The 60,948-nt window shown below is 42.0% G+C and overlaps 1 protein-coding gene across 1 annotated transcript; it reads right to left on the bottom strand.

Moving 5' to 3' along the window:
- Positions 1-4,424: 4,424 nt before the first annotated feature.
- On the bottom strand, positions 4,425-25,529 carry LOC128506945 (macrophage mannose receptor 1-like). The gene is made up of 3 exons (XM_053477558.1): positions 25,496-25,529; positions 24,910-25,245; positions 4,425-4,786 (listed from the first exon to the last, which is right to left on the bottom strand). Exons 1-3 carry the CDS (start codon positions 25,527-25,529, stop codon positions 4,425-4,427), a joined length of 732 nt encoding a protein of 243 aa, XP_053333533.1.
- Between the last annotated feature and the right edge of the window lie 35,419 nt (positions 25,530-60,948).

The raw sequence follows: 60,948 nt of genomic DNA, 5'->3' as shown, positions 1-60,948 counted from the left end.
TTAGTCAATTAATTGGACCAAGACTGGAACAATAACTGAAGACTTTCTTTTGTTTCCTGTGTGGACCGGTGTTTCCCCTCTCCTTCTGGGGTTTTTGTTACTGTGTAGTGCAGATGGTGCTTGATCGGTGTAAATATGTAATGTGTCTCCATTATGAGTTGTGAGGGTGGATTTATCAGCGGCCAGTATGAACACAAGTGTGATAAACACTATTCCTTAAATTAATCTATTCTCATGGATTAGATGATAAACTTGTGAAGTAGCATCTGTAAAACACGAAACAATCTTTAACATTTTCCTAATTGTCATATTAAAATTAACCAAAGCTAAAATTCTATTATATTATAAGACAATTTTTAGACAAATTTTACTATTTTAAGCCTAAATAGTTTTTTTGTTTTATTAGCAGATACTCACTCAATCACTCGCGGTGCTAACCACTAAGCCACCGCGTCGCCTATTAGCAGATAATATTTTAAAATGAGAATTCCAAACATTTAAAAAAAATTATCTTCAAATAGAGTCAGTCTGTTGTGCAGCACTATACACACACATTCCTGTAAAGAGGTGGTGAAGACAGGCAGATCGAGGACCCAAAAGCATTCTTATTAAAGCTCTCCTCCATAAAAAGTGCTCAGAAAAAGGGCACAAAATAAAGCACAAATAGTGTCGAGTGAGAGTCAAAACATCTTCTCACATCTCTGCGTTAGGAATATTAGAAATTATGTCAAAGGACACAAAGTGGTGATGAAAGTTGCTTCCGTGTTACGAGTCACAAACCAGAAGGTGCTGTGCTCCAAGTTGTTTAATACATCTAGATGTAAATGTCAAGTAATGAAAGCCGTAATTCTGATCTCACTCACTCATTGTCTATGGCACTTATCCTGTATACAGGGTCACGGGGGCCTGGAGCCTATCCCAGGAAACGCAGGGCAGGAGACGGGGTACATCCTGGACAGGGTGCCAATCCATCACTGACCACATAACTACACACACTCACACACATATTAACACACTATACTGTAGGCAATTTGGGAACACCAATTAGCTTAACCCGCATGTATTTGGAGTGTGTGAGGAGACCAGAGTACACTTATGTGTTTGGTTTGTGTTTCACACCAATAACGAATCTCTTATTCTTATTATATTCTGTATGTTTGCAGTGTGCTCTTGTTTAACTGCTTAGACACACTTGCTTTATACTAGTTTATGACCAAATTAGTTAAAAATAATAACAAAACTGCTCACTATTTGTTTAATTAATGTCCAGTCTTGTCACTACAGCACCTTGCAAAAATATTCATACCCCTTGAATTTTTACACATTTTGTCACATTACAACTACAAACGCAAAAGTAATTTATTGGGATTTATGTGATAGACCAACACAAAGTGGCACATAATTCTGAAGGGCAAGGAAAATGATAAATGCTTTTCAGAATTTTCTACAAATAAAATTCTGTAAAGTGTGGCGTGCATTTATTTACCCCGTGTACTCTGATACACCTAACTAAAATCCAGTGGAACCAATTGTATACAGAATTTGCTTAATTATTTAATAAAGTTCACCTGTCTTTCACTTAATCTCAGTATGAATACAGCTGTTTTGTCCTCAGAGGTTTGTTCTAAAACAAACAGCATAATAAAGCCCCAGGAACACTCCAGACAGGTCAGGGATAAAGTTGTGGAAAAGTTTAAAACAGGGTGGGATTATAAAAAAAAAATATCTCAAGGTTTGAACATCTCAGGAAGCGCTGTTCAATAATTCAGAAATGAAAATATTATGGCGCAACTTCACACCTACTAAGACATGGCTGTCCACCTAAACTTATGGAAGAGTGGCAAGAAGAAAGCATTTTTTGGTAGAAAGCCATAAAATGTCCCATTTCCCGTTTCTAACTAGCCAACATGTGGAAGCAAACATGTGGAAGAAGGTGTTCTGGTTAGATGGGAAGAAAAAAATAACCTTTTGGCCTAAATGCAACTAACACTGCACATGACCCTAAACACACCATTCCCACCATGAAACATAGTGGTGGCGGCATCATGTTGTGGGGATGCTTTTTTCAGGAGGAGACTGGCAAAAAGCTCCAACTTTCAGCAGGAGAACGACTCTCCATTGAGAAGCATTAGATAGCACCAGTGAGAAGCATTAGTTTGATTGGGAATGTGGGTCACAGGCCTGCTGTCTATCTATTCAACTCCCAGCTTCCAACTCATAACCCCTGGGTTGTGTCCAGGCCAGAAATCTCTGGATGATACTATTTAAGCAATGGGCCATTTTAGTGTCTGAACTGCTTGTTCTGTCAGAACAAAGCAAAAAGACATATGATAGCAGATGGTCCCAGATATTAAAGACGTACAGTGGAACCTTGGATAGTAACTGAAGTGACTAGGTCTGCAAGTGTTTTCAAGATGAGCAAAATTAAACAAAAAAAATTTACTTAATAAATGAGCGAGGTCTTGATATACGAGTAGTATGCATGCGCCTTGTCTGCCGAGTGTCACATGATCACAATTGAGCCAATGCTTCTTCTCTCTCTTGTGCTATGGGCAGTCATCTCCCATCATATCCACCGAGCTTGGATCACAAACTTTATCTCGACTTTCCGGCTTCGACCCTAGTCTGTTCTATGACTACGATTAATCCACACGCCTCGCCGAGCTCACGCTTCTTTCACCAACCAGCTCCAGCTCCTGCATCCCATGTCGGCTTTTAGCATGGAGCTCTCTCTTCCCATGCCGGCTCTCCACGCTTCCACTTCACTGCAAGACTCACGTTGCACACACCGCCCATCACCTCGGTTCACTCGGTGTCGTCACTCCGTTCTTCCGCTCACACCACAGCGTGGAGCTAAAACCATGCCTAGTATCAGAACCACCACACTGCTTGCGCAGTCATTCTCAAGCACTCATAAACACCACTTCATCTCTACCTGGGATCAACTCTCACTGTCTGCACTTGAATCCACCATGACCCCTACCGAGGATCCTTCTTAAAGAATTTTTCCGACAAAGCAGTGATTTTGTTAGTGTGCACTGAAGAGCAGGATACCTTACAGGCTAGCTTACATACAGGGCAGATAATGTGCGTCCATACCCGCTCAAAGGATCTGCTGATAATGGGTAAATGGATGAGGGGAGTGGGAACCCGGCTTTCCTCCGTGACTCCAAGGAGGTTAACTTGGCTGTAGCTCAATTTTGGTGGGCATAGAATCATCCAGTACTGGTTTCCAGTGCTGAGCAGTTCAGAAAGGGTCTATAAAAGTAACTAGTTCGAGTACTTTTTTATTGCAGAAAATGAAAACTCCTTTGTGATTCCTCATGCATGTTGTTTTAGTCAAGACCTTTATAATTATTCTACCATCATCACTCAGTGAAGTAACTACTAATACCCCCATCTCACCTACGGGGTTTCATGTGGTGACCATAAGTACGGTTTATCATGATTCACCGCGAGTTTTGGCGCTGTGATTACAGTAGGTTTCCATCTTTCCGCATTACGGCCCTCGCATAGTCAAACCGCATAGGTGTGATAGGGGTATAACAGCAGGAATAACAGAGGGCGGGCGGGTTATCGGGGGCCGGGCTTGTAGGACGGCTTTCACATACACACACTCTAAGGGATTGAAAATGACGGCTGTCTGACAAATGGATGACATAAATTGTCTGAATAATGAATTACATTTTAGAAAATATAACTTAATAACTAATGCATTAGATTACTCGTTACATCAAAAAAGTAATCCAAGTACTCTAACGCGTTACACCCAACACTGCTGATTACTAACCAGACAGGGTAACAAGCATATTATTTCACTGTATTCAGCATGGCATCTATTCAGTGCCCATGTTAATGGCAAAGATAAAAACCTCCCTAGCATGATGGGAACAGTTCTGATGCAGAAGTTAAGTGTGTTTCAGTGGTCACTGCTGATTTATAAACGCTGTAAGTGCACACATGGAGATGTGACGGAGGGTGTGGGAGAAGTTTGCTGTGTATAACTGGATGAACTTTATTTCTACAGAGAATTTTTTATACATCATTACTAAAAGCTTATTACACATATCTAACTTCATGCTCAAAAAATGGACATGGTAGAGAAGATGGAAAACTACTTTTTAAATCAATGTGTAAAATAAAGCCAAAACCAAACCCTGAAACCACCGAGGCTACATGTGAAACAAGAACTTAACATGTACTAATATTAATATCTACTAACTACCATAATAAATGTAAATATTTATAAACATTCATGAGAGAGATAAAGAGGGAGAAGAAGAGAAAGAGAGATAAACAAAATGTAATAAATAATCAAACATTGTAAAATAAACTTTTAGACCTCTTGAACTCTAGAAGGATTTTGTGGCTTTCTCTCAAAAGGAACACAAGAAAGAACATTAGTGTAGAAGAAAAGTGTCTCATTAAGGACACTTGGTGTAAAACAGAGCTTTATAATGAGCCTTACAGTTCCTATCACTCCATGTGTAGTTCGGAGGGACGACGGCGCCGCAGTGTTGTGTGAGTGGACCCTCAGGCTGTTCCCTTTTATACCAGTTAGAGTACTCGTACACAGCTGTCCCATCCACCCAGATCCAGAACCCGAGGAGTATACTCTGTCTGAGCCCCACCCACACCGGCTCACTGATATTCCTCCTCCTGAGCTCAGACTCCACTACTTTCTGTTTATCTGCAGAATTGATTTTCAGAACTCCAGTCGTTTTCCCTTCAGTACAGTAATCCAGCACGTCCTCCCAGGGCATAGGGTAATCACTCACATGGACACCTGAGAGACAGAAGAAACAGGACAAAGAAAAACAGGAGAGATTAGAGTGACATCAAAGAGACAGAGGTTCTGGGCCACAACCTGGACTAAGCCAACTCTGCTCAACTGTCGCTGTCAAGCACACAAATCCCCCAAACCCATACGACACACTTAAAGCTTTTACTGTACAACATAAATGGTTAACACTAGAAGCGCCAAGCAGCGGTCATTTGACCGCTATGGGGATACTTCACATTCAATCAAATTCCATGATCCTATTTTCATGACTTTTCTTAGATCTGTGAGCTTAATCACCCTGCATGCTTACATTTTCAAAAGCGCACCAGTAAAAGCCAGTATAAAGCTATTTTGCTCTTATTTACGTGAAATCACTGACAGCTGCGCGCAGGTCATGCCGTTTTCTGCCTTTTCGAACCTGTGATTCTCATTTCTCTTAGCAGATGGCGCAAGGGATTATGCATACCATCTATGCGTTCTGTCACGAACTGGGTGTAATGGCAGATGTTGATCGTCGTGGGCTGATAGAGCAGGCGTAAATGCAGTGGGTTTGTGTCAACAAAAGAGTCTTTTAATAGTGATAGTGACAGAAGTATAAATAATAAACACAAAACAAACAAAGGAACAAACAAACTCAAACAATACTTAATAACATGGGGTTACACATGGGCTATCTGGCAGGACACAGACAGCCTCTAATACCTGTTACACTACGTTTAAGCCCTGCGGCGAAACACAGGCTGAAGGACTCCCAGCAAACGCCCTGCGGCGAAACACAGGCTGAAGGACTCCCAGCAAACGCCCTGCGGCGAAACACAGGCTGAAGGACTCCCAGCAAACGCCCTGCGGCGAAACACAGGCTGAAGGACTCCCAGCAAACGCCCTGCGGCGAAACACAGGCTGAAGGACTCCCAGCAAACGCCCTGTGGCGAAACACAGGCTGAAGGACTTCTAGCAAACGCCCTGTGGCGAAACACAGGCTAAAGGACTCCTAGCAAATGTCCTGAGGCGAAACACAGGCTGAAGGACTCCTAGCAAACGCCCTGTGGCGAAACACAGGCTGAAGGACTCCCAGCAAACGCCCTGCGGCGAAACACAGGCTGAAGGACTCCCAGCAAACGCCCTGCGGCGAAACACAGGTTGAAGGACTCCCAGCAAACGCCCTGCGGCGAAACACAGGTTGAAGGACTCCCAGCAAACGCCCTGTGGCGAAACACAGGCTGAAGGACAATACACGTGACAGGACACACAAACTACGCGTGGAGCAGAAAAAGGATGAAACATGACGAGACTAGCCACCCGGAGAGACAAGGAGAGACAAGGAACAAAAGACAGGACTAAGGCTAAAGACATGGCAATCAGCTAGACATGGCTATTAGCTAAACATGGTTATTAACTAACCATGGCAGTCAGCTACACATACATCTAGCTAAGCATGTCTTTAGCCTGACATGCACATAGCTACACTTACCTGATTGCTCAACACAACACTAGGGAATCGGGGCACAGAAAAACAGAGACGAGGGACACCCAGTGGCTGGGCTGGGCGACACCCAGTGGCTGGGCTCACTGGGAAACTAGGGAGGCAGGAAACACAGAAAGGCTGGAGACACAAAGGGGCTTTGGCAAGAAGCAGAAGACAGTTAGCTCAAAATAGATTTTAGCTAAACACGCTCCTAGCCAAACACACACCTATCTATTTACCTGCTTTAGCTTAACACACAAGAAAACGGGGACGGACATCACCACACTTGACATGACTGAGTCAGCTCCACAAACATAGACACACAGAACATCTACAGAAAACATTGCCAGTATGAGAGCCCAACTCAACATAACCTAAATCAAAATACAAACTGAATAAAAACAACACATAAATGCCCACATAGATGACAGTTGTGTAACTGATAATGCTTGACCCAGTTGCCCAGTCTACACAGCTATTTATAGATGGACTAATGGCTACCTAGGCTCAGGTGTGCACTCGCATCACCTGACCGAGGTGCCTTCTGGGAAACTGAGTCAGCCAACAAAAACTACAAATGACAAACAGCGACCTCTAGTGGTGGTCCCTTACAGTTCATTGCGTATAAGTAACCATCTCAGCAACTATCTCATATACTGTATATATGCTTCCGTGAAATATCGACAATTCGCCATTCATTCCCGCATTAATATTTAGCGATATTTAATAAGGAGATTTAGGGATTTAGCTTTACTTGATTTTATAACGTTTTGACAAAAATTCATTAGTTTGTTAATTCTATTTGAAGCTTCTGAACTGTCGGATGTTTTTTTTTTTTTTAGTGTCACAGTACTTTAGATGGAGCAGATCTATGCTAAAACAATGTAATGATCCCTCTTGAGGATATAAAGCTTTATTTTTGTATTTGAATAAATCAGATCTACTACAGCAGATAATAAACTACAGATCTGGCCATTAAAAACGCACATTTCGAGAAAAGGGATCCCGCGGCAAGCTGTGAAAATGCCCTTCATTACCTGTTGGGGGCAGTTGTGTTTCAGTCTGAAGTATTTTGTGTCTACTGAAGCCGAAAACGTGTTATCTCTCTTAGACGCCCATACAGTTACCAAACTGTAAATACTGATATGTATTTATTCTTAATTTTCTTCTCTCCTTTTATGATGATAGTTTGTTAACTGCGCTTTCTCCATTCAGTATTATTATTATTATTATTATTATTATAAGTAGTAGTATTAGTAGTAGTAGTGCTCCGAATTTATTATTATTGTTATTATTCTTCTTATTATTGTAATGCACCCGTGCATGTGTGCAAAAAGCCTAAAACAATATTGTTTTATTGTGTTTGTGCTTTAAATATACACTAAACAATAAACACTGCCTTTTGCAAAGTGAAAGTGAGCAGATTAATCGATAAAACTACAGACATGAAGTGCAACAAAAACAAAAATATGCGCTACTCGCTGAATACAACGCGACAGCACGCAGAATCCCTGGGCTTTAACTGCGCTTCCTCCATTCATTAGTACTGTATTAGTATACTAAAAAATGCCCGTTCTGTAATATTTCATTGTCATTCATATTGAAGTTGTTTTAGAGCTCTTTACTTAAGCATTCTCTAGTTAGTAAGTAAGTAAGCAAATAAAAGAGAAATGAATAAACAGCTTTAAGTAATACTTCAGCGTAGTAAAAGTACCCTATGAGTTTATATATAATGAAAATATTAATTAATTAAATATTTATTAATTAATAAATCTAATCTATATATATATATATATATATATGTGTGTGTGTGTGTGTGTTTAATTAAATTTAACATTTTAATGGTTAGTGTTTGTTGCAGACATTTACACTATTTTTGGGTAAGAGCTTGGCTAGTACAGGCTACTTTACACTGATCAACAGTCGACGCCCCGCTGTAACTAGCAGATCAAAGGAGCAGTTATCGGCTATGACACGTAGCTTCTGAGTTTGGAGGCCAGGGTTGGTTGGTTGGTTGGAAGCATGACATCACAAACACATATACAAACTCTCCGTGCATACACATTTACAGTACAGTATGAGACGCTCGCGCGGACACAAACACAATCTCTCCGTGCAGATACACCGTGCAGAGAACAACTTCGTAATACACCTGGCCATTAATTAAAATGAATATTTAGGCCTAAAAAAGATGCTTTAAAATCCATCTAAAATTCATTTATCGGCGTGTATAAACCCTCGACTCACACTTATACAGTATAGGCTACTCGATAGATAAACGCTGGCTTTTCCAACACGCCAGCACGCTCCGATGTGAGCCGATTTATTCAAGTCACAATTAGGGAATATACTGTAGTGTTTTACCGCCGGAAATGATGTTGGAGAGACAAGTGAGCTTACTTGCTGCCCAATGCAATGGCTGGGAGTACTTTATTTTACACACGCAGTCATATAACAGCATGAGCAGCACATTCACACAGAGCCTACCTCCAATTCAGCCTAACCATGAACCAGAGCACATTTCACACGTCACACACACCACACACAAACAGGTCCGAAGCCACTAACCCAAACACCTTTCGGTCCGGAAGTCTTCCAGCGCCCGGAGCGCGTCGCCCTCCAGTGAGAGAGCCACCCGGACAGCTGTTTCCGCCGGGGACCAGCAGAAGTCGGCGGCTAGCTCCACTTGGACGAGGAATGCATGGGGTTCAACAGAGTCATTGTAGTAAGGAAGGCGCAGCTGAAGCTGACGGCGCACTGAGCTGTAGCTTGCTCCGGCGCTTGCGCAGCGTCGGCCTTCGCCCCGAGATCCAGTGCCGGGATTTTCATCTTGCCGCTCCGCTTTGGTTGCCGTGGTGTGCTCGCGCTAGCTCCGTCGGTAAAGAGCTTTTTCTTCACGAGTAGTCGCTCCGCTACTCGGCGGCCCGCTTGGATTTTTAGTAGGTCCTTCATAGTGCGCTCCAACCCGTTACTCTCCATCCCACTTCTGACACCAATGTAGCGTTTCTGAAACCAATGTAGCGTTTTACCAAGGCATGCTGGTTGTCAGCCGCCGCCCCGCCCACGCCACAATATAAAGAAATAAATAACATAGAGAAATCATAATACGTCTGTCGATACAGTAAATAAAAAGAAAGGTATAAAATCCAACTATTAAGTCTGATTCAATTGCTATCATTAATCAGCAATGTATTCAAACCTATCTATTTTAGGCATAGACATCCACTCTGTCTTGTTAATTCATCTAAAAAAAAAAAACCTACAGTATTTGCCAACAGTGTACACAGTTTGATAAACTGTGCAGTGATGCTAGTAGGTGTGAGGTCCAGGGAATTTACGCAAATTTGCGCAGGCCTAGTAAATCTAGTGTTAAAACAAAATAACAAGACCGAGCAGACGTCTCTGGCTAAAATGTATTTTGCCAGCAAAACATAAAATTAATAGAAAATAAAATGTTAGATGGTACTGTAACCCTTCCTTTCTTGACTTGTCTGACTATTCTCCAGTCTCTCTCTGGCTGTGGTTAAAAAGAGGGCTACAGTTGAGTTTGCAAAACTTATTTTATTAAGCCAAACAGCACGACTCTCTCTCATGTGCTTCTTTTACACCGTGTCACACTTTCACCTGTTCCCCTGGGAACCCAAGGCAGGTAACTTGTTAGTTCCTCTTAACATAAGCAACATAACCAATAAATTAAATAGTACATATGCAGGGATATAGACAAAATAATAATGTGCTGTAAATAATGATTAAATAATATCAATTTCTAAATTAAAACACATACATAAATAAATTAATTAATTAATACCATGATATGCAATACCTGTAATAAATAACAAATCAATGCAGTAAACTTAAAATAATCCAAAATATATTGTTTGTAGGAACTAAGGTTACAGTCTTCCCTTGCTACGAGTAGAAATGTCCTCATTTCAATAAACCAGTGAGAAAATAAATAACAGACATGAGAGAAAACAACAAGGGCAACCTTGGCAAACATCAGCAACAATTTTTTTTTGAGTTACACATAAAACAGCAATATAGTCTTATAAAAAGGTAGTGTTTAGCCTGAGTCCTACTCAAAAAATTTACATGCAAATTGCAGTGCAACACCCAGTTATAGCACCCAAAGAACAAAATACAACACATAAGATGCTGTTACTATTCAATTAAGTCCGTTAGAGCACAAAGTCTCTGTACTTAAGTGGCCGCCTAACCTGACGACCTGCACGAGATGTGACCTGCACGGGCCCATGGCTAAGTGAAGCGCGTCCACCAACGTGACTGTTGGTAACAGGTGAAGATGAACCAGGGTCAGTTAGATTAACATTGGGTTTATTCCTGCCCTGAGGAACAGTCCTGGTTGGAATGGTTAGGCTCTGCCGTTCAGCCGTGGCAGGAACGTAAGAAGGAGTTGGAGGGTGAAAAAAAAGAGCCCCTGACAATGTAGTGAGACAAGGAGTTGGAGGCACTGATGTGCCAGCTCTAGATGACATGGGAGATGCATGAGGGATAAGCGGAGCAGCTGGTAAAACCCCTTTGTATGACTTCAATCTGTTATTCTGTTATGGTGAACAACCCATGACTTTAAACGTGCGTCTCTAGGATCCTTGATCTCATAGGTGACACCTGGGCATCCATCTCTGCTCATCCGTCGCTGGACCACAAATGGCCCTTTCCATCTAGGAGCAAGCTTCTGCATCTTTTGTGCAGGGTTATCCAAAAGAACAAGGTCACCTGGTTGGTGAGGGTGAAACACCAACTTCTTGTCATATTGAGTCTTCTGACGTTGTTTAGTTGTAGCAGTGTTCTGAGCCGTATCTTTGAAAGCATATGACAAACGCAGGGCAAGGTGCTTGGCATAAGCCGCTGGCATACCTGGTGTTGATGAGGTCAATGCAGGACAACAGTTCAACATGACATCAAGTGGCAAATTTGGTTCCCTTTCATGAACAAGGAAGAACGGGAAAAATCCTGTGCCAGAATGAACACCCGAGTTATATGCCAGCTCAGCTTGTGGCAAATACTGATCCCATTCGCCTCCAGTGTGTGATATATACAGTACTTAGGAAGTTGATCTTTCAGCGTCCTGTTTAGTCTTTCTACCAGGCCATCTGATTGGGCATGATATGGAGATGTGCGTGTTTTGGTAATGCCCAGTAATGTGCAGAGATGTTTAATGAGGTCCGATTCAAATTGCCTGCCCTGGTCTGTGTGAATGGACTCTGGTAAGCCATGTTGTCGTATGTAGTCCTCAAAAATGCACTTTGCCACAGTAGTTGCACATTGGTCCTTCAGCTGGAAGAGATTGACATAGCATGTAAAATAGTCCATGACTACAAGAACATACCTGTTGCTTTGTGTAGTGACAGGTAGCTCAGTGATGTCCGCGGCAATCATTTGAAATGGCCTTTCTGCTTGGATTGGCTGTAGTGGAGCCCTTTCATGTGGAGTGGGAGAACCCCGTTTTTGACATGGCAAGCACTCAGTACAAAACTTGTGAATATCACGGGACATATATGGCCAGTAACAAATGCGCTGGACTCTTAGCAATGTGCGCTCTGCACTCAGATGACCACTAAATGGATTACCATGCAATGCTATCAGAGCTGTGGGGATATGCGCAACAGGCATAACAACCTGAAAAGTATCAGGCGTGTATGGACTTGTTTTGGTTTTCCTGCACAGGATTCCCTGACGAATAGTCAACTTGGGATATTCTTGCCACAGTTTTCGCAGGATGGGGGACGAGTGTTTCAAGTGGCCAATTGGTGGTCTGGCTTCGTTGTTCTCTAGTCATGAAAAGACTTTACTGACACAGGCATTATCATGTTGTTGTTTCTGCAATTTGTCCAAATCCACCGACAGTGTGTGACTGATGTCTGTGAGATCAGAAGCATTATTGGTATTGCTGTTACTGCCTCCGTGGTTGATTCCGTCTGTGGCAGTGTTTGCTGAGATTGCACATTGAACAGCTTTGCTCTGGGTCATTGCGTTAGGACGCCTGGACATAGCATCAGCGTTGGCATGCTGTTTACCTTCCTGATGCACGATGATGTAATCATACAAATCCAGCTCAAGTATCCATCGACTGCGTCTACCAGTTGGATCATTATCCACTGCAGACTTCTTTAGACTGAGGAGGGGTTTATGATTGGTGACCACAGTGAATGAACTGCCAGACAAGAAATGTTTAAAATGTCTTACAGACCAAACAACTGCCCAAAATTCACGGTCAAATGTAGACCATTTCCTTTCAGAACAGTTGAGTTCCTGAGAAGCATCTGTGTACAAGAAGAAAGGCTGTGTGAAGATGGGGTGTGCCACAATAGGTGGGTGAGTAAGAGCATGTTTCAGTGACTGAAAAGCATCCTCACATTCGACAGTCCGTTTAAATACTGTTCCTTTTTGTGTGAGAGCATGCAGTGGCACAGCAATCACAGAGAAGTTTCTAACAAACCTACGGTAGTAGGAACACAATCCAAGAAACGCTTTCACCTCTGTGGTTGTTCTAGGTGTAGGCCATCTGCAAACCTTTCAAGGTTTCTCGCATAAGGCTGGAGTCCTTGGTTGGAAACTACATGTCCCAGGAAAGTCACTTGAGATTGTGCCAGGTGACACTCCTTGGCTTTTAACTTGAGGCCAGCTGAGCGAAACCGGCTGAACACTTCCTTGAGGGTCCGTAAGTGGTCTGCAAAAGAGCGACTAAACACAAGGACATCATCCAGATAAATCAAACAGTCCTTTCAGTGCAAGACCCGAAGAACCAGCTCCATCAATCTCTGAAAGGTTGGTGGGGCATTGGTCAAACCCATAGGCATAACTTTAAACTGGTACAGGCCACTGCCTATATTAAATGCTGTTTTCTCCTTGTCATGTGGCTCAAGTTCAACTTGCCAATATCCACTTGATAAGTCCATATTGCTGAAACAGCATGCACCTGACAGACTGTCCAGTGCATTTGCTGGGCAGGGCAGTGGATATAAATCTTTGATGGTGACTGCGTTCAATTTCCTATAATCAATACAAAATCTGTAAGACCCATCGCGTTTTTTGACGAGAACTACAGGTGAGGACCAAGGGGTACAACTTTCCTTAATTATGTCTTGTGAAAGGAGCTGCTGCACTTGTCTTTTGATTGGTGAAGATTCTGATGTTTTGATACTGTGTCGGACTATGTAAGTACGTCCATAGTCTTGGTCATGAACGCTAAAAACGTCACTGTAGGTCATTAGCAAAGTCTCAAGTTGTTGTCTCTACTCAGTAGTAAGGTCTGTGTGATTAAGATCAACTTTTGGTACCGACTGATGGGGGGAGGACCCTACTGTCGCCTTAATGGTAGCCACACTAGGTTCCACAAAACAATAATCATTGTCAGTGTCTCTGCCTACCGGATGAAAATCTCCTGAGGGAGTGTCACATGGAAGCTGCAAGACAGCCGTAGTTGGATTCATTACCCTGACGTAAGTCAGTCCTGCCCGTACAGGGGCTAGTGTGCGTGCAACTAAGAGACCTGAATAACTAGGTGGATCTGGCTCTAAGACACCTGTATAGTCAACATCAAGATCAGGTACACCAACAGCTGGTTGAATCTTAGCTAAAACAGTCATCTGTGACAAAGCAGGAATTAAGACAGGACCTAGGGTAACTGCGCTGCAGCTTAGAGAAGCTGCCTCAGTAGCACACAGAAGGGGAACACTAGTGCGATTTCCAACTTTAAAACTACCTTCCCGCAAATCTACTACTGCGTGATGGGTGAGCAAAAAGTCCCAACCTAGGATCACTGTTTGTGTAATATTCCTGACTACTTGAACTGTGTGGGTGAAAGTTTCAGTACCTAGCCTGATGGTTATAGGAAGTGTGCCTAAATTATCCAAATAGTCACCAGTCACTGCCCTAGGAAAAAGCAGAGAACGTTGCATAGTTCTAGTCCTCAAGCATGGAATAGACATCCTGAAAGCTTCACTAATTAAAGATATGTCAGAACCTGTGTCTAGGTAAACTTTGGTGGCAATGTTCTCAATAATAGTCATTACATAGCGTGTGGGAGTTTTATATGAAGGTGGCAATACCTGTTGGGCCTCATCACCAAAAGCAGCAGGCCCCCAGCATCTGCTACCACTCTTTTCCCTGTGGAGTCTTCAGTAAATCTCACATGATGACTCATCTCCGTTGGGATTAGGTGTCTTTCCCTGGCTGAGTGGGCTTGGTGTGAGTCATAGCTGGACCTGCGTCTATCATAAGGATGTGATGAGGTGTATCTGGAGGAATCATGTTGATGTGCATATCTGTCCCTGGAATGGTCAGGAGATCGCCGCCCGTCTGGGCTGTAGTGATGAAAATGATCGCGGCTGCTGGAAGAATCATACTCACGATGATTTGGAGAATAAGTAAAGGTAGGCGAGTAGTGTCTGTTGCGGCGATCTGGAGAGTATCTTGAGATGGTCACTGTGTGACCTGTTTGATCTTCGATAACTGGGTGTAGATAAATAAACAGCACGTTCCGGAGACACCGATGGGGAGCGTCGATATCTCTCTCTCCCACGCTCAGGTCTCTGTTCAACTGCAGGGTCATACATGTATCTGGCAAAGTCATGGGAAGAGCGGTAACAAACAGAATGGGTGCAATGTCTCTCCCAAGCTGAGAAACTTCAAATTTTTTTCTTTTTTTTTTTCTAATTTTCTCCCCATAATTAGTCGTGTCCAATTTCTCTCCGTCACTAGGCGGCTCCCACAATAAGGCTACTACCACCATTTAGCCGGGAGGGCGAAGACTATCACGTGTTTCCTCCAAACCGCGTGAGGTCAGCCGACCGCATCTTTTTAAACTCCTCACTCACGCACCGTTAGGGGCGGAGTAACACACTAGGAGGAAAGCGCTAGCCGCTCCTTCCGCGTGCGCAAGCTCACAGACGCCCCTGATTGGCTGTAGAGCCGTAATTAATGTGGGAGCACAAGTACCTCTCATCCCTCCCCCCTGAGAGAGCTCGGCCAATCAGCTCTCTCTGTTCCTCCGGCTGTGAGAGGAAAACAGTATCATCTGGGGTTCTAACCAGCGATCTCCGGATGATAGGGCGAGCGCTTTACCACTGCACCACTCGGAGGCCAAGAAACTTCTAATTTAAGTGCACGAACATCATCTGAGAGCTGTTTAACCACATCAAAAAGTCCAGCAGATTGGTCTGACTGAGTTTTTTCATGCTTGGTGGACACCATAGCTGAAAGTGGTTCATCAGGTGAAGCAAGAGAAGCAGAAAGAGGTGTTAAAGTTTGTGCAAAAACAGGTGGAGGAAGGAGTTTCAAGGCCTCCTGTGCACGTTCCCACTTACATGCAACAGCTTGGAGAATGGGATCCAAACCAGCAACAAACTGTCTGAAACGTTCCATTGTCACAGCTGGCTGACAGCATAGTTAGGGAATGCTTTTAATACTAGCCTTGTAATTTCTGCAGCATAAACCTCTAAAGGTTCTTTAGGCAAATGCTGTCTAGCATTCACAAAAGTCTGGAAGTGTAGCAAAAATTCTTTCCTGCCAAAAACTTCATTCAACTTGGCTGCACAGTCCTCAAAATCCTGTTGCACATCGGGCGACAAAGACACCCAGAGCATCTCCACTAAGGCAAGTGGGAAGAATGGGTGCTAGATCTAATTGTTGTCCATCCGCACATTCTTTAACTGCTAGCTCCAATCTAGTTTTCTATAAAGAGAAACTCTCCTTGTCCTTACCATCTCCGCGGAAATATGGCGGTAATTCCACTCTGTAATGCACCACAGTTTTTGTTGTTGTGTCTCTTTGGTTTCCGTTGCGCGCACCTTCATTATCAGCGGGAGCATCGCTGTCACCAACGCTTTCCACTGAAGACCGCAGCGACATTTTTGCACTGTCCAACTCACAACGTTTAACGAAGAATATCTGGTCTGCCTTTCTACTTCAGACACTGCCCGAGTAATTGTGTCAAAGTCCGAAAAAAAACACAAACAACTCACGGAGTGCACGGGCAGACAGCAGCCATTTTCCGCGGTGAAAAAATCCGAAAAAAAAATTTGGGGAATAAAAATAAAATAAACGCCGCTGCCACCAGTCTGTAATCCTTCTTTCTTGACTTGTCTGACTATTCTCCAGTCTCTCTCTGGCTGTGGGTAAAAAGCGGGCTACAGTTGAGTTTGCAAAACTTATTTTATTAAGCCAAACAGCACAACAGTATATGAACTTTTCTCATGTGCTTCTCACACCGTGTCACTCTCTCACCTGTTTTTTTTTACCCAGGACAGGTAACTTGTTAGTTCCTCTTAACATAAGCATCATAACCAATAAATTAAATATTACACATGCAGGGATATAGACAAAATAATAATAATAGACTGTAAATAATAATTATATAATATTAATTTCTAAATTAAAACACATAAATAAATAAATACCATGACATGCAATACCTGTAATAAATAACAAACCAATGCAGTAAACTTAAAATAATCCAAAATATATTGTTTGTAGGAACTAATGTTACAGTACCAATTAAATCAGGCTTTATGGTTGTATTTGATCATTTAAGTATAATTCATACATTTACTAAATATATTCATATTTTGTAAAATAACGCACACTGATGTCTCCATTTCCTTCCTCCTTCCATTTGTCCACATCACCATTTTTTCATCATTTTTATCTGTGTATTTAAGTGAAATATAATTTGCATAAAGGTCAAATTATCTAATTGTTTGATCTGCATTATGTTTTAAGACATGCTTCATTTACCTTAGTTAAATTTACTCATTTACACCTTACAGCGTGAACACACTGAAATCTAATGCCACAAAAATAAAACAAATCATCTGATCAATAAAAAATAAAAGCTTAGAGATTACCATTTTGTCATTATTTTTGTGTTCATTGGATTAAATTGAAATTTTATTTCTGATATGTACATATATGTTACAATAATGGTCGTTAAGGAATTTTGTTTCTCCATTCAAGCTATTTATGTATTTCTTTTTTTTATTTACATACAGTAAAGGCGTTTAAAGTGACCAAGTTCAGTTAGCTTCATTCTCTAGACAACAGAACAATGAGGTCTGCTGGAAGTTCAAGGTGTTGACCTAAACCTTGCATGTGAACAGAGTGCTAAGCGCTCTATAACAAATTCCAAGATGGCGCCGGTGAGGTCGGCTGCCGTCACGACTGCTCCAACCTATTTTACTTTGTTTTTGTTTTTTGAGATATCTTTCAGTAACTTTAAACAAGCTAAATCATCACCATGGAGTACATTAGTTATGATAGAGACACTCTTGTTTCTATTGGTATACAATGTACTTACAATTCAAAGTTTTTAACTCCGGATCCGAGCTGGCCGAGTGAGATCCTGAGGGGGAACAAAGGACGCGATGCGAAGCGGTGGCCCCGAGGGAAACGAGCCGGCGTCAGGAACAGGCTGAGAGCCCGTGCACACCACACATCTCTGCCAACGTCCAGTCACTGGAAAACAAGCTCGATGACCTCAGGGCCAGGATAAAGTTCCAGAGAGACATTCAGGACTGCAATCTCCTCTGCTTCACCGAGACATGGCTAAACCCAGCGGTACCAGACCACGCCATCCAGCCGGCCAAGTTCTTCTCGGTTCACCGCATGGACAGGACACAGGACTCGGGGAAGTCAAGGGGAGGCGGCGTGTGTTTAATGGTGAACAGCAGCTGGTGCAACAGCGCGAGCGTTGTTCCTCTCACACGCTCCTGCACACCAAACCTGGAACTACTGTCCATCATGTGTCGTCCTTTTTACCTTCCTCGGGAGTTCACATTGATCATAGTCAGCGTCGTTTATATCCCGCCTCAAGCGGACACAGACACTGCCTTATGCGACCTGCATGAGGCACTCACACAGCACCCAACACAGCACTGGGACGCTGCGCTTATAGTGGCGGGGGATTTTAACAGTGCCAACCTCAAACGCGCAGTGCCAAACTTTTATCAGCATATCACCTGCCCCACCAGGGGCGAAAGGACACTGGATCATTGTTACACAACGGTCAAGGATGGCTACAAGGCACAATGTTGCCCACAGTTTGGTAAATCCGACCACGCCGCCATCTTTCTCATGCCAAAATACAAACAAAGGCTGAAACAGGAAGTTCCGGTTCAGAGGGAGGTCGTGCGTTGGACAGACCAATCGGTGGCCGCGTTACAGGACGCACTCGATGATGCAGACTGGGACATGTTCAGGAACAGCTCCGATGATGACGTCAGCGTGTTTACGGAAGCAGCATGGGGAAACTAGCGGATGATACCGTGGAAAAAAAGACTATTAGAACGTTTCTCAACCAGAAGCCGTGGGTGGATAAAACCATCCGCGGCGCTCTGAGATCTCGCACCGCTCCCTATAACGTGGGACTTGCGTCGGGGGACATGGACCCGTACAAGGCTGCGTCATACAAGGACGGAAGACTATCAAAGAGGCAAAGGGAGAAAACTAGAGTCACAACTCCAACAGAGTGACTCTAGGAGCCTGTGGCAGGGATTAAGGACAATTACGGACTATAAAGCACCAACAACCGGTGTGACGAACGCGGACGCGAGTCTGGCAGACGAGTTGAACACTTTCTATGCTCGCTTCGAGGCTGCAGCTAAAGACGCTAGCGGCGCTAACGGCTGCAGACAGGAAGTCACTGCCAGCACCGGAAGCGCGTTCATCATCACCGAGCATGACGTGAGGAGAGCCTTCAAGAAAGTGAACACCAGGAAAGCAGCAGGACCAGACGGCATCTCAGGCCATATCCTCAGAGCCTGCGCAGACCAGCTAGCACCTGTGTTCACTGAGATATTCAACATCTCTTTATCTCAGTCGGTGATCCCCACATGCTTCAAAGAGTCCATCATTGTTCCTGTCCCAAAGAAACCTTAACCTGCTTCTCTTAATGACTATCGCCCTGTAGCTCTCACCTCAGTAGTGATGAAGTGCTTTGAACGCCTGGTCAGAGACTTCATCATTTCTTCACTACCAGACACACTCGACCCACTACAGTTTACATACCGCCCCAACCGTTTTACTGATGATGCCATCTCTCACCTCCTCCACACATCACTCACTCACCTGGACGCTAGGAAAGGGAATTATGTGAAAATGCTCTTCATCGACTACAGCTCTGCATTTAATACCATAATTCCCTCCACACACAGACTTTAGACTGCCCTCCAAGGTGCTAAGGAATTTCTACTCCTGCACCATAGAGTGCGTCCTGACGGGAAACATCACAACCTGGTTCGGGAACAGCACCATGCAGGACAGACGAGCTCTACAGAGGGTGGTGCGTTCAGCTGAACGAATCATCCGCACCGAGCTTCCTGACCTGCACTTGATCTACAGAAAACGGTGCTGGACTAAGGCCAGGAAGATGGTGAAGGACCTCAGCCATCCCAACAATGGACTGTTCTCTCTGTTGCGGTCTGGGAAACGATTCCGCTCCCTGAAGACCAACACAGAGAGATTGAGGAGGAGCTTCTTCCCGCAGGCCATAAGGTCTCTCAACCACAACACAATACAGCACTAATATCATCTCTTTTACATCCAAAAGTGGGCATTAATGGACACTATGGACACATTCATGCACAATTTTTGCACTATATACTTATACTTTCATTATGGACCACTGCACAAATCACTTTAATAATAAGACACTTTAAGAAGTTAGTCACTTTATGCATATTTGCACACCTCAGCCATTTTTTTAATTACTTATGGACAAATTTCTATTTTCTTCTTTCATATTTCTATATTATATATATTTTGTTCTTATTTGGACAGTATATTTTTATTCTTATTTTATTTTAGGTAGCACAGTATATTTTTACTTTTACTAGTTAATTTCATTTTTCTGCAATATTTCTTTTACTGCAATATATCTTTATTTTTACTTGTACAGTATATTTTACCAGTTAACTTTATTTTCTACCGTATTACCTTTTATTTATATTTATTCTTATGTTTAAGCTTTTATTTTAAGGTCACTGGTAGTCGAAAAAGCATTTCACTGCATATCGTACCGTGTATGACTGTGTACGTGACAAATAAAATTTGAATTTTAATTTTAATTTTTGAATTTGACGTCAGACATGCTCCAGCCCCACTGCCCTGCTCACCCTCTTACAATAGGTCAGCTGCTCAGTCTCGTTTGGTTGTCCCCAAAAAACTGAGAAAACTCAGGGGGGACCGTTCCTTTTCTGTCGCGGGTCGTAAACTATGGAATAATCTGCCGTTGCATCTTAGACTGTTTTATTTGTTGACTGATATTCCTGTTTTTTTTTTTAAACTGATACTATTTTCTTTTGTGTGATGTAACCTATTCTTGTTAGGCTGTGTGAAGCACAGTGCTCTATAATTAAAGTTGGATTGGATTGGACTGTACTGTGTGTGTGTGTGTGTGTGTGTGTGTGTGGGTGTGTGTGTGTGAAAGTCATCCTGCACAGTAGCCCCCTCAAATAAGAGGGGAGAAAGAGTTACTGTGCAGATGAGAGGGGGGAGAAGGAGAGAGTCATTCATCCTCTCTTTTTTTACTTTAGCTTCACACACACACAGACAAACACACACACAACACATACACAACGCGTGCACTTACAAACACACACACATACACATGCACAAACACACTAACAGAAACAATTATTCAATTCAATTTTATTTATATAGCGCTTTTAACAATGGTCATTGTCTCAAAGCAGCTTCACAAGAAATTCAATATTTTTTTTATTTTTTTTTTTAGAAAAGAAGAGAAAAGAAAATATTTGGAATTGTGTATGTGTGAGAAAAATGTGTCTAGATAATAATGAATGATGAATGAAATGTCTCTGATGAGCAAGCCAAGGGTGACGGCGACAGTGGAAAGGAAAAACTCCCTGAGATGGCAATTGGAAGAAACCTTGAGAGGAACCAGACTCAACAGGGAACCCATCCTCATCTGGGTGATAACAGATAGAAATAACATCATGTGTGTTGTGCAGGTGAAAGTTCAATATAACAGAAGTTGTGTAGATTAACATGAAGTCCAGTTCAGCACAGGGAGTCAGTAGGTGCAGAGGGCAGATGGGGTCTGGATCACTGGGAGCACAGGAGCAGGATGTGTAGCTCCAGCCATCATAAAGCAGAATCCAGCTGGAGCTGGTCCTTCTCTAGATGCCTTAGAAACCTTGCAGGGTTGGCCTTTGTCTACTAAAGCTGGCACAATCTCCAGATGCCTCGGGATGGGTAGAAAAGTACAGAAAAGATGGAGAGAATTAGCGTAGTTGCCATTCAGGATAGATGTACTGAAGTATGAGGTTATGGGATGAGTTACGCGTATGCCAGATTAAAGAGATGCGTCTTGAGTCTACTGAAAATGCCCTGCCCCCTTCTGTAGATTTTAAAATTCTGGGAATTACAAAAAGTCCGGAGTTTTGTGATCTTAAGGGACGTGGTGGATTATAGCGTTTCAAAAGACTGGTTAGGTATGTGGGAGCTAAACCATTTAAAGCCTTGTATGTAAGTAGTACTATTTTGTAATTAATTCTAAATTGAACAGGTAGCCAGTGCAGGGATGATAATATTGGGGTTATATGATCATATTTTCTAGATCTAGTGAGAACCCTGGCGGCTGCATTTAGGACTTACTGAAGCTTGTTTATTGAGGATGCAGGACAACCACCTAGTAATGCATTACAATAGTCCAGTCTGGAGGTCATGAATGCATGAACTAGCTTTTCTGCATCAGATACGGATAGGATACTCCTAAGTTTGGCAATATTTCTAAGATGAAAAAAGGCTGTTTTTGTGATATTGGAAATATGATTTTTAAAAGACAAGTTACTATCTAATATCACGCCCAGGTCTTTTACTGTTGAGCTAGTAGTAACAGTACATCCTTCTAAACGCAGGCTGAATTGTGAAAGCTGTTGTGTGCTGGTTTTTGGGCCGATGAGTAATATCTCTGTCTTGTCTGAGTTTAGTAAAAGAAAGTTATTGGTCATCCAATCTTTTATGCAGCACTAAGATCAAATAAGACTAGTATTGAGATGCAGCCTTGGTCTGAAGCTAAAAACAAGTCGTTTGCAATCTTAACTAGTGCAGTTTCTGTACTATGATGGGGCCTGAAACCTGACTGAAATTCTTCTAGGATGTTGTTTTCCTGCAAGAATGTGCATATTTGAGCTGATACTACTTTTTCTAATATTTTTGATATAAAGGGGAGGTTTGAAATCGGTCTGTAATTTGTTATTTCATTCGCGTCCAAATTAGATTTTTTAAGAAGCGTCTTAATAACTGCCAGCTTCAAAGGTTTAGGGACGTGACCTAGATATAATGAAGAATTAATAATGTTCAGAAGTGGCTCTCCAACTGTAAGCATCACTTCTTTTACAAATCTGGTTGGTATTGGGTCTAACAGGCACGTTGTTGAATTAGATGAGGTGATAAGTTTATAAAGCTCTTCCTGTCCTACACCTGTAAAGCACTGAAAATCTAAATGTGAAACTTTAGGCTGAACTAGATCATGAGATGCTATTAGAGGTTAAATCTCCGTTATTTTCTTCCTTATGCTATCGATTTTTTCATTAAAGAAGTCCATAAAATCTTCACTACTAAAATGTTGTGGAGTACTCTCTGCAGGCATCTTAAGTTTTGTTAGGCGAGCCACTGTACTAAATAAGAACCTAGGATTGTTTTGGTTTTTTGCTATCAGTTGGCTAAGATGCTCGGTCCTAGCAGTTTTTAGAGCCCGTCTATAGCTGCACATACTGTCTTTAAACGCAATTCGAAAAACTTCTAATTTAGTTTTTCTCCATTTTCGCTCGAGGTTACGGGTTGCTCTCTTTAGGGCGCGAGTATGACTATTGTACCAAGGAGCAAGTGTTTTATCTCAGAATTATCTGTTGCAATTTATTTTTACTTTTTTCATGGGTTAAGTTAAGGTTTCAGGTTGATTTGTTTGATTTTTACTTGATATTTTGTATTATTTTTACGTATTTTTTATTTTGGTTGTGGAATGAATAATCTGAGTTTATATTATTTCTTATGGGGGAAATTCGCTTCGATTTACAAGTGTTTTTATATATTAGCCCGCTTCTGGAACCAATTATGCTCGTAATCCAAGGTTCTACTGTAAATTCAAAATAAAGCAGCAATTATTACAAGCTTTCGTGAGGAAATAGTGACACGTCTGCAGCTGCATTTAATAAATCCATATTGGATTAGCAAACTTTATGACCTTTAGTGTAAGATAAATTAAAAACACAGAGTCTTTAAAGGAAGATGTGAGTGGCTTGTCCACTGAATGTTCTACTTTTAAAAGATTTTATAGCTAGTGTATAAAGTTTCTCCTTTGATTTGCAGGAAACACAATGAAATAGAAATAGAGTGCACATCTACGGTATTAAACACTGACTGTACAAGCTGAGTTCTCTGTGACTCTACATTCATTAGTTACAGTATATAATCTGTAGAATAAAGTCATCACACCCTGCACCGCTCCTTACAGAGGAGAATAAAACATAGCAAAACTACATCATTTAAACAGACGTTCAGCTCTAGTCCACCACAACTAAAAGGAAGGGCCACCTTGTGGTGTTATTTGGTAATACCAGGTAGCCACAATGCTAAACCTCTGTTATGCTATCCTGGACAGCATGAGATTTTGTGATATTATTCAACACACTGAACGATTTCTTCATAAATGGATCTGTTCTGTGTCCATAACCACGTCCTGTTTATCTCACAGTACATTTAATCATTTATTAATAAATAAGGTGCATGTGTTTGTAGCGCAGCCAAATAAAAGGCTTTTTATAGTGGGGGGGGGGGGGGGGGGGAGATGGCAAAAGCTTATAAAGGTAAAGCAGCTGTGCCCCTTTAAGGTTTCATTTAGGGTTGTTTTACCCCAAGCAATAGGAGGTGGTCCCGAAAAGCGGCTCTCGCGAGAATTCGCTAACAGGTAGCGAGAGGTCGGCAGTGACGCCGAAGGTCGTTTCCACTACCATCTTACTCCGTTGTCGTGCTCCCGGAACATTTCATTATTGCCGGGGTGAGACCGACTCATCACTCTCAACACACACACGCTTTTTAATACATAAAGTTAGATTCTAGAGCCCATATTAGTGTAACTAGCTTAAACATAAAATCTGAGCGTTACATGTTATCGTGAGTCTTTGAGTTTAATCCCAGGTCTGATCTACACCTGTGCTCTAGAACATAGTGGACTGAAGTCCACAGGAACCCTGACCTGCTGATACGCCTCAACACAGACCACCTAATCATCTCTACACAATCAGACTATCCTGTTATAGACAATCTAATCTAATCTTTATCTAATCTAATCTAATCTAATGATTCAAGGTCTAGTCGTTAATGTGGATTCCTACAGCAGTAATAATAATCTTCATGTTTGATGCAGTTTAAATGTCCACTGACTGTAAACAACGCTTCAGGAGGAATTAATAAGTCTGTTCATTTCAGTTTTGTGAAATAAAGTGTTGGGTTTTAGCTTTTATTTTATAAATTGCTAAAAACAAAACGTTTTGTTTTGCACTTCATAGCAGCGAGACAGAGAGACAGAGACACACACACACACACACACCAGCTGTGCCCTCATCATCACACAGAGGACTGCTGAGACAGAGACAATGTTATGAAAGTGGACACTTACAGCTGTAGCACAGAGCAGAGTGTTTCTCACTGCACGACACTATAGACCAGTTCCCTCCACTCAGGACTACACAGGGGTTTGTTAATGACTGAGGTTCAGCGCTCCCCCACTTCCTGTAGGCGGAGTTTCCTCCATCAGTCCACTGCCAGTTATCACACAGCAGGCCGATCCAGAAGGGATTGGTGCTGTTTAACCCCTTAATCTTCACCTCTTTATTCTGCTGCTGATCTCTGATGCTGACCAGGTCAGTGTAGTTCCTCCTGCAGTAACTCTGAGCTTCATACCAGGTCTTACTCTCAAGGATCAGATGATAAATAGGAGTCTGTGATAAAGCATCTGTGAAAAGTGCAGCAATAAGATATCAATACATTTATATGTAATATTTAAGTTTAAATGGTTATATAGGATCAAAAGTTACTTTGTTCATAGCACATGAAGTATATTGTCCCTGTGCATTGTCTACTTTCCCATCCACCATCAGCCTTCATAGCAGCACAGTAGGTCCATGTACAATCCCGAGTCAGGTTGAATGTTACAGGATCACCATTAGACCATTTCATATTACTAAACTGATTGCGATAGAGACCGATCCAGCTGTTATTGATTCCAGCCTTCATCATGATGTTAACCAGCTCAGAGTTGTCTTCCTCAGAGGACACAGTGACGAGGTCAGTGTGATTTCCTCTACACGCTGCCCGAGCCTCAGACTGAGTCATGTTACCCAGGATCACATGGACGTCAGTGAAGACTGGAGGAGAAAAGGCTGTGGAGGAAACATCTCCTGTTAATGCAGCAGGACAGAAAGGGAAAGGAGGGAAATGTGATGTGGATGAACGGCTGTGTGCTGTTCTCCATTCAGACTGAGAGACTGTTTGCAGCTCCAGAACAGCAGCCTTATGGTGAAGAGACTCAGAAAAGTCAACAGTGTTCTAATGTGGAGAGGCTGGAGCTTTATACATGGAGGCAGCGCTACTGTAATTAGAAGAAGGTAAAACTTTATACAGAGAAACATAAATAATTTGTCTCTTTTTGCAAGATGGTTAAGAGTAGATGCAGTTCAGTGTTTACATTACATCTATATGATCAGGTTGTGTTTAAAAGTACTCCTTATTTTAGGTAACTTCTTTGTTACCATAAGAATAACAGCCATGAGGTTAGGTTAGTGTTATGACTTTACAGTATTATGATTGTTTACAAGACTTCAGCGAGGAAGGTGGGACTTAAACTGTAGTGTTTTTACCATAGTTTATCTACATTAAATATTTGCGACTTAATTATGTTTTTACATCATGTGATTAAAAATTGGTGATTTCCCCTGCTGCTACGAAGGAACTTGGAGAGACGAGTGAGCTTCCTTGCTGCCCAATGCAAATGGCTGGAAGTAGTTTTTTTCAGCACGGCACGAAAGTCACATAAACAGCACATTTCACTGTCAATAACACACCTCTAACACACACACACACACCTGGCCGAAACCACCCACCCAAACACCCTTTCCCAACAGGGTGAACACACAACAACCCCTCACGCAAAGCATGATGGTTGCCAGTCGAAACCCAGCTCACGCCACACTCCCCCCACCCGAGCTGTGACCGTCCCCGGTCACCATGGCGAACTCAGTCTAGGAGGCGTGACGGTGGTTGGCGCTGGCGTTGTGAACGCCGGAGTCTTTTTGCAGGGTAAGAAGGGGCGCAGCCCTCTTCCTGAGACGGACCGGCCTCCACAGAGTTCGATGTTTTACTAGCGTTGAGCACGACCACTCGCGACCGCCCCGTCAACCGCCCCCGGTAGACTACATCGGAGAGCTGGGCAATGACCGTGCAGGGGCCCACCCAGTGAGACATGAGCTTTTTTCTTTCGGGGGAATACACCCAAACCTGCTCCCCAGTAGCAAAGTCTCGCTCCCGGCTGTGAGTATCATACTCGCTGCTTAACACCGGCGTCTGCCAAGTGTCTACGCACCAACTCGTGGACACGGAACAGTTTGTCTTTCAGTGACAAACAGTGGGGAGGTGGCCCGAATACAAGGTCCACGGGCATGCGCAACTCGCGACCGAACATTAACGCTGCTGGCGTCAGCTGTGATGACTCCTGCACTGCTGTGCGATAGGCCCAAAGCAAGAAAGGCAAATGTTCATCCCAATCCTTCTGCCGGGCGCTGGTAAGCACAGCGAGTTGGGTGGTGAGTGTTCGGTTGAAACGCTCCACGAGGCCGTCACTTTGCGGATGGAGGGGCGTGGTGCAGGTCTTTTTCACCCCGAGGCGCTCGCACACCGCCGCAAACACCTCCGCCTCGAAGTTACGCCCCTGATCGCTGTGCAACTGCTCATCCACCAGCACTCGGCCATGGTGGAAGCGCTCTGGTCAGGAACAGCAAACACTTCCGGGCACTTGGTGAAGTAGTCCATGGCCACCAGCACATACTGATTCCCGCGATCGAAGATGGGAAATAGGCCGAGAATGTCTACGCCCATACGCTCCATAGGTGCCCCCACCCGAAAGTCTTGCAGGGGTGCTCGCGAGCGCTGGGTAGGGCCCTTCTTTGCCATGCAGACGTCGCATCTGTGCACAAAGAGTTCGCTATCAGTATGACAGCTCGGTCAGTAGAAGCGAGCGCGCAACCGCCGCAGAGTTTTCGTTACCCCGAAGTGTCTTGTGCCCGCGTGCCCATGCACCATCCCTAACACACGTGCCCGCAGAGTCCGCTGCACCAGCAGCTGAAAATACTCGCCAGCGCCGCACGGCCGTTCCCAGTGGTGGTAGAGTAAACCCCTTACGCAACGCTATTTGGTTAAACTGCGAGTGGAGAGCTTTTACCTCTAGGCCCAGGTGAGCGACCGCGGTATAATCCGGTCTCCGGCCCGCTTTAACCCAACCTAGTACCTGCTGCAGCGCCGGATCCTTCTCCTGCTCGGCGATTAGCTGATCGCGGTCCAGCTGTGGCACAGGCGAAACAACTACAGGCATTTGCCGGCTCGGACGGCTGATTACTGACAGGGGCTCCGGAGGACTGCGCAGGGAGAATGTTTGAATTCACGGGGTTCGGAGAGTGTTCGATGTCACAACCACCCACTCGCTCTTCAACCCGCTTGTAGTACCGACAACGGTCTTTGCTACATGGCCAGCGGGATAAAGCATCGGCGTTAGCATTCAGTTTTCCCGCTCGGTGCTGAACAGTAAAATTATAATCCTGCAACCGCTCAAGCCAGCGCGCTAACTGCCCCTCGGGCTCTTTAAAACTAAGCAGCCACACCAGCAAAGCGTGATCAGTCCACAGCAAGAAGGATTGCCTGTATAAATACGGCCCAAAATGTTTAAGGGCCGCGACGACCGCTAGCAGCTCGCGCTGGCTGAAGTAGACGATAGCACGCTCTTTGCCCTCGGAGACTTGAAATAGGACAGCCCCTAGCCCTACATCGCTTGCATCCGTGTCGGGGATGAACATACGAGATGCATCAGGATATTCGAGAACGGGCGACATGACCAGAGCTTCCCGTAACCGAGTAAAAGCACGTGCGTGCACCCTGTAGAAAACCGGTCTCTCGCCGCAACAGCTGGCACTTTTTTGGTTGAGCCGCAAATTTGCCCGCCGGATAGCCAAAAATACCTCCCGTAGGTTAGCTAACGCGACCTAAAACTCCTTGCCGTGCACCAGTAAATCATCCAGGTAGACAACACAACGGTTGCGAGGAATATCGGCCAACACTTTCTCCATCAACCGTTCAAACGTAGCTAGAGCGTTACATAGGCCGAACGGCATGCGCCGATATTGCCATAGCCCTTGCCTGATCGAGAACGCGGTTTTAGGTTGTGCTTCCGGGGCGAGCTCTACTTGCCAGTACCCGCTACGCAGATCTAACGAGCTAAGCCACGCCGAGCCTGCAACGTGTTCCAGCGCATCATCTATTAGGTAACGGATAAGAATCTTTGCGCGTCACCTCGTTTAACCGACAGTAATCGACACAAAACCACCACGATACGTCCTTTTTACGCACCAGCACAACCGGTGAAGACCACGGTCCGGATGCTGGTTCTACGCAGCTTCTGTTTGGCGATAGCTTGTTTAGCTAATGGAAGCCGTCTCGGATGTAGCCAAGCAGGAGCTGCATTTCCTGCATCGATCGTGTGCTGCACCAAATTGGTATGAGTGCACTCGCGCTCATCTACCGCGAAAATGTCCGCGAACTCGTGTAAAAGGGACTTCACGGTGTCAGTCTGTGTCTGACTTAGCCCCACGCTGCTACGCTGCATAAGCTCGGCCATTATTCTCGCTTGGTCTGCTACCTGATGTTTACATGGCGTGTCCACCGGAAGTCCACCTGGTGCGCGCTACTAACACGTCCGGCTGCGCTTTGGGCACTAGCAACCTGGCTAACCCGAAGTTACCACGCAAAGTTCCGAGATTCAGTACCGCACCCCACCTTTCCAAAATGTCCAACCCCAAGATACAATCATTCTCAATGTCTGCCACAAAGAATGGATGAAAAAGAATGATTGCACCTACTTGTATTCGCACTGTGCGACAGGCCCGTATCTCCAAATAGCTCCCCGACACGGTGCAAATGTTTACGGCTGGGTCCGGCAGCATACAGCGCCTCAGACAGGGAAGCTCGGAGGCGCGCCGAACGCGGGTCGCCAGCTCCTTGCACGCGGCCTCCTTACGGTCACCCGCGCCGAATTGGAAGTGGAGCGACTCCCGCAACTTTGCCCAGTCCTTCCACTCATCAGCCCGGAGGTCTTCCAACGCCCGGAGTGGGTCGCCCTCCAGCGAGAGGGCCATCCGGACGGCTGTTTCTGCCGGGGACCAGCCCGCAAAGTTGGCGGCTAGCTCCATTTGGGCGAGAAACGCGCCCAAGTGGACAGCTGATGGCGCACGGAGCTGTAACTTGCCTGGTGCCTGCGCTGCTTCACCGTAGGAATCCCCTCCAAGGTCCAGTGCCGGAGTATGAAACGTCGCTCCGCTCGCCGCTCTTTGCTCGCGCTGGCCCCGTCAGGGAGGGTTTCCCTCCTCCTTAGCTGTTCTGCTACTCGGCGGCCTGCTTGAATTTTCCTGATGTCCTCCGGGGTGCGCTCTAAACCGTTACTCTTCATCCCACTTCCGACACCAAATGTCGCGTTTTCCACCGCTAAGAAGGAACTTGGAGAGAGGAGTGAGCTTCGTTGCTGCCCAATGCAAATGGCTAGGAGTAGTTTATTCAGCACGGCACGAAAGTCACATAAACAGCACAATCCACAGTCAATAACATACCTCTATCACACACACACGCCACACTATATACTTCATAGCAAAATGTCAAAAACTTTCATTATCAAAAACTGGTCCCAGTCAGTGGCGGTTCTACACTGAATTGCTCCCCGGGCAAGACTCTCTCTCGGCGCCCCAAGCTACAGTATAGCCAACATATAGTCAACATTAACATAACCAATGGAAATAAATAACTATACTTGCAACTGTATTGTTGCAAAGCATAATTTTGTGGTTAAATTTAATTAGATCTCATGTTGTATAGTCTGCTGAAAAAACAATAGAACCCTGCCCAAAAATAATAGAAGATGTAATGTAATATACATTCACATTATACATTGTGTGACTGTGACAATACCTAACTGCCATCTCTCCTCTTCTTCTCTTTCTCCCACTCTTTCTCTTTCCTCTCTCCCCCCGTCTCCCCCTTTCACTCTTTCTCTCTCTCTGTCCAGCTACACATGTCGTTCGCGAGCTGCCAGTGATCCAGACTCCCTCTGCCCTCCGGACCTGTCTGACCCATCCTGTTGCGCCGCTTCTGGCTGAAGATCTCGTCACATGGATGCCCCGTGTGTCTCTCTGGGATGCGTCTGGTGTCTGGGGATGATTCTCTCTACCTAGAAAATGGTTCTGGCCTTGACTGGTGTTGGCAACTGTTTCTCTGGGGACTTGACAGTTCGATAGTTCATGACTGGAACTTCTTACAAGTCTACCTGGATCTTCAATAACTACCTGGACTCCATATTAATTAACATCAACTGTTATAGCTGAACTGCCTAACACACCTAGCACACAGTATAAATGCAGATCAATTCCTGCTTTCTGTTTCACCCAAATGAGGATGGGTGTCCTGTTGAGTCTGGTTCCTCTCAAGGTTTCTTCCTATTACTTCCCCATCTCAGGGAGTTTTTCCTTGCCACTGTCGCCCTCGTCTTGCTCACCAGGGACAAACTGACCATTTTGATTCTTACACATTCACATTTCATACAAACTTAAATAATTCTTTTGATTGTGTAAAGCTGCTTTGGGACAATGACAATTGCTAAAAGCGCTATACAAATAAAATTGAATTAAATTGAATTAATGGATTTAATGGTTATAATGGGAATTGTATTGGTTTTAATAGTAAGTATAGCAATGTCTGCTGGTATATGATGGATTAATTCTATTGGTGGGTGGGATGGTAAATCCTATTGCAAAAGTATACCTTTATCCTTTGCCCTTTTCTCCTCATCTTCTTTTCTTTTTTTCCTAGGTTGGTCACCTGACAGCTTTGGCCTTTTTTTCTCCATCGCTGTGTATAATTTGTAATGGACGATTCGACAATCAACAGATTTCCCCCAACGCTGTCACTCACGACCAAAAGTCAAGACTAAACCAATTCACCTCCACATCCCCATCACCTCTCGTCTCCGCTCGCAAACAAAATTAAAATGAAACTTCTAATAATTGCCTGTAAATAGCTACTTATCAAGTGATTAAGCATCATTACTACTAGTATAAAATAAAGGCATGACGGACATCACATCCAGTAAGCAGCTCGGCTTGCTACAAGAAGTGCTGGAAAAGCACCGAGTGTAAGCTCGGCCGCGATCACATGACTGCTGCATAATTAGAAGATCAGGTCGATCTGGTCCAAGATCTTTACCTTTTTTTTCTTTCTTTACAAAAATTACAGAATTCCTTGCATATTTAGCTGTTTCCACGTCAATCAGTTTTTAATACATTAACTAACAATCTGCTGACCATTAATAAGAGTCGTTGAGAATGGTCCAATCACATGAGCCCAAATATTTAAATAACAGTATTGATTCGCTAAGAACAAAGGTGGGAGGGTTTGGGGCGCACAGTGCTACGCCCCAAGGACAATTTAAAAAAATTCCAATTATAGCTCAGCCTCAGATCACATTCTTTTCAAACATTTACGTGCCTACAGAGACACTCATTTGTCCGGCGACCGTGTACATGAACACAAATGTACAGTTTACTTTTTTTTATTGTAAATAAATTATTTTAAGAAATACAGCTGAATATTGTGACTAAATGACTTTATTTCACTATTAAAATAAATAATTAAGCATGTCCTCAATAAGCACAATGCTGCACGCGATCTGTTGTGTCTATGAAGGGTTATTATACAATAGCTTTACTGCCCTACTTAAGAGTAAATTGGGTTATACAATGTATTTAACAAACTGCTGTGTAAATGTTATTATTTTAGAATGCAGGAATTAATGTCTTTTTGTAATATATAGTTTATCTGACTAGAACCACTCATGTTATATTTAGAACAGTTTTCACCCTCGTGTGTATCAGTGATATGATATCAAGCAGCATCAACTAGTTAAAGATTAGTGTCAAACAATGAAGTATTACATTTATATCTAATAGAAATATAAATATTTAAAATGAAACCCACAGAAAGCTCCTCCCCTCTGAGTACCTAAAGCATATCAGACGATAAACACACAGTACACTTTGTTTATAGTCTGCTGTCCTCATTACAGCTTGTGGGTAATAAAACAGGTTTTAAAGCCATCGGTATTTAAGACAGCGCCCCTTGTGGTGAATGTTATGTTAAGATAGCCCTATATTTGTCATATATACACTACAGCACAGTAACCTAGTGGAGCTCATAAACCTGATTAAAGACTCCAAGCATCAAAAACTGTTTACAATACAACTTCCCATGAACATGTGTATTATGTCACTGAGGTGTGTGTCGATAATTAACCTGTAAGTCTCTTCATTTAATGCATGTAATTATATCTAATTATGATACATTAAAAGGTATAGATGTAGTTAGAGATCTACAGAGCTCTGTCCTGCTGTGTCCTGAGTCTGTACACTGGAGCTCGAGTTCAGACACAGATTTAACTTTCACACTCAGAGCTGAACGTGTAGAGATAAGAGTTCAGTGTTTACCTGAGAGCAGGAGGAGCAGGACTGACACGGTTGCCATGGTGATGCTGATGATGAAGAGATGCTGGCTGTGTGGTGTGAAGCGTATGTGATCAAAGCAGTGTGTAAGATCTTCACTGTGAGAAAGTGATGAGGAGAACAGGTCCAGGTAAAGTGCTGCAGTCGTACCTGATCAGGGGCTCACCTGCTGCTGAATGGAGTCGTGATGTTCAGATCAGTCTTCTTTACCATCGCTCACTGTGGTGGTGTCATGTGATCAGGAAGTATGGGAAAAGATAAACAAATGCAGCAGCTTCATACAGGAAACACATTTATATTTGAAAGCAGAAGGACGTCCAGAGAACACCGAACAGTGCTGTTATTGTCCTAACACTAGGACTGGTGTTCCAGAGGAGAAGGAGAGTCTCGAGGGAGAAAAACTTTTTGACCTTGTTGTTGGTTTATAAGTCTGCATTTTGATAATGACCATTATTAAAAGCACTATATAAATAGAATTGAATTGAATTAAATTAAGAGTGAGGGAGGTAGTCTTTAAAAGTCCAGTAAGGTTTCACCCCTGTAGCAATCTGTAATTTAACAGAGTTTCATTACCACAAAAGGTTGATTATCCAAAATCCTCAGTAGTTCTTAGTTCCCTGTGGACCAGCTACCATTTCCTGCAACTGCCTTACTGCCTTACACCAGCCCGTCTAACCACTCCGACACTCCAACACTCCCTGCCCAGGTTCTTTGATCAGACTAAATAATTATTCCAGAACATTAGCAATGAGCTCGTATCCTTAGTCTGAGTGGAAACTGGTTGTTTGTGTGGTTTTTTAAAAAGTGTATTGTGTGATTGGTTGCCAGATTTTACACTTTTGGCATCAAAATGCCATAAAAACATTGAGTACAGTAACATTTACACTAACAATACAACACATTATACTGTTTATAGAGTCTATTGACTGATGTTTCACCAAAGAAAAAAACATCAGGTTTTGAAATGTACAGGATAATGAACACGAATCTGTATTTAAAAAATATATATATGTAGATTTAATTAACGTGATGTGCGGCTGCATACATTACCTTCTGGTAATTTAGGGTGAGAGTTTGCAGGATAAGTTCCTGGGGATAAGGGGAATGACCTTGGCAGCAAGCGTGATTCTCTGGCCTACCCTGTACCTAGGAGCCTTAACATGTGTAAGCCTTAACTAAGCATAGCAGTAGAGCATAGAGCCAGGGGTAGCTCAGTGGTTAAGGCATTGGATTACGGTTCGGAAGATCCCAGGTTCAAACCGCACAACCGCCAAGTCGCCACTGTTGGGCCCTTGAGCAAGGCCCTTAACTGCTCAGATGTGTAATGAGATAAAAATGTAAGTCGCTCTGGATAAAAGCGTCTGCCAAATGTTTTTTGAGAGTTAATTTGTGATTTCAGATGGTGGTGTATTTCGGGACTGGAACTTCCAGCAGACTTCATTGTCCTGATGTCTTGAGAATGAAGCTTACTGATCTTGGTCATTTTGTAATGATTCTACATGTGGATGGACTGTATTTGTCCAGGCTATGTATGTCATAGTGACGTGGAAAGTGAGAATAGGTTGTGGATAATCTAGATTCCTCTGTTCATTATAATGTTATTCTACCCTGCAGTACTATAGTATTTACTAATGTTGTTGATAAATATTTGTTGTTAAATATTGGTTCTTACTGTACTTAAACTAACCCCCCCCCCCCCCCCCCCAAAAGAAAAAAAAAACCTCTTCCCAGTTGTGTTGGACTGATGGCACTTAGTTATTAACCTAGTTAACCCAGTGTAAGTATGTATCCAATGATGTAAACATTAAAGCACTTTTTGTAAGTCGCATTTAAATGTAAATGTAAATATATATATATATATTCACACGCACGCATGCACACACACACACACAGACCCCTCCTACTTCACTTTTACAGACACACACACACACACACACACTCTTTCTCTCTGTTCTACACAGAAACACTACTCTGTCACAATTCTTTTCAAAGGTAAAGTGCAGGTTAATTTGTTTAAGAATTTAAGAAGAAGCTCTGCCCCCAGCTGTAGTTTTCATAATACGCGGTACTGACAAGCAGCCTGCATCCTTTGATTGAAGTAGGCGTAGCAGATTGTAAGACACTAGCAGTTCGCTCAAATACTGTGGCGTGAGACCAATTAATGCTTTATATGTCAAGAGTAGTATTTTAAAATCAATGCGAAATTTAACAGGGAGCCAATGAAGTGAAGATAAGATAGGGGTGATGTGCTCGTATCGTATCTTCTGGTTAGGTCGAGTAATACAAGCATAGTTACACAACCCTGATCAGAGGCCAATAGAATGTCATTTACTACTTTAACGAGTGCTGTCTCTGTACTGTGATGAGGCCTAAATCCTGACTGATACAGTTCATGTATGCCATTTCTATGTATATATGAGCATAGCTGCTCCGCTACTATCTTTTCCAGGATCTTAGAGATAAAGGGGAGGTTTGATATTGGTCTGTAACTGGACAGCTGACAGGGGTCGAGGTCAGGTTTCTTAATTATTGGTTTGATAACTGCTAATTTAAAAGATTTTGGAACATATCCAATGCTGAGTGAAGAATTAATTATTCTCAACAGGGGTTCTGTTATTGCTGGTACTATCTGTTTAAGAAAATGTGTCGGTACAGGATCTAATATACAGGTTGATGAATTTGAAGAAGAGATGAGTGAAATTAGTTCATTCTCTTCAAGGGGAGTAAAGTATTCTAGGTGGTTAGTTTATCAATCAGTGTTTATTTATGATGATGATGATAATGTGTGTGTGTGTGTGTGTGTGTGCGCGCCCTCAGCTTCATCAGTCATCTAGTGATCAGTCTTACACACTAATGGTCTCTAACTGTTTAATCATCTCAATCATCAATCTTCTCTAAACTATAGAAGATCTATAGTTTCTGCAAATTTCTCTTAGTTTTGTTCCTGATTTCTGCAGAAGCGTCTCCACTCGACTGACTTTGCTCATCAGTGTTTCTCCTGTACTACACCCAAAGCATTTACATGAAGGAAGAGGAACAGAGAGAGATCACTATAGATTACTTACCCACTCATCGTTTATACGGCCTTATCCTGTATTCAAAATCAATATGCTTTGCATGTGGTGAGTAAATACAGAGTGTACTGTGGCGTGAGGGTCAACACTGAAATAAAACACTGTGTAAAAGAGATGTGTGTGTCTCTAAATCTTTAAACCTGTTTCACTCTACCTGTCTGTCTCTCTAAACCTGTCTCTCTCTAAACCGGTCTGTCTACTGTGATGGCAGGCCGACACTTGAGACCAAGGAACCCTTCAGCACCACAGCCAGGAAGTCTCACCAGAAAGAGACAACACCAGGCTTCATCCGCCTCCTCTGGTTCATCATCTTCAGCCTCCGTCAGCAGTGACCATCCCCACGTCCAGGACGTCTGTTCTTCCCCTCACTTTTGTTTTAAAGAAAACAGCACTTCTATTCCTCCACCTACATCTCCCTGTGTTCGGTTTGCACTGCACATGTTTGTCTATCTGTAAATGTGTCTGCTTTACCATAACGCTTTCATGCTCTAAACCTGTTAGTTACTTCCTACATGTCTCTTTCTAAACCTGTCTCACTTTAAACCTGTCTGTCTCACTTTAAACCTGTCTGTCTCACTTTAAACCTGTCCCAGCCAACCTCACTGTTTCATTCTACATATGTCTTACTGATTCACCTGTCTGTCTCTCAGTGTGTTTTTCTTCTTGTGTTATTTTCTGTCTTTTGAGATTTGAAATAAAAAAATAAATATTACGGTTTCCAACCATCTTATAAAATGCGTAATCATCCCTGTTCTGTATGGAGCCCATGATGGATCTGGGAATTCTATGGGAGATAATAATTACAGATCAGGATACTAAGACGCGGTGATGTGAATGAGATGCCGTCAGTCAGTGAAGGTCAGAATGATGATAACGATATCCCTTGTTTGCACATTGCATGTTTTCATGTCCCCATGTGGGGTAATTAACATGGTTAATGCGCTGACTCTATTGTGTGAGTGAGACAGAAGACTGACTGAAGCTCTCTCACTCAGGAGGACGAGATGGGGAGGGAGGGGGCGAGTGGACATTAGGGGGAGCAGGAACAAAGCATATGTCTAACTTTATACAGCACTGTAGTTAATAACATCACTCACAGTACAAGTAAAGCACAGATCATTTATAACACTGTGTATATACACTGTACTGTACAGACCCACAGAAAGGTCTTCTTCTTCTTCTGTGTGTAAGTGTGTGATATCCTGAAAAAAAAAGCATCTGTTATGTCTTCATAATATCATGGTACAATATAGCTGAGTGTATCTTATGTCTATCCTGCCTTGCTGTGTCTCTCGCTTACAGAACACTGGGTATCAGTTCATATCCAGTGTTTCATGCCATAACGTTAGGAAAGGTAAGGCGAGGTTTTTAATTATTTTTTTGCAGGTCACTGAAGGGGAGGTGTCCCAGTTCCCCATACACACTTAGAGCCGCTGCCAGAGGGGTACGATGAGGTGACACAGCACCAGAGCAAAAATTATAGTATGAGTCAAAAATACAGAACAGAACTGAACACAGTGTAATCAGGCAGATCAGTGTGTAATAACCTATAGATACACTGTGATTATTTTTACTGTTAATGTAAAGCAACTGAGGAGCAAATAATATCAATTACAGTATCTTATAATTATGAATAATTTATAAATAAAGTTCATGTAGATATACTATAGAATGAGAAACTTATATATAAGTAGTGTTAAAGTCAAACCAGGACTTTCAGTGAACTTTCTTAGGGAACGAGAGAATTAAACCCCATGGACATCTAAAGTAAAGCCTGGACGTACCTGCTGCTCCCACTGGCTGGTGCAGGACTGAGACACCGTACTGTTTGTTCTTAGATGCTTTGAGGGCTTAGAGAGCTAAGTGACATGTTCTCTAGATAACATTTTTAGATTGTGTGTGTTTTTATATACTGTATATATTTTATTCATATTCTTTTGTGTACAGTTGTGTGTATATACAGAGGGACGTCATTTCAATGGTCATCAAATGTCCAAATGTGTGCTGAGATGTTTCTGTTCAAGTGGAGTTGGAAACCCTCAATAAACCTCACTGATCCATTCTAAACCTGTCTTACTGACTCCACACCTGTCTGTCTCTCTTTTCCTTTTGACCAGAACACAGTATTGGTGGTGATTTTATTTATTTAAGTTATAAAATATATAATACAAAACGTGTGTGTGCCAAAGAAGCTAACTCTGATGTTTATGAAGGGACCAATCTAACTTCACAAGTTGCTTCTACCATTTTGGAGAGATGATTTTATTTGTGTCCCCCCATTTTTTCAGCATTATCCTGTCTCACTTCATTTATAATAATCATTTAAAATGCAAATCATTTATATTTCTTTATGAGTATTGAAACTAACATTGATGTACACTTCTAGAAGCACATGACCTGTAAATAAAATGTAGACTATATTAAAGTATTCCATCTCAAATTCTGGATTTTCCCCCCAAATTAATAAGAGTGGTTTGGTTTAAATGCTGCAAATTAGACACACACCGTATGTTATTACTCACTCACTCACTCATTGTCTATACCACTTTATCCTGTATTTAGAGTCGCAGAGACCTGGGGCGTATTCCAGAAAGCAGGTTATGTGACATACCCGGAGAAGTTTGAGGTAAGTTAGTGCGTAACCTCAACTTTTGGTTCCAAAAACGAAGGAAACTTTCTGGCTATGTATGTAACCATAGCAACATACTCTCTAAAGATAACCTGCTCGCTAGCAGGTTATGTTCCAGGGTAAGTTTGTTTCAGAAGATTATTCAGCATGGCGGCCCGTTTGATGAGGATCCCGTGTATGTGGAGGCACAAATTATACGAGGTTTTTTTCGCCGGGAGACAGTTATAAGACCGCGTATTAATGTTTTTTCATTTCTTAATGATTATTTGAAAGAGCGTTATTGGTTTTCAATGGAATCGTTAATTTACTTAACACATCTCTTGAAACCGCATATTGTAAATGTCACAAACCACCGCGGGTCTGGGCTTAGAGAACATTCTATAGATAGCGTCAGGGCATTTTTTGCACAACGTGGGCGATGCAGAGCATGTGGGAAAAGCAACTGTATGTCTGGCACTTAAACACTTCTTACACACATGTGTACAGTTCCCTGGCCATAAACTTTTGTGTGATATTAAAGAGGAATTCCACAGAGTGGCAGGTTTGTTCTTTATAGTAAAATCGATGACGCATATTTAATATGTAGTCATACTATTTATATCTACTGTATACATGTATTCATCCTGCACACACACACACACACTTAATCCTTCCATATATGACTTTCTATTTCAGGGTTTCCAAATGTAATTAGGTGCATTGATGGCACCCACATTCCTATTAAAGCTCCTTAATAAATGAGGGAGACGATGTTAATAGGAAATCAATTCATGGTATCAATGTACAGGTAACAACTTAATTTTGTGTCCTTAATTTTTTGCCTTGTTAAAATTATTAAACTCATTACTTTTTTACTTTTTTAATATGTGAGGCAACTTACATCATTACTAATGATGATGCAAAATGGCCAGGATCTGTGCATGATGCCAGAATTTTCCGCAAGTCATCATTATGCCAGAAATTTCAGCAGGGTATGTTTTGCTTTATTCAATGTTTATATATATATATATATACAGGACAGTACAATGGTTACTTGCTGGGGGACAGAGGATACCCTTGTCTGCCCTATTTAATGACCCCCTACCCTGAACCTGATCCTGGACCACAGACACGCTTTAACCTGGCTCACAGCCGAACACGGGCCGAGGTGGAGATGACCATAGGGATCCTCAAGTCTAGGTTTCAGTGTCTGCGTGGGCTGTGGGTCAGTCCAGAGAGGGCATGAGACATCATAGTGGCTTGTGTTGTGCTTCACCACATTGCCACTATAAGAGGAGAGAGACACCTTCCTGGTATTGAAGAAGAGGCCCAGAGGAACCTCTACAGATTTTTGCACACAACAGAGATGGAAGACAGGATTTGTGAAAATTATTTTTATTAAATTGTTTGCACTGGTCTGCTGCTCAGTTCATTTCTTCATTTCCTGAAAAACTATGAAAGTAAAAAGAAATAAAATGTTTTTTAAATTACATTGCTTTATATACACAACACTTTTAACATGCAACAGATTAATATACGCACAAGTTCTCACCTTAAGGCGACGCTCCAGTTATTCAATTTCTAGTGTTGCTTTTTTAATGGATAGCCTTTTCTCTTCCATTTGAAGCTGTATAAGGTCTGTCTCCATGTCACTTTCTCTTATTTGTTTTTGAAAATGGACCTTATACAGCTCCTTTGCTGACAACTAGGAAGGGAACTAAAATCATTATTAAAAAATAATTAAATAAATAAGATTCTGTCAGACAATAAAATGAAAATATGGACAACTGCACACAAATTCTTACATTGATTAGATGATTGTGCATTGAGATTAAAGGACCTTCATCAGTGGGTAAATCCCCAGGTATGTACTGTGAAAGCACAATGACAGTTTGTTACTCTAATGTAAAAAGTTTAGACGGGCTTCAGCCTTCTTTCTATTATCTACATGACAGAAAGAATATACTAAATCATGTTAAATAAATAGTTCAGTGATCGTGTAATCAAATATTACCTTTTTGCAGAACGTTTTTGTGTTTCATTTTCACTTGCAATTTAATACACACGCATTTACTCTGTCTTTTATTTTTTGCCATACCGGCTCTCTTTCTTTAGCCGATGCAGCCGTATTGCTTTTTTTTTTATTATTATTGGCTTGAATTCCTCATATGCGCGCATTAAAACCTCTGTGAAGAATGCTGCTCTCTTTTTCACTTAAATTTTTCATTTTGACTCGTGAAATCGGCGATCCGTTGAAAATGTCTTTATAATTAATACAAAATATATAGTAAAAATTAACCTTTACTTTACCTTAAAAAAATGTAAAAAATAAATCCCGACAGATAAGTGTTTTCGTTTGTGCACGCAGGGGCTGTGTGTGTGTGTAAAATGTGCGCGCGCGCACACACAAACACACACACATTAACGGATAGACCATTTTTAAAACCATTTAAAAAATAGCTTTTTTTGTTAATATTATCACTTTGCATATTTATTAATAATTAATATTCAATAATTCTGCATTTTACTTCAATACGTTCCAGGTCATGTGACCTATTGACTCAAAATCTATTTTAAAATGTGTGTCTACCTATCCTGCAGAGGGCACAAACTTTTTTGTCAATATTATCACTTTGCATATTTATTAATAATTAATATTCAATAATTCTGCATTTTACTTCAGTACCTTCCAGGCTATGTGACCTATTGACTCAAAAAAAAAAATGTGTGTCCAACTGTCCTGCAGAGGGCACAACCTTTTTTTGTTAATTAAAAAATCACTTTGCATATTTATATGTCATATTTTTATTTGTCAGTGATTATAAGCAATATTTGTTGTTGTTGATTTTACTTCTTTCCATCGTTTTACTTTGAATGAATTTTTGCAACACACATTTTCTTTGGAAATATATGCAGTAATTGAAATATATGCAGTAATTGAACAATTAAATACACTCTACTATAGGCAAGATATCAGTTTTGTAAACTGTTTATAGTATATGTTCTACATTTGTGGATTATTTGCACACTCATTGTGGACTGTTTTAAGTAAATATTTTCATATGCTGGTTTTCAAATGTTTTTTAAAAATATTTTTATTTTGTTGTTATATTACGAATATACTTTTCTATCTTCTCCCCTCAATCCAGCTTTAATTTTTTTTTCACCCATCCTGGTCTTTACCTATATGATTTTTGTGATGGCATTCATTGTGGACAGCAAAGAATTTCACTGTACAGGGGAAATGTGTTTCTTTACTGTGCGTATGGTAAAAAACTTAAAATTTAAAACTTATTTAATATCAGATAATAATTTACATAACAGTAGCATAAAATTGTAGCACTATACAACTGAATAAACATTTGCATTATTTTACTTTATACACACATTTGAATATAATCTACAAAAAAAACTTCAACTACCTCCCCTACTTCACGTCATTATGTACAGTACAATTATATAATCACTCATTTACATAATGGGCATTTCCAAATATCTTGTTTGGCGATCTCAAACTGTGCAGGTTTCATACCCAGACATTGGACATGAAACCATCGCTGACAGTCATCACACTGGACCTGTTAAAAGAAAAAAAAAAACTTGAGTTTTTTTTTTTATAGAAACATGAATGTTTCTATGTAGCATAGTATTAAGATAAGGTTGCTTTTAAAAAGGGAAGGACTTTATGCCTTTATGAGGGACTTGATATTATATAGATGTGCATAGTGAATATCTTAACAGCCCTCATACACAATTACTTTCCTTCTATTTCACCTTATTTAAGGGCAGATGACTGTTTAATTCAGGACTATGTTTAGGATATTTATAGTGTATGGCAGTACACTTTTGTTCCACCTCAACAAAAGGTACACTTTAGGCAACACAATCTAGGACAAAAAAATATTATATCAAAATAATAATGCTAAAAATAGTTTGAGCATCTGGACTTGTGGCTATTGTTACTTATGCTAATTGATTCAATAGGCCTCTCATATCCTTAAGGTCTTGTCCTGTTTGTCACCAAACTTGGGTAAATATTTTCATTAGGACAAAATACTAGTGAAGGTGTCAGTAGCAACCACCAGGGAGGTTCAAGTGTTGGCACAGCACTATGAGAAGGTTCATTGCTACTACTTAAAAAAGAAGAAAAAGTACGAAAGGGCTCATGAACATAGTGTATTCCAGGCCAGCCAGCATACAGGATGGTTCAAATGACTGGATCCACAGAAGTTTTCGTTATATGAAATTTTATATATTGTCATGTATTATTTATTTTATACCCAAAATGGCCTTTATTTCCGATGCAAGATGATTGGACAATGTAGATAATTATAGATGACTTTATGACCCACACAATAGCGTGTCCAACCTAGCAAATAGTCATAACCAAAACTGATAAACATAAACAAGAAATCCTAAAAGATATTTTAATGTATCTGTACTACAATGTCAACAACTTACCCAATCTGTAATAGCAGGTCCTGATACTGGAGGTTTTAAAGCTGCACACATTGAACAGTTGGTGTGCTCATCAAAGACTGCAAAAAAAAAAAAAAAATTAATTAAAAATTATTTTCTTTTTAATATTATTTTGAGGGACACCATACTGTGTATTATAATGTCTGGTTAAAATTTAGGTCTTTTGACATCAAAAACCTTTTTCCAAGCCACCTATTAATCATATTAATATCAACAGTGTAAATGGTATAAACATATACTGTACCTGATGCCTCCAGAACTTCAAGAGCCAGGTTTCGCCTCTCCTTTCTCATCCCTTTTTTTGAAGTCCCAAAAGTCATTTCTGGGATTTGTGGGAAGGACTCCATCACTGCTTTTGCCATCTAAACAAACATTAAAACATTACAAGATTAGTTTTGTTACAATCATATTGTCAAAGCTATTTTCAGCCTTTGATTTGTCTTAACAAATTATGTTTCATTGCCAAAATTTGTTGAACTGCAATTTGTGATCAAATTATTTATCTATCTCACAAAATTTGCAAAAAAAAAAAAAAAAACACAAGCTGATAAGTAAAAATTCAAGTGCAATTATGAGATTACCTTGACAACAACCAATTCAATTCAATTCAATTTTATTTGTATAGCGCTTTTAGCAATTTTCATTGCCGCAAAGCAGCTTTACATAGTCAAAAGAATTATTTAGGTTTGTATGAAATGTGAATTTGTATGAATCAAAATGGTCAGTTTGTCCCTGGTGAGCAAGCCGAGGGCGACAGTGGCAAGGAAAAACTCCCTGAGATGGTAAGAGGAAGAAACCTTGAGAGGAACCAGACTCAACAGGGAACCCATCCTCATTTGGGTGAAACAAAAAGCAGTAAATGATCTGCATTTATACAGTGTGTAGGGTGGGAGGCAGTTCAGCTATAATAGCTGATGTTAATTGATGTTAATATGGAGTCCAGGTAGTTATTGAAGACCCAGGTAGACTTGTAAGAAGTTCCAGTCATGAACTATCGAACTGTCAAGTCCCCAGAGAAACAGTTGCCAACACCAGTCAAGGCCAGAACCATTTTCTAGGTAGAGAGAATCATTCCCAGACACCAGACGCATCCCAGAGAGACACACGGGGCATCCATGTGACGAGATCTTCAGCCAGAAGCGGGGCACCAGGATGGGTCAGACAGGTCCGGAGGGCAGAGGGAGTCTGGATCACTGGCAGCTCAGGAACGACATGTGTAGCTCGACAGAGAGAGAGAGAAAGAGTGAAACCACACCACAGCTATGTCCATCCTGTTGAACAGGGTGGCTCATAACTCCACCTTTCCATTTTATGTCCACCCAGTCTGTTTTTCCATGGCGTGTCCTCCTCATTTTCAAAAACTCCTTAAGTACAATGGATGCATAAATTTGTGTAACATTACTTTTAAAGTCTCAAAAGTTAAATCAAGTTCAAGTTCAAGTTCATTCAGGCTTTATTGTCATTACAACCATATACAGTTAGTACACAGTGAAAGGAAACAACGTTCCTCCAGGACCAAGGTGCTACATGCAACATAAATTTACAACATAAATTAACAGAGACACTAAACTAGCTAACCAAGAGGCCTAGTTAACTGGCTAGCAGAGACAGGACAGAGAGACCTAACATAAATTACAACATAAATTAACAAAAACTAACTAGCTAAGTATAACTATTTTAACAGACAACATAAAGTGCACGTGCAAATGTGCAAACAAGAGCAACAACAAAGTGACAGTGCGCAACCACGACATAACAGAACATAAAATATGGTGTTGAGGTAGTGGGTAAACATAAACATTCCTTAAAACAGCAGCAAGAATTGAGGAATTAGTGCAAAAAGTAGTCCAGTAATGATCATTGTGCAAAAGATTGTGAAAAACAGTGAAGCATTTACAGGTTGGTGTGTACGATAATTTGGTGGTGTAGGTCAGTGTATCTGCACTTGTGTTGATTAGTCAGTCCAGTCCCAATATTTTGAGGTAGTTGAGTTAAGCTGTGTGATAATGTTTGTGTTAGTGTGTGTGTGTGTGTGTGTGTGTGTGTGTTTATCAGTCCAGTCCCTTTTTGTTGAGGAGACGGATGGCTTGTGGAAAAAAGCTGTTGCACAGTCTGGATGTGTGTGCCCGAATGCTTCGGTACCTTTTTCCAGATGGCAGGAGTGTGAAGTGTGTGTGAGAGGGGTGTGTGTGAGAGGGGTGTGTCCGATCAGCCACAATGCTGGTGGCTTTGCGGATGTAGTGTGTGGTGTAGATGTCTTCAATAGAGGGGAGAGAGACCCCGATGATCTTCTCCGCTGGCCTCACTATCCACTGTAGGGTTTTGCGATATGGCACAATTCTCAAACCAGACAGTGATGCAGCCGCTCAGGATGCTCTCGATAGTTCCTCTATAGAAGGTGGTCAGGATCGGTGGTGGAAGCTGGGCCTTTCTCAGTCTTCTCAGAAAGAAGAGACGCTGTTGGGCTTTCTTGTGTAGGGAGCTGGTGTTGAGGGACCAGCTGAGGTCCTTCTCTAGGTGGACACCCAGGAATTTGATGCTTTCGACGATTCCCACAGAGGAGCCGTTGATGCTCAGCGGAGAATGGCCGCCTCGTGTCCTACTAAAGTCAACAACCATCTCCTTTGTCTTGTCAACATTTAGAGTCAGGTTGTTGTCTTTATACCAGTCCGTTAGCCTCTGCACTTCCTCTCTGTACGCTGACTCGTCGTTCTTGCTAATGAGACCCACCACGGTCATGTCATCAGCGAACTTAATGATGTGGTTCGAACTGTGTGTTGCTACACAGTCGTGAGTCAGCAGTGTGAACAGCAGGGGACTGAGCACGCAGCCTTGTGGGGCCCCAGTGCTCAGTGTGGTGGTGCTGGAGGTGCAGTTTCCGATCCGTACTGACTGAGGCCTACCGGTCAGAAAGTCCAGGATCCAGTTGCAGAGGGAGGTGTTCAGGCCCAACAGGTTCAGCTTCCCAATCAGTTGTTGGGGGATGATAGTGTTGAATGCTGAGCTGAAATCTATGTACAGCATTCGAACATATGTGTAAAATCATCTGACAAATAAACTGATAACGCCACTAATATATTTATTCAGATTTACTTCCCACTGTAGCAAGTTACTATCATTAGTGCCTAGGAAAATCAGCTACTTTAAGATGAACTTATCAAATAACACACATATCAAATAAAAATACTGGGGAATTCTATTGACTAAGTTGTCGATTTTTACTTGTGCATGGATTACACTCTAAAAAATTTCTGTAAATTTACATAGAAATTTAACAGAAAAATGCTGTTTTAATGAAATATCAGTAGGTTGCCGTTTTTTACAGTGCATTGTGGGAAGACTTGCTCACTTCAGGTTAGTAGTCGAACAACAACAGTATGTCACTGTTATTTAACTGTATTATATCATATTTTTTTATTTGTGCGACGTGTATTATCACCACGAGGTAATTAGAGTGCACCTTTATCTATGTTTGTCATATCTTTAAAAATATTACAGAGGGTTTTTTATAATTATTTCTAAAGTATTTCTAAAAATAACATTATAAAAACATGTGGGTAACGGATCAATTAAAACAGAGACCATCGTAGCTGGGTGCCACGGACGGATGCCGAAAGTGTGTTTAGGCTACACACAGAAAACAAAAATCTGGCGCGACACGGAGCTGCGGAACTTCCATACTGCATTACATTTTCCATCGTGTTGCTAACAGGTAAGAGTTCGCTTTTATTCAAACTGTTCATTTGACGAAAAATCTGTAAGTTCAACTCTGAAATTCGATTTTCGTATTATTTTTAAATTCATCGGTTCAATACACCATATTTTACTCACTGTTTTATTGGTGTTACAGACGATTTCTAAAATTCATGCGGTAACGTTAAAGATTCGGTGAAGCCGTTGTAATTAACTTAATTACATGCAGTTAGCAGCTTGAAACTTTCCCAAACTGACTGGGTAAGTTAACGTTAATGTTCAAATACAAGATAAATTATATGCTTGTTACATTTTACCTCAATTTAACTTTACATTACATTGGCAAGCTATACCCATAGTTGGAAAGACAGGTTTAGTTTATTTTAGTTGACAGTAAATGATATAAGCAAATTATCGACAGATTACTGTGAATGTGCTTATTTAAAAAAAAATCTAACGTCAAATACTCTTGCACTTCGTCACCATTTTATCTTTTGATCGTGACTCGAATGCATCAGTAATTTGTTAGTTAGTGTTCCGGCTGTTTTTTGCATTATGTTTCCCTGTAATTTCTGTAGGGAAACGTGTGCTACCCCTGCGATTTATGTGAAACACATGAAAATACACAGTCATGTCTCAAATAGTGTATTCCGTTGTTGCATACGTAACTGTAATAGAAAGTTTCAAAAACACGCAGGCTTGAAATCTCACGTATACAGACACCATAAAAGATATAAGTCAGAAACCACAATGTGCACTACACATTCATTGGAATGTCATGTTGATTTGTGTGGTGCCAAAAGTTCCAGTTTACCTGACTTTATTTCTCATATCAAAATGCACATTAAAGAACGTCGAAGAGTTACATGCCCTTTTATGCAGTGTGGTAAAAAGTTTGCTGTTATATCAACATTTACCTCTCATTTGTCTAGAAAACATAAAGAAGACACAAGACAATCAATCACGACATCTGAAGCCAGCTGCTCCCAGATTCAAGAGGATAATTTTCAGTCTAATATACAGACGAGTGAAGGTGAGAACTGTGAGGAACCAGATGTAAGTCCTGAAAATGTTGATGAGACATTGTTTTTAAGGAATCTTGCTCTGTTCTATTTGAAACTGCAAGCAAAATTATTGCTTCCAGCCTCAGTAATTCAGACAGTCATTGAAGATATTCAGTCTATCCATGAAATCAACCTGTCTCATATGCTTTTCAAACTTCAGGAAAAGTTAGTTTCACTTGACGTTCCAGAGACAATGATAAAAATGGTTCTTGACGATCTTAAAGCTGAAGATCTTTTTATGTCATGTAACAGTCATACCTTAAGATCAGATCAGCGAAGAAAATCATTTTTCAAGAACAGTTTCCATTATGTTGAGCCGGTCCCTATTCGTCTAGGACAGAATGAAGCAGGAAAAGAGTGTTTTGCACAGTACATACCGATTAAACAAACAATTGAAACTCTTCTTAACTGCAAGTCTGTAAGGGAACAGTACAGAGATGTGCACAGTCATGTCCCAGTGAAGGACATTTTAAAAGATGTGTGGGATGGTGAAAATGGAACTGCAAACATGCATAAAATAGATAAATCTGCCTTAGGCTTGATCTTATATCAAGACTCTTTTGAAGTTGTGAACCCTTTAGGGTCTGGCAGGAAAAAACATAAAATACTTGCTATGTACCTTACATTAGCAGATCTGTGTCCTTATAACAGATCAAGCACTGATCAAATGCAATTGGTGTTTCTCTGTAGGGAACAAGACTTCAAATACTTTGGTGAAAAATTGGTCATGAGGTGCTTAGTCGACGACCTAAAAGACCTTGAGACTACCTTGAGACTACTGAACATTAAAGCAATTCTGTGGGCGATAGCTGGTGACAATTTAGGCTCACATAGCATAGGTGGGTTTGTGGAGAATTTCAGTGGAAGCACATACTTCTGCCGATACTGTGAAGTAGATAAAAAAACATTTCAGCAAGATCCACTTTCCAGGGCCATATTTCGTACAGTGCAGTCGTACAAAGATCATGTTCAAAACCATTCCGAGGGTTTGCTTCATAGTGGAGGCATCAAGTTCGACTCATCATTCAATGAGCTCTCTTTCTATCATGTTTGTCAGCCAGGGTTGCCCCCATGCCTTGGACATGATTTGTTTGAAGGTGTTGTGTCGTATGACATTCCTTTATGTATACAACATCTTGTAAGAGTTGACAGACAGTTTACTTACCTGGAATTAAATCGCAGGATCAGTCAGTTTAAGTTTCTGGGTAACGAAAACAGGGACAGACCTTGTGAAATTAACCCAGGAAGTGAGAAGCTTGGTGGCCACGCTGTACAAAACTGGTGTTTTTTGAGGATGCTGCCATTGTTGATTGGTGACAAAATTGAATCCCCTGATACAAATGAAGTTTGGCAACTAATTTTACTGTTATGGGAAATCGTTGCACTTGTTTGTTCACTAGCCATTTCCACCGGTCAGGTGGGGTATTTGAGAGTTTTGATTGATGAGTACCTACATTTTAGGAAACACATTTTTCCTGCCCACTGTCTCAGACCTAAACATCATTATCTTAGCCACTACCCTGACCTGATTATATATTTTGGTCCACTCATTCGCTTGTGGACTTTAAGGTTTGAGAGCAAGCATGTTTATTTCAAACAGTGTGTAAGAAAATTACATAACTTTAAAAATCTGTGCTTTACTCTTGCAGAAAGACATCAGCTTCTCCAGGCATTTCTTCATGCTGGTGAGTTCCTCCCTCCCACTATTGTAGCAGACAAGGCAACAGAGTTTGTAGTAAGTGACTACAATGAAGCCATTAGGGAAGCTGTGGCTGGATATGATTTTCAGCCTAAAAATACTACGGTTGCTCATGAGGCAACTGTTAAAGGAACAACATACAAAAAAAACATGTATGTTGTTATTCAGGAAACTGATGAAGGCATTATTGTGGGAAGGATTGTGATGACAGTCATACAGAATTCTTCAGTGTATTTCATCACTGAACTTTTCCAAACTTCCACTATCCATAACATGGGTGTTTACTGCTTGACAGTAAAAAATGGTTCCTACTCTTGTGTTAATCAGGATGACCTTCTGGATTATTATCCATTGTCGAAGTACACAGTCTTTGATATGTCTGTAATAGTTCTTCATCATTCCCTTCTCTTAATTTAGAGCAATGTCTTGCCTGGTGGAAGAATTGAGGGCGATCATCCTCAGGGCATTGCCGACAAATGTTGAGAACACCACAGAGCTTTTGATTTAGAGACTTTTAGAGTCTGGAGTGGAATCCAAAGATGATCTCCAATTTGTTGAAGAAGATGACCTCAGTAGCATTCTACCAGCTATAAAAGTCAGAAAACTTCTCAGTGCTTTCAAAATGGGTAATTACTTTTTCATATCTCATTTACATTCGTTCTTGTCACGATCTGGGTGTATGTGCAGGTGTTGACGCCGTGGGCGGAAGGAGCAGGCATAGATGCAGAGGGGTGGTGTAAACCAAAAAAAGAGTCTTTTTAATGATAGTTAAACAAAGTATAAATAAAGATACAAACAAAGAAACAAACAAACTTAAACGATACTTAACTTTGTGCTAACAGGGGCTCTCTGGCAAGACACAGACAAGGGGAGACACATAACACGCCCTGCGGCGAGACACCTAACACGCCCTGCGGCGAGACACCTAACACGCCCTGCGGCGAGACACCTAACACGCCCTGCGGCGAGACACCTAACACGCCCTGCGGCGAGACACATAACACGCCCTGCGGCGAGACACATAACAGGGGGACAAACACAACAGGACATAAACGAGGTGTGGAGCTGAAACGAGACACTAGAGAGGACAGGAGACACTAGAGAGGACAGGAGACACGGGAGACACGGGAGACACGGGAGACACGGGAGACACGGGAGACACGGGAGACACGGGAGACACTAGAGACACTAGAGACACTAGAGAGGACAGGAGACACGTAAAGACAAGACGAGAGACCAAGAGAGGGACAGGACAAGGGCTAAAGACATGGCAATCAGCTAGGCATGGCTTCTAGCCAAACATGGTTAAGCATTGCTTAACCATGGCAGTTAGCTACACATACACCTAGCTAAGCATGTCTTCAGCCCCAACATGCACTAAGCTATACTTACCTAATAGCTTAAACACACTAGGGAATAGGGGCACAGAAACACAGACAAAGACTACCCAGTGGCTAGGCGAGGCAGCCCTCCAAGGCTAAGCGAGGCAGCACTCACAAGCTAGTCGTTACTCCAAAGCCCGGAGGGACCGCACTCTAAACCTAGGCACACTGGGACGCTAGGGGGAGAGGAAACACAGACAAGGGATACCCAGTGGCTAGGCTAGGGGACCCTCAAAGGCTAGGCTAGGGGACCATCAAAGGCTAGGCTAGGGGACCATCATATGCTAGGCTAGGGGACCATCAAAGGCTAGGCTAGGGGACCAGCAAAGGCTAGGCTAGGGGACCAGCAAAGGCTAGGCTAGGGGACCAGCAAAGGCTAGGCTAGGGGACCAGCAAAGGCTAGGCTCAGGACACATCAAAGGCTAGGCTCAGGACACATCAAAGGCTAGGCTGAGGACACATCAAAGGCTAGGCTAGGGGACACCTAAAGGCTAGGCTCACTGGGCAACTTGGGGGAGAGGAAACACAGGATAGCTAGAGACACAGAGGGACTATGGCTAGAAGCATGCTAGTACTGTTACTGTACTATAAACTCAACATAGCATTTAGCTAATCATGCTCCTAGCCACACATACACCTAACTGCTTACCTGCTCTAGCTAACCACAAGAACACAGGAGGACAGGACTGAATCAGCTCCACTAACACAGACACACGAAACATACACAGAGACATTGCCAATAAGAGAGCCCAAGTTAACACAACTAAAATCAAAGTACAAATTAAACAGATAAAAACAAACCAAAATGCCCACATAACTGACAGTGGTTTTACCAAAAATGCTCGACCCAGTTTCCCAGTCTAAACAGCTATTTATAGATTAATTGATGGCTACCTCGGTTCAGGTGTGCACTGCATCACCTGACCAAGGTGCCTGCTGGGAAACTGATTTGGCCAACAAAAACTACAAAATAAAAACAGTGACCTCTAGTGGAGGACCCTTACAGTACCCCCCCCTTAAACCGCTCCTCCGGAGCGCTATTGGTGGTCCCAAGGCACTTCCCTGGTGTCCCTTCACCCGACAGGCTAGCTCCCGTAGTCAACCGTGTGGCGGAGGCAGCACCGGATCGCTGTTGTAGGCCGGGCGGAGGGGGCAGCACTGTATTGCTCTGAGAAGTAGAGCCCCTGAAGACAGTGCTGTGTTGTCCCCCAATCCGGGCGGCCGATGCAGTACTGGCTTTTCCTCCGCCGTGCAGTGGTGGGTGCCCGACATCGAAGCCGGGTGCTGGACGCTGTGCTGGGGTGTCGCTCCGAAGGCGGCGAGCCTTGAAGAAGGGCTACTGGACGAAGGTGGGGACCTCCACATGAGGCCTGCTGGTGTTGCCGGGGCCTCCCCGTGAGGCGCTCGACGACGCTGCAGCCGGGGCCTCCCCGTGAGGCGCTCGACGACGCTGCAGCCGGGGCCTCCCCGTGAGGCGCTCGACGACGCTGCAGCCGGGGCCTCCCCGTGAGGCGCTCGACGACGCTGCAGCCGGGGCCTCCCCGTGAGGCGCTCGACGACGCTGCAGCCGGGGCCTCCCCGTGAGGCGCTCGACGACGCTGCAGCCGGGGCCTCCCCGTGAGGCGCTCGACGACGCTGCAGCCGGGGCCTCCCCGTGAGGCGCTCGACGACGCTGCAGCCGGGGCCTCCCCGTGAGGCGCTCGACGACGCTGCAGCCGGGGCCTCCCCGTGAGGCGCACGACGACGCTGCAGCCGGGACCTCCCCGTGAGGCGCACGACGACGCTGCAGCCGGGACCTCCCCGTGAGGCGCACGACGACGCTGCAGCCGGGACCTCCCCGTGAGGCCGAAGGGTGCTGCAGCCGGGACCTCCACGTGAGGCCGAAGGGTGCTGCAGCCGGGGCCTCCACGTGAGGCCGAAGGGTGCTGCAGCTGGGACCTCCACGTGAGGCTCCCGGCGGCGGCTGCTGCAGCTGGGACCTCCACGTGAGGCTGAAGGGTGCTGCAGCTGTGGCCTCCACGTGAGGCTGAAGGGTGCTGCAGCTGTGGCCTCCACGTGAGGCTGAAGGGTGCTGCAGCTGTGGCCTCCACGTGAGGCTGAGGGGTCTAAAGTCCCAGCCCCCTCTGCTATGCCTTGATGGGTCGAGCATTCTGTCACGATCTGGGTGTATTGGCAGGTGTTGACGCCGTGGGCGGAAGGAGCAGGCATAGATGCAGAGGGGTGGTGTAAACCAAAAAAGAGTCTTTTTAATGATAGTTAAACAAAGTATAAATAAAGATACAAACAAAGAAACAAACAAACTTAAACGATACTTAACTTTGTGCTAACAGGGGCTCTCTGGCAAGACACAGACAAGGGGAGACACCTAACACGCCCTGCGGCGAGACACCTAACACGCCCTGCGGCGAGACACCTAACACGCCCTGCGGCGAGACACCTAACACGCCCTGCGGCGAGACACCTAACACGCCCTGCGGCGAGACACCTAACACGCCCTGCGGCGAGACACCTAACACGCCCTGCGGCGAGACACCTAACACGCCCTGCGGCGAGACACCTAACACGCCCTGCGGCGAGACACATAACACGCCCTGCGGCGAGACACATAACACGCCCTGCGGCGAGACACATAACACGCCCTGCGGCGAGACACATAACAGGGGGACAAACACAACAGGACATAAACGAGGTGTGGAGCTGAAACGAGACACTAGGGAGAACGGGAGACACTAGAGACACTAGAGACACGGGAGACACTAGAGACACGGGAGACACTAGAGACACTAGAGACACGGGAGACACTAGAGACACGGGAGACACTAGAGACACGGGAGACACTAGAGACACGGGAGACACTAGAGAGGACAGGAGACACGTAAAGACGAGACGAGAGACCAAGAGAGGGACAGGACAAGGGCTAAAGACATGGCAATCAGCTAGGCATGGCTTCTAGCTAAACATGGTTAAGCATTGCTTAACCATGGCAGTTAGCTACACATACACCTAGCTAAGCATGTCTTCAGCCCCAACATGCACTAAGCTATACTTACCTAATAGCTTAAACACACTAGGGAATAGGGGCACAGAAACACAGACAAAGACTACCCAGTGGCTAGGCGAGGCAGCCCTCCAAGGCTAAGCGAGGCAGCACTCACAAGCTAGTCGTTACTCCAAAGCCCGGAGGGACCGCACTCTAAACCTAGGCACACTGGGACGCTAGGGGGAGAGGAAACACAGACAAGGGATACCCAGTGGCTAGGCTAGGGGACCATCAAAGGCTAGGCTAGGGGACCTTCAAAGGCTAGGCTAGGGGACCATCAAAGGCTAGGCTAGGGAACCATCAAAGGCTGGGCTAGGGGACCATCATAGGCTAGGCTAGGGGACCATCAAAGGCTAAGCTAGGGGACCATCAAAGGCTAGGCTCAGGACACATCAAAGGCTAGGCTGAGGACACATCAAAGGCTAGGCTCAGGACACATCAAAGGCTAGGCTCAGGACACATCAAAGGCTAGGCTCAGGACACATCAAAGGCTAGGCTAGGGGACACCTAAAGGCTAGGCTAGGGGACACCTAAAGGCTAGGCTCACTGGGCAACTTGGGGGAGAGGAAACACAGGATAGCTAGAGACACAGAGGGACTATGGCTAGAAGCATGCTAGTACTGTTACTGTACTATAAACTCAACATAGCATTTAGCTAATCATGCTCCTAGCCACACATACACCTAACTGCTTACCTGCTCTAGCTAACCACAAGAACACAGGAGGACAGGACTGAATCAGCTCCACTAACACAGACACACGAAACATACACAGAGACATTGCCAATAAGAGAGCCCAAGTTAACACAACTAAAATCAAAGTACAAATTAAACAGATAAAAACAAACCAAAATGCCCACATAACTGACAGTGGTTTTACCAAAAATGCTCGACCCAGTTTCCCAGTCTAAACAGCTATTTATAGATTAATTGATGGCTACCTCGGTTCAGGTGTGCACTGCATCACCTGACCGAGGTGCCTGCTGGGAAACTGAGTCGGCCAACAAAAACTACAAAATAAAAACAGTGACCTCTAGTGGAGGACCCTTACAGTTCTTAAAAGCAAAAGTAGACATTTTTATTCAGTAAATAGTTAGCCAGATATTAAAAATTACATAATTTACATATGTCACTGTAGATAAATACAATCGTTAATATATCTTGGTTCATTTGTAATGGCATTTAATGGGGTTCAAGTTAAAGCTGCATCCAGTCATAATAGAAGTAATCCATATGACTAATAAATTTCTTCCAAAGTTAAACGATGCATTTGTGAGCAAACCTAATAATATTGTGAGCTAATTTAGGGATAATGTTGCATAGAAATCTATACATACAGAAGCAGACATGCTAGAAAGTAAGTTTGAGACTGGTGACATGTCAGTATTTAAGAATATAATTCTTTCTTGAGTGTGTTGTGACATTTCACATGCCACCATTTTAAACCTACTGTGCTGGAGTTTATTTTTTATATACATTTATATGCAACATGGTATTCACTAAATGAGCTATTCTCCTATGTTAACCAAAGTCATGTGGAGCATCAAAACCTTGGATACCATTGAATCAATTTATAAATCTAGAAAGAGCCAGGCTATTATTTAATATAACAAATATAATTATATAACACTATTGTTTTCATCTGAAGAAAGCCATTAATATACACTAAAGATGACATTTGTTAGTAAATTATGGGGTAATTTTAATTTCACGGTGAACTATTTCTTTAATATTAGAAAGTGTGAATAGACAAATTTTAGGCCTGACATTTTGGAAGTGCATGTTACAGTAAGAGTGTTACAGTTTTAATGGGGTTTTAATTTCCTGTTCAACAATTTAATTTGCTTGCTCACTACAATAGTAACATTAACAATGTAAATAGTTTAAAAATGATGCCTATAAACTGCCCATTTAAACAATATGTGATGATGTATATATTTTATTATGTTTAATTGAAGTTGTCTATACAGATCAAGTGGGGTGAATTTTAACTGCCTGTTCAATATTTTGGTGGTTTATAGAGAGGGAAACTGTCACTTTGGATCTCACCATCATGGAGAACACTCCTTCCTTGTCAGCTGGGAGCTCCTCACCATTGCCATCCTCTTCTAATTTGTCTGTCTCTACTGATGGAGAATCCAGCAGTCTTGAATGCAGTAGGCCATCTACTGTACATCCTATATTAGGAAATCATGGCCAGAAACCTTCAAAGTACCATGGCAGCTCATGCCTGCAGAAACTCAGTCTGCTATTTCCTCTGGAAAAAGGCCTTCACCAGCAGCAAGACGACAAATGGTTAGGGTACTTGCAGATGAAATGAAAAAAATGGAGACAACCCCAACACGTTCACAGTGTCTTACCATTTGCAAAACAATTGTCAATCAATATCCCCAGAGCTTTGCAGACCAGCTTCATGATGGACGAATTATAGGGGAAGGATACAGCTCACTTTTGACCCAGGTCAAGACAAGAATTGAGAACCTCAGTCGGACCACCAGCTTCCGACAGCACCGATCATCACTCTGTGGTGTTAAAAGAGGACCAACCGACACATATGGCTGTGTACGGTTTCAGCCTGATCTTCCTTTAGAGGAAACGGAGGACTCAGTTGAAAATAAACGTCAAAAGCTAGAGGATATCTACTCTCGTGAAGGAACAAAGGGTGGCGAGAATGCTGAAGTAATTCAATTGATGAAGACAACTTTCTGCCTGCAACGAAGTCAAATAAATAGCATTCCAGCACCTTCTGTTACAGAGGTAATAAAAAAGTGGCCATACCTTTTTCTCCAGAAAGGCCTATTTACACATTTTGAGCTTCTGACTGAGATCAATGTCCTACGTGCGTTTGAACTTTCTGTCGAAGAGTGTGGGAGGAGCATTGTACAGTTTTTTAAAACCAGGCCAACTAACTCAGAAGTTAAGGCAGTTCTTTCCAAGGAGGAAGCCATTGATTTAGCCCATCTCATAGTTCAACTCCTAATGGCTCACTTTGCAGAGAATCAAGATGGACTTATTCTTCAAGAAAATGTAAGTTTTTCTTTATATACATTGTTATTAGTACTTACTATGAACAAATGTGTAGGAAAAGGACTTGTTTAATTTTACATATTAGGATATTTTAATAAATAAATTGTCTGTTTGTTCCTCTGTATTTCTTAGTTTTGCCTCAGAAACAGCATTTCTGATGTCACCCCACAAGTTTTCTATTGGTTAAGGTCTGGGGATTGGTCTGGCTGATGCTTGCACCACCATGCTTCACGGTCTTCAGAGTGTACTGTGGCTTTAATTCAGTGTTTGGGGGTTGACTGACAAACTGTCTGTGGCCCCTAAACACTGAATTAAAGCCACAGTACACTCTGAAGACCGTGAAGCATGGTGGTGCAAGCATCATGATATGGGGCTGTTTCTCTTACTATGGTGTCGGGCCTATTTATCGCATACCAGGGATCATGGATCAATTTGCTTATAACAAAATATTTGAAGAGGTCATGCTGCCTTATGCTGAAGAGGAAATGCCCTTAAAATGGGTGTTTCAACAAGACAATGACCCCAAACACACCAGTAAGCGAGCAGCATCTTGGATCCAGAGCAACAAAATTAAGGTTATGGAGTGGCCAGTCCAATCCCCGGACCTTAACCAATAGAAAACTTGTGGGGTGACATCAGAAATGCTGTTTCTGAGGCAAAACTAAGAAATACAGAGGAATTGTCAAATGATCTGTGGCTGGAATACCTGTTTACAGGTGCCAGAAGTTGGTTGACTCCATGCAGCACAGATGTGAAGCAGTTCTCAAAAACAGTGGTTATTCAACTAAATATTAGTTTAGTGATTCACAGGAAAGCTAAATCTTAATGTTTTTTTCAGTTTATGAAGTAAATATTTCAGTTTGTATTGAAACAGGCAGACGCTGCTATTTTTTTGAACAGCCCAATATCATTGTTACTGTCATTTTCTGTAAAGTGATTAAAATATTGATCGTTTTTCTTCATGTTTTAAAGTAAAATATAATGTGCAGTGTTCCCAATGAATGGAAATAAAATATTATAAGAATTCTGAGCTTTACTCACATTTTAAAAACACTGCTATTATTTTGAACATAACTATGTTTTTTGGATATGGTAATTTCTAATTCTTATCTTTACCAATAGATGTCTGCCACTCCTGCTGACCTTGAGAAGACTGGTAACCTACCTGTGACTCCTCGATTGATCCTGCTTGGTAAGTATATGAAATATGACATGTCTGTATGTTCACTAAACAAGGATCACACTCTAGGCTGGCTGGCACAACTTTTTACCATTAGGAAAACATTCATCTTGATGTGCCTCATTCTGGCCACTGTATAAAAAAGTTTGATTAAAGTGTACTTTTTTAAACTGAAGAAAATATTTGATGTGATGCCTGAATGAGTTTGTGCTGTTTAGTTTGCATATCATAACCTTAGTGGCTTGTTGGCTAAAATATTAAAAACTGCAAGGTTAGTTGTCTGGGAAGATATGAATATTATATGATTTTGTCAGGGCTTGCATAATTTGTTAGCTATGTTAGCTCTCCAAGGATAATAGTTTATAACATAATCTGTACACTCCTTTAAGGTCCAAGTGATACTCAAGGGCGGTGGATGAAACAATGGATGATCAGCTTGGAGGGCAGAATAATCTGTGAGGGTGTGCAACCAACCTTTCTGTCTGGACTTGCTGCTTTGTTTTCACTGTATTACATCTTTAACCTGCAATATCAAGAGGAAGCAGCATCCACATTGGAATTCCTTCAAAGGTAAATTTATTTTTATCTTACAATAATATGGTAATAATAGTATTTTAAAAAGTAAAGTTAAAGTTTCTGGGTCTTTAAAGGTTTAAGCTGTAAGTTTGGTAACACTTCATAACATTAGCTAATGTATTAAATAACAAGCTTTACAGTACTGTGTAAATCTTTTAAATCTTGTTTTATTATTAAAGGTTTAAGACTTTTAAGTTTGATGACAGAAAGTCTTCCCTTATTATTTTTTAGACGATTTGTTGGAATAAATCCGGAAAAAGGGACCAAGGCTGCAAAAGGAAAAGTGACATCTAAAAAGACTGGGAAAACTGTTCAAAAGAAGACCATGACAGTCAATCTGAAAGTGTCAAATCTTTTAAAAAGATTGATGGACTTTGAGTGGCACTTTATTTAAAATGTTTTTTTGTTTTACAGTGGTTTGTATATACTGTTATTATTATTTTTTTTTGTATTCTACTTTTTATATCCAGAAAGGGCTTGTGTTTGATAAAGCCTTGTGTTGATTTATTTATTTTCATTATTTTTTTTCGGAAGCTTGATTTGAAGCTTGTTTATTATTTAATGTCAAGTTGAGGCATTTTGAAATTGTGTTTGTTTTCTTATGCCATCTTTGTATTTCTCCATGCTATGGGTGCTTATTTGTTGCACCATAGTTTATGCACTCAAAAATATGATGGCTTGCATTTTCACACATTTCTTTTTGGCACAACAAACAGCTTAACAATTAATATAATGTTAAATGGAAATAAAGAAGGACTAAAACAGTAAGTTGGCATTATTTATTTTGTTTTCCACAAATATAAAATGCAGGGTATAATAGCATTTGCAATTTAGAATAATTGGGCTGTGATTAAAATGTATATTAACAGCTATATACTGCTAAATAACAGTTGTATGAAAACAGTATCTTGCTGTTACTTTTAATAACAGTAACCCACTGTTTTTTAACAGTGCAATGCTGGCAACCACAGCTGCCAGTAGATTACCGTTTTTTTACAGCATTTTTTTTTTTTACAGTGTAGTTATTTTATATTGGGCTGACTAAATTATTACAGTAGATGTTGCTGACACTGCATATGTTTATGTACTGTATTTTTTTAGCAGCAGCAATCAAGTAATGAAGCTCAAATGATAAAGGAGCTGGATCCATCAAAAACACCATGCTAGTCATTGCATTAATGTACTGTAGCAATTAGAAAATTAAAAGCTCTGTTAACAGCTAAAGCATTGTCAAATGCATGTGCCTTAAACATGATTAATATTTAATAACAACAATTACTTACCAGCATCTTCCAGTGGTTGTTGTTGACCAGTAAAAAATTACAGTACAGCCTCATAGTTGTTAAGGTTTACCTGCAACATGCAAGTTAAAAGAATTTTAAAAATGAGGTTACACCTCTTTTAAAACACAGTGCCAATTATTATCATTTTATTTAAAGAAATTGGAGATTAAAAATTGGCATTAAAAGAACCATGGGTTGACTATACAGTTGGCACTGTCCTAAACATAGACACCGCCTGAAAATATTATACCAAATAAAATAATCTGTGGCTATTCTGTGGATCTCTGATAATTTGATGTGTGCATCATTGTGCACCTAATTTTTGTGTCTCTCATCACTGCCATATCTTTGTGCATACTTTACAGCTCTTATACTGCTCGTCTGCTCATCTGTAGTTGTTTAATGCCTAATTTGGGTTATTTGTGTTGTTTTGTTTCTGAGATAGTTTGCAAGTGTAGCACTGTGCCCAGAAAGCCCATTCAGTATTTCATCCATACACTGTAAAAAGTCATTCTGTGGGTTTGTAGATTTCACTAAATTTAAAATGTAAAATTTATTTAACAAAATTAATTCCTTGCTTTTTTTATTCTTTTTTAAATTAAAATGAATTAAAAATAACTGGAATAAAATCTACTCAAGTATGTTGTCAAGGATTTAGACATTGTTTTTGAATAATTCCAAAAAGAGAAAATATTGAATGAATCCAACATGAAAAAAATGAGCAGTTTTCAATTTACAAGCATTTCCTGT

Source organism: Clarias gariepinus, chromosome 18, assembly GCF_024256425.1.
Source record: "Clarias gariepinus isolate MV-2021 ecotype Netherlands chromosome 18, CGAR_prim_01v2, whole genome shotgun sequence".
Taxonomy (NCBI): domain Eukaryota; kingdom Metazoa; phylum Chordata; class Actinopteri; order Siluriformes; family Clariidae; genus Clarias; species Clarias gariepinus.
This window is presented reverse-complemented; position numbering and strand designations above follow the sequence as displayed.

What these genes read in the sequence shown, in the direction of transcription:
- LOC128506945 (XM_053477558.1), bottom strand. Translation starts at nt 25,529, where the DNA reads ATGATGAAGGCTGGAATCAATAACAGCTGGATCG. An exon ending in AATCAATAACAGCTGGATCG is followed by an intron (nt 25,246 to 25,495) that starts GTCTCTATCGCA and finishes CACTTTTCACAG; the next exon opens with ATGCTTTATCACAGACTCCT. An exon ending in CTCTGCTCTGTGCTACAGCT is followed by an intron (nt 4,787 to 24,909) that starts GTAAGTGTCCAC and finishes TCTGTCTCTCAG; the next exon opens with GTGTCCATGTGAGTGATTAC.